At 36.1% G+C, this 72089-nt stretch overlaps 1 protein-coding gene across 1 annotated transcript; it reads left to right on the forward strand.

Annotated features, from left to right (window-relative positions):
• Positions 1-29341: 29341 nt before the first annotated feature.
• On the forward strand, positions 29342-40536 carry LOC111047063 (uncharacterized PE-PGRS family protein PE_PGRS54). Its single transcript, XM_022332729.2, has 3 exons — positions 29342-29443; positions 36034-36294; positions 39045-40536. The coding sequence occupies exons 1-3, from the start codon at positions 29399-29401 to the stop codon at positions 40290-40292; spliced, it is 1554 nt and encodes a 517-aa protein (XP_022188421.2). The 5' UTR covers positions 29342-29398; the 3' UTR covers positions 40293-40536.
• The last annotated feature ends 31553 nt before the right edge of the window (positions 40537-72089 follow it).

Consider the following 72089-nt stretch of genomic DNA (forward strand, 5'->3'; position numbering starts at 1 on the left):
CCTTATAGTGTAAGGACCTTAAGTTCCGAATTTCAAGACATTCCGTTAATTGGGAGATGAGATATCGTGTACACAGACGCACATACACTCATACACACACACACACACACACACACACACACACACACACACACACACACACACACACACACACACACACACACACACACACACACACACACACACATACAGACCAATACCCAAAAACCACTTTTTTGGACTCAGGGGACCTTGAAACGTACAGAAATTCAGAAATTGGGGTACCTTAATTTTTTTCGGAAAGCAATACTTTCCTTACCTATGGTAATAGGGCAAGGAAAGTAAAAAATCAGACCTACAATATAAATTGCAACACACCCCCTTTTTTTATGTCTATATTGACTGGACTAATAGTATCATCCATAAAAACGTAGGGCGATAAACGATGTTTAAAAACATCGATGTTTAAAAACATCGATGTTCAAAAACATCGATGTTTACTGTTCGATGTTTTTCACTTATCGATGTTAGGATGAAAAAAAAAATTGATGTTCAAAACATGTTTTGTCTTTCGATACCCATCCCTACTATGTGTTCTTTTTATGAACTGCTCTACCTACCTCATGCACGAGAATGAGGTTACAAAGTCCATTTCTCATTCTTGAGAACTCCCATTGGGTGGAGCTCCCATTAGTTTCCCAGAAAGGAGACTCATGCCAATTGATAGGGCTCAAAATAGCTATCCATGGTATAAATTTGAAGAAAATCGTTAAAGCCGTTTTCGAGAAAACCTTGAAAACCATGGTTTTTAGTGGTTATCCGCCATTTTTCTCAAGAATATTACGGAGCTCCTGCAATTTTCCTAGAAATGAGACTCATGTCAGTTGATAGGGCTTATAAATCCATGGTATTAATTTGAAGAAAATCTTTAGAGCCGTTTTCGAGAAAACCGTAAAAAACATGGTTTTTTAGTAACTATCCGCCATTTTGAATTCAATTTTATTGGATTTCTTATTGTCAAATCCTCATGGTATAAGGACCTGAAGTTTGAAATTTCAAGTCAATTATTGGTTGATTAGGAATGGAGTTATCGTGTTCGCAGACATACACACACACACACACACACACACACACACACACACACACACACACACCAACACCCAAAAATCATGTTTTTGGACTCAGGGGACCTTGAAAGTATAGAAAACTTGAAATTAGTGTACCTTAATTTTTTTGTACAGCAATACTTTCCTCACCTATGGTAATAGGGCAAGGAAAGTAAAAATTCAAATGTCCCAGATTTGGTTGAGATATGGATATAGGTTGACCTAACAAGTGCCGTGCTATGATATGAGATGCTATGCTATAATACAGAGTGAGTTATTCACTGAAACATGAAATCTTTCATCCACTCACAGATCATAGAAATCACTCATCTTCAAATGCTTATAACTCAAGAATAGGAGTGAATTTCACTACATAATATGTCAGGTAAGTGGCTGTGTTAATCCAAATTAACACGATTCCGGCGTGTATCTTCGACTTTATAATCATGAATCAACGAAAATCCAAATTGAATGCTGTAAACTGAATTTGATGCTGATTAGCACAAGATAACCTAATTTTTTCTGTCCCTATCATTTTGATAATGAACTTATTGTATCAATCGATAAAAAATAATTTCCATCTGGCTGTTTACCCTGTTGTCAATATTTGCAGTAGTAGAAGTCTTCGGGGTGATTTACAGCATTTACTTGGGATTTTCGTTCAATAATAATCATCTTCGACGTTGTTGGAGGTCATTCATTATTAGAATGGAATTGCAGCCAATCAAGGCGTACGAAAGTCGGTAGAAACAGAGTTTAAATAGCGATAAAGTTGATCCCTGGAAATGGCATGGTGGAACGAGAACCAACTTACACTCGTGAAGTGAGAAATATGACGGTAAGCTTATAATACCTGGGTACTATTGTTGCCAAGCCTGGAGATGAAAAATTACACTCGTAAAGGTAGTGCCACCCTTCACTCTCACACTCACACCCTCTCTCTCTCTCTCTATCGGAAAAAATAGAAGAGTTTGTGTGACAATGTTTTTTAATGTATTCATTATACTATTTATTATTTGCATTGGCAAGAAGAAGAAGAAGAAGAAGAAGAAAAGAAGAAGAGAAGAAAAAGACACTCGCTCTCTCTCCCTCTCGGAAAAATAGAAGAGTTTCTCTGTTACAGTTTATCATAGTGCTTATTATACTAATTATTATTTGCATTGACATGAAGAAGACGAGGATGATGAGGAAGGAGGGGGAGGAGGAGGAAGAAGAAGAAGTAGAAGACAGGAGGAGAAGAAGACGAAGAAGAGGGAGACAGGAGATGAAGAGAAACAAAATAGGGGAAGGAGAAGAAGAAGAAGAAGGAGACAGGAGAAGAGGAGGAAGTAAACAGGAGAAGAAGAAGAAGAAGAACGAGAAGAAGAAGAAGAAGATGAGGAAGAAGAAGAACGAGAAGAAGAAGAAGAAGAAGAAGAAGAAGAAGAAGAGAAGAAGAAGAAGAAGAAGAAGAAGAAGAAAAGAAGAAGAAGAAGAAGAAGAATAGGAAGAAGAAGAAGAGAAGAAGAAAAGAAGAAGAAGAAGAAGAAGAAGAAGAAGAAGAAGAAGAAGAAGAAGAAGAAGAAGAAGAAGAAGAAGAGAAGAAGAAGAAGAAGAAGAAGAAGAAGAAGGTGATGGAGGAGATGATGAAGAAGAAGATGTAGAAGAAGAAGGAGATGGAGAAGAAGAAGAAAATCGACAAGATGATGAAGAAGAAGAAGAAAAAGAAGAAGAGTAACAAGATGGAAAATACAGTAGAAGAAGAAGATGGAGAAAAAGAAAAATACAGTAGAAGAAGAAGATGGAGAAAAAGAAGAAGAAGAAGAAGTTGGTAAGCTTCCGCTCATCGTTCTCTTCACAAAGTGTGCTGATTGAAAATTAAGGCTGTTTAAAATTTCAGTTTACACTCTGAAAAACTGTTCAAAGTCTGTGAAGATGAAGTTTGGCGCTCAGCTAATTGGCAAACTAAATCCCTGGAGACTCCTGCAGATCCCCTCCTTCACTCACGGATCTGCGTCAAAGATTAGGGAAGATTTTCGGTGCGTTTCTCCGCCCTTGAAACTCATTCTGAGCCTTCAAACTCTGGCGCCATACGAAGAAATCACTCTTCTTCAAATGCTTATAACTCAAGAATGGAAGTGAATGTCGCCAATATGATGACGTCATATTGTTCCTTTCGTCAAGTACTATCATTCCTGATAGAGCGATTTTGATTTCCAACCATTTTGCAAAATTCCGTGATGTTTAGCTCATGGATTTCATGAAAAACGCAAATGTCCCAAATTTGATTGATATTTGGGCTATGGACAGAGGTTGACCTAACAAGTGCCGTGCTATGATATCAAAACATAATTATCAACTTGTGGACTGCATACCAGAAAAATCTGGTGTGGCGCACTCACACAACTTTCCTTGTCGTTATGAAAATTGATCAACTTACGCTAGTGTTCCCGCGCATATCAAATCTACTATTCTAAGATCTGAGACAGCTGGTGACAGGACAATAGCGCTGCAGACACACGAAGTCTGCTATCTCTTCATAGTGAATGATTTAATAGAATCAACAGTTCGTAATTGAAATAATAACATTTTCTCAAATTTCGAGATTATTTTTCAATTTTAGGTGAAAATGTTACTGAACATTAATTGAAGAGATTTTCATGCTCAATCTTTTCCACTTGGAATTTTTTTGTTTAAATTGTATCTAAAGCCTGATAATTGGGAATCTAAAATCAAACTTTGCATAGATGGGGCGAAGCTCCTGAAATTTTTTCAGGTATAGGACTTGTGGATGTTGATAGAGCTTATCAATGACTATTCTAGGTATAACTTTGATAGAAATTGTTGAGCCGTTTTCTAGAAAATCGCGAAAAACCCTGTTTTTGACAACATTTTCGTCATTTTAGCCGTCATCTTGAATCGCATTTGAACGAAATTGTTCGTGTCGGATCATTATAGTGTAAGGACCTTAAGTTCCAAATTTCAAGTCATTCCGTTAATTGGGAAATGAGATATCGTGTACACAGACGCACATACACTCATATACACACACACACTCACACACACCAATACCCAAAAACCACTTTTTCGGACTCAGGGGACCTTGAAACGTATAGAAATTTGGAAATTGGGGTACCTTAATTTTTTTTGGAAAGCAATACTTTCCTTACCTATGGTAATAGGGCAAGGAAAGTAAAAACGGGAATGATTCAGATCTCCAAATTTTGCACATAGATTCTAAAAAATCTGGTGAGGTACACTCACACAACTTTGCTTGCTCATATTTGAAACTAGGATCAGACTTCTGTATATGTGTATATATAATTGTTTTCAGAGTACTTTTTCCTTTGTGTAAATTTCGAAATTCGATGATTTTTTTAGTCGTAATTATTTCAAAATCGTCAAAACAGCTGTTCTACAGATGAAATAACTCGACTATGTGTTCTTTTTATGAACTGCGCTACCTACCTACCTCATGCATGAAAAGGAGGTTACTAAGTTCATTTCTCAAGGATGGGGTGGACTCCCCATTAGTTTCCCAGAAAGGAGACTCATGCCAGTTGATAGAGCTAATGAATAACTATACAGGGTATGAATTTGAAAGAAAATACAGTCAAGTTATTTTTTAAAAAATCGTGAAAAACATGGTTTTTTTAGTATTCATCCGCCATTTTCTCAAGAATATTACGGAGCTCCTGCAATCTTCCCAGAAATGAGACTCGTGTCAGTTGATAGGGCTTATAAATAGCTATCAATGGTATGAATTTGTAGAAAATTGTTAGAGCCGTTTTCGAGAAAACCGTGAATAACATGTTTTTTTAGTCATTATCCGCCATTTTTCTCAAGAATATCACGGAGCTCCTGGAATTTTCCTAGAAATGAGACTCATTTCAGTTGATAGAGCTTATAAATAGCTATCCGTGGTATAAATTTGGAGAAAATCGTTAGAGCCGTTTTTGAGAAAACCGTGAAAAACATAGTTTTTCAGTAATTATCCGCCATTTTGAATTCAATTTCATTGAATTTCTTATTGTCGGATCCTCATGGTATAAGGACCTCAAGTTAGAAATTTCAAGTCAATCGGTTGATTGGGAATGGAGTTATTGTGTTCACAGACATACACACACACACACACACACACACACACACACACACACACACACACACACACAAAATCATGTTTTTGGACTTAGGGGACCTTGAAACGTATAGAAAACTTGATATTGGGGTACCTTAATTTTTTTTGGAAAGCAATACTTTCCTTACCTATGGTGGTAGGGCAAGGAAAGTAAAATATCAATCTCGTGCACCTCGAAACCCAAGTTTCAATTTCCCTTCTAGATTTTCCAGAATTATGTTGAAATCTCATTCATGAGACATGACATTTTATACTGCATACATGATATGATTTTATGTTTCAATGAATAACTCATCCTGTATTGTAGCGAAACGTGTCATATTATGGGGGACACTTGTTATGTCAACCTCTATCCATAGCCTGAATATCATCCATAATTATCTAGTACATTAATTTGCATTTTTCATGAAATCCATGAATTTTTTCACCACGTCATGGATTTTTGCAAAAACTCCAGCCGCTAACATGGAACTAAGAAAGGTGATCAAAAAACAGCTGATCAAAAAACTTTTCATTATTCAATAATTAGAACATTTATAATAATATCATCTTATTGTCATTTGAAAGAATAAAAAAGTATAAACTCAACCTCCCATATAATTGAACATCATCTTTTAGGTTATTTAGACAAATCAGAATAGAAAATAAAAATACTTGGACAATTTCCTGATATTCAGATTACCTCAGATTTGCTAGAGCTATCACTTTCCACAACTGCTTTCGGAAGTGCTTATTAAACAACTATTCTCATATATGTATTGTTTATTTTTGTGTGTGGCGAAAAATATCGTTCGCACCACGGGCAAAAATGTTTTTCCGGCTCTTTTCTGGTCCTCGGCCTACGGCCTCGGACTTGAAAACTGATTTCGAGCCGGAAAAATCTCATTTTCTGTAAATTAATTATCAATTCTACATTGTCAAAAGACGATCTGGCAACAGAGCAAAGCGAGAAAGAGATAGCGCTATCTGCTATGTCGAGTGACAGACAAGGAAAGCAATACCATTGCTAATCAAACACTGCCATTATAAAGTGGACCTCACTACACAGGACCCGGAATATAATACTGATCCGGTCTGCGTGAAATCGCTTCCAGTCAAAAATATTGAATAAAAATTCTCTCACTACAAATGCTGTGTAAACAGTCAGCAGCCAGAAAATAATCGAGCACATGTGGAAACGTTTTATCATCCTTCTACAACCCCTGCTCACCACACATGGCAAACTTGCTATTTCCTCTCTTATTCCTCTTCTCTCTCTTTCTTTCCTTTCTTCTCTTCTCTCTTTCTCTCTTATTGCCTCTCCTCTATCCCTACCGTCGCTCATTTCCTCTCTTTCCCGCACATCCCTAACAGTCGGTTGGTCAATTACAGTGAGATTCACGTTATAATGGCAGTGCTTGATAAGCAATGGTATTGCTATCCTTGTCCATCATTGAACAGAGCGGATGGCGCTATCTCTTTCTCGCTTTGCTCTGTTGCCAAATCGTCTTTTGACAATGTGGAATTGATAATTAATTAACAAAATATTTCATCTCAATTATGAATATATTGAAAAATATAATTTCTTGCTTGATTAAATATAATTGATTATTTTAAACACAGAATAAACAGTTAATATTACATCAATGAACCTGTATCTGCTACTGTCTATAGATGGCATTGACAAGACACAGGATCGGCAACGTTGTTCTGCTATCTTTCCTCACTGCCATTATAACGTGGACCTCACTATAGACGTTAGATGCACTCCATTTCAGTATTTCCTAGTGGAGAGGCGCGCTTAAGGACACCTCAAGGATTAAAATTTCAAACACTTATAACTTTTGATTCAATGCTCAGATTTCATCATACTACACTAAATTCTACTCGGCTCGTCAAGGCGGTTCAAAATCATGCATCATAAGTCAATTTTGGTCGATGAATGGGAAATTTATTGTTGAGTATAGAAATTGGCCATTTTTTGTGTATTGGAATATGGGCTTAAGTATACTCAACAATAAATTTCCCATTTATCGACTTTTATTTTTTCACTTTTGGAATTTTTATCCCAAGAGCGAAATGTTGTATTGATCAGAAATTTAGCATGAATATTTATGCTATAAAGACTCAACTTTGAAAGATAAAATAAAAAAATTTCGATGTAAATCTTCAAAATGGCGGACATTTCAAATTTTTTATTGCAAATTTCAAGAAAACCGATCACTTTACAAAAACATTTACAAGAGACAAAAAAGTTAGCAAATTTTATCAAGACTTCAAGGATACCTTATTTATGGAGACTGGTAAAAGAATAACAAAGGAATCAATTATTTTCGTATTGCATGCATGACAACTTTCGACCATTTAAACATTAAAATGAAGTTTTCGATTCCAATATTGTATTTAAGATGACGCTTTGAAACACGGTATGGCTCCATATGCCCATCCAGCTGATTTTACAATGTTTTTCAGATAATCTTGTTTGTTCATGGACATGCTGTACGAGAATGATTGATTTCTCTGTTATTCTTTGACCAATCTTAATAAATGTGGTATACTTGAATTCTTGATAGAATTTTATTAACGTTTTTGTCTTTTGTGATTTTTTTGTAAAGTGAACAGTTCTCGTGAAATTTGCAATCAACAATTTAAAATGGCCGCCATTTTGAAAACTTACATAGAATATTCTTTATTTTATTTTTTGAAGTTGAGTCTCTATAGCATAAATATTCATGCCAAATTTCAGAGCATTACAACATTTTGTACTTGAAATAAAAACTCCCAAGTGAAAAAACAAGATGGCAGCCGTAAGGATAACCGCTGAGTCTTGGACACTTAAAATACGACATTATTTGTAGTCTCCTATCATCCAAGAACAATACCCAAGAATATTTGACACAACTTCTGGAACACTCTGTATATGCTATATCTCATTCCTAATATTTATTTCTCCACTTCTCCATCATTCTGTACATCCCCAACAACCTCTACACGCCTACCACCTCACCGCCTCCTCATCCTCATCCTCCTTCTACTCCTCCGCCTCCTCCTTCTTCTTCTCCTTCTTCTCCTCCTACTCCTCCTCATACTCCTCCTTCTCCTTCTCCTCCCCCTCCTCCTCTTCCTCCTTCACCAAATCCTCATCCTCATCCACCAGTTCTCTCTCAATCTCTTTTTCTTCCACTTTCTCCTCCTTCTCTTCCTCCTTCTCTTCCTCCTTCTCCTCCTTCTCCTCCTCCTTCTCATCCTGTATTGCAAGCAGAAAATCCAATTGCAAACCAACGCTCCAATCAAAATACATGTAACTTTGTTCTGTGCACGCTCCAATACTCAGTAAACTGTGGACAGTAGGGAGGGGGTAAACCCTATCATGGGGCAGTAGGGAGGGGGTAAACCCCTTCACAACCCCTTAAAACACATCAAACAAAACTGGTCGACAACCTTCCCCCCCCATCAATACTCTATAACCCTTAAAACAACAGTGCGGCGGCGTTTATCCTTTCAAAAACAATTTGAAAAGCAAAGGAAATTAAAGATTCCTGCACTGAACGTTTTGATTTTCCGGGCAAATAATTCTTTTTGAATAGTAGCGCTCATAAAATCTCCATCTGGCTGTCAATATTTGCAGTAGCAAAAGTCTTTGGGGTGATATAAGGCATTCAATTTGAATTTTCGTGTTATTATAATAATATTATGACCTTAAAGATCTGGCCTTTTAGAATATATATAATCACTAGCCGTCAGGCTCGCTTCGCTTGCCATATCCGTCTCGCAAGGGGGCTCCGCCGCCTGGACCCCCGACTGGATTGTCCAAAAATGAGATCAGCAGGCTCACTTCGCTTACCTGCATGTAGACCTCAGCGGGACCTCTATACCGAATTTGAACGTATTATGTCAATTTGATCTCGAATAACACCTTCTACTATATCGGCGTATCTTTGGCGAACAAAATTCTTCCACCTCAGCTAAACCTGTGTACTGATTTTTCTTTGATAATTTTCTTTTCGCTAATTTTGGCTAACTTGATAAATTGATATTCAGGAGGTCCTGGATAAATGCATTTCAATCTTCAACTTGATGCCAACCTAACAAAGTCAACTCAACTTAATGCCAACCTGACAAAATTTTTAATTTAGTTACCAGAACAACTGTTTCGAAGAGGTTCTCTCTCGAGATTATAGTTCTATATTAACATAATGGTATGGACATTTCAATTATAATTTTAAGATATTGGAATAAGAAGAATATACATGCTAAAAGAACTTTAAACCCTTAAAAAACACCTTTAGAGTTAAATATCACCAAAAGATTTCTTAGTGCGCCTCTAAAGGGCCAACTGAACATACCTACCAAATTTGAACGTTTTTGGTCCGGTCGATTTCTAATTTCCTTTCCCTATTACCATAGGTAAGGAAAGTATTGCTTTCCAAAAAAAATTAAGGTATCCTAATTTCAAGTTTTCTATACGTTTCAAGGTTCCCTGAGTCTAAAAACATGATTTTTGGGTGTTGGTCTGTGTGTATGTGTGTATATGTGTATGTCTGTGAACACGATAACTCCATTCCTAATTAACCGATTGACTTGAAATTTTAAACTCGAGGTCCTCATAAAATGAGGATCCGACAATAAGAAATTCAATTCAAGATGGCGGATAATTACTGAAAAACCATGTTTTTCACGGTTTTCTCGAAAACGGCTCTAATGATTTTCTTCAAATTTATACCATTGATAGCTATTTATTATAAGCCCTGTCAACTGACATGAGTCTCATTTTTGGGAAAATTGCAGGAGCTCCGTAATATTCTTGAGAAAAATGGCAGATAATTACTAAAAAACCAAGTTTTTCACGATTTTCTCAAAAATTGCTTGACCGATTTTTTTTTTAAATTCATACCCTGTATAGCTATTCATCAGCTCTATCAACTGGCATGAGTCTTTTTCCTGGGAAACTAATGGGGGTCCACCCCATCCTTGAGAAATGGACTTTGTAACCTCCTTCTCGTGCATGAGGTAGGTAGGTAGCAGTTTAAAAAAAGAACACAGTCATAGTCGAGATATTTCATGTGTAGAACAGCTGTTTTGACGACTTTTGAAGAAATCATCGAACTTCACAATTTACACAAAGGAAAAAGCACTCTGAAATAGTATATTTCGCATCTAGGGCCGAAAATGAGACTTTTCTGGCTCGAAATCGCTTTTCAAGTCCGAGGCCGTAGGCTTAGGACTAGAATAGATTGAGAGCCGGAAAAACATTTTTGCCAATGGTGAGAACGTTATTTTTCGCCACACAGAAAAATAAACAATATATATATATATATATATGAGAATAATTATTGTCTATTATAAGCACTTCCGAAAGCAAAAGTGGAAGGTCATAGCTCTAGCAAATCTGAGGTAATCTGAATATCAAAAAATTGTCCAAGTATTTTTATTTTTTATTCTGATTTGTCTAAATAACCTAAAAGATTATGTTGAATTATGTAAGAGGTTGAGTTTATACTTTTTATTCTTCCAAATGACAATAAGATGATATTATTATAAATGCTTTAATTATTGAATGATAAACACAAATAAAGAAAAGTTTTTGATCAGCTGTTTTAGCACACTTTTGGCCAATCTGAATGTCAACGGAAGTTTAGGTTAGAAGTTCTATCCTACTCTGAAAATCGAATTATTTGAATAGTTTATAATATATATATCTTATCTGTATTTTATTCATCCCAATAAAATGATAGTATATTATTACATAATACTTTATTGAATTCTAGAAGCATAAAATGATTCCGTTTATCCACCATGTTCCGTGATAAAGGCTGTACTAGGAGGTTTGAGGTTAAATTCTATTATACTGTGAAAATTGAATTTGAATAGTTTACAAAATCTAATTTGTATTTCATTCATCCAAATAAAATGATAGTATCTTATTGCAAAAACTTTATTCAATTCTAGATGCATAAACTGATTCCGTTTCATAAACTATTTTGTAAAAACGTTCACATCAAATCAGAATCAGCTGACTTCAAGGTTATTTTACAGCCCTAGGGCCGTAAAAATTTTACCGGCCTGGCCAGAAAACAATCACTTTCGGCCTCCATATGACGCACGTAAACCAGCTCATTACATCCAAGTGGGGCGAAAACAATTTAACTTCCTAATTTGTAGGAAAGTTTGCTCCAGCAATTCTGATTTAACAGCGAAAGCATCAAGTGGATGCCATCCCACGCCTACAGTGAGGTCCACGTTATAATGGCAGTGTTTGATTAGCAATGGTATTGCTATCCTTGTTTATCATTCAACAAAGCGGATAGCGCTATCTCTTTCTCGCTTTCCTCTGTTGCCAGATCATCTTTTAACAATGTGAAATCTATTATTAATGAACAAAATATTCATCTTGATTATGAATATCCATTATGAAGTTATTGAAAAATATAATTTCTTACTTAATAAAATATAATTGATATTTCAAACTAGAATGAACGGTTCAATATTACATTAATCAGCTACTGTCTATAGAAAGCATTGACAAGACAGAGGTTCGGCAACGTTGTTCTGCTATCTTTCTCCACTGCCATTATGACGTGAACCTCACTATAGAATGCCCCCTCTCTCTGTCAGATGATGTTGGCGAAATTTTATCAACTGTAATTAGAAATGAGTTATGTTCACCTCTTCGTGCCGAAATATCATCTCTCACTGCTCCTTCCACCGTCTCCTTCACGTCTTCCTCCTCCTACTCCTCCTCATCCTTTCTCATCATTACCACCATCAACTCCTCCTTCTCCTCATTTTCCTCCAACACCACCATAACCTCCTACATTACCACCAGCTCCTTCACTCACTCTTTCTCCTCCTGCTCCTTCCCCTCTTCTTCATCAACCTCCTCCCCTCCCCATCCATCATCTTCGCAACCTTCTTCTGTCTTTGTCTTCTTCCTCTTCTTCTTTTTCTTCTTCTTCTTCTTCTTCTTCACCTCTTCCTTCTTCTTCACCACATTCTTCTGTCTTCTCCTTCTTCTTCTTCTTCTTCTTCTTCTTCTTCTTCTTCTACTACTACTTCTCCTTTTTCTTCACCTTCTTCTTCTCCTCCTTCTTCTTCTTCTTCTACTACTTCTTCTCCTTTTTCTTCACCTTCTTCTTCTTCTCTATCATCTTCTTTTTCTTCTTCCCCCTTTTCTCCTTCTCGCCAATGCGAATAATATATAGTATTTTTTTATTTATACAATACAATATCATTCTCACTATGAATGATTGGGAAAGGAACAACAGGCTTAAAGTCCAAAACTGAGTTCCTTTCCCAAATTTGGATAGAAATTGTCTAAAGATATGTTATGTTTATCACTTAATGAGTCTTGTACAATTTCGAGTTCAAAATATATATGAACTTGGTTGACATCCAAATTCGATGAAAATGTATCACTTAATCATTACTGATAACTGGAAAATACTGTATTAATTATTTAAAATTGAAAAAAGTTTAATGAACACTATGAGACACACACACAGAGGAACTCTTTGAAACTCAGAGAAACCCTTTGCCCTTCGTCGATAGGCAAAGCTACTGGACCCTGAGAGAAGTTTCCATGAAATGATTATATCTATATATATATAAAAGCGAAATGGCACTCACTGACTGACTGACTGACTGACTGACTCACTCACTCGCATAACTAAGAATCTACCGGACCAAAAACGTTCAAATTTGATAGGTATGTTCAGTTGGCCCTTTAGAGGCGCACTAAGAAATCTTTTGGCAATATTTTAACTCTAAGGGTTGTTTTAAGGGTTTAAAGTTCGTCTTTTAGCAAGTATATTCTTCTTCTCCCAATCTCTTAATTATAATTGAAATTTCCATATCATATGTTACTTATCATATCTTGATAGAGTACCTCTTCGAAACAGTTATTAACTGGCAACTAAATTAATAATTTTGTCAGGTTGGCATTAAGTTGAGTTGACTTTGTTAGGTTGGCACCAAGTTGAAGATTTAAATGCATTTATCGCGGAAAAATTGATTGGGCACTGCTACTTCAATCCTGGGAATATTATATTACTAGCCGTCAGGCTCGCTTCGCTCGCCATATCCGTGTAGCCAGACGTTTAGTCTGGACCCCCTACTGGATTGTCCTAACATATGATAAAAATGCTCAAATGAAAAATGCAGGCGAGCGAAGCGAGCCTGCTGATCTTATTCCTGGACGATCCAGTCGGTGGTCCAGGGGGCTCCGCCCCCTGGCTAGACGGATATGGCGAGCGAAGCGAGCCTGACGGCTAGTCCTATATATAAGTATCTATAAATGAAATTTCCACATACCAATTTATATTCTAGAATTTCTTAATTCAGTTGAATAGGATTTAGGGAAAGGGGTGAAGCTGGGAAATTCAAAGCCACCCATACCCTAGAAAGGTCAGCTGGGTCGATAATTTTTGAACCTGAACGAAACCACCCCCCTCCACTCTCTCAACCTCATCCAAACACAAAATGGAACCAAGGGCCAATTAGTGTGCGATCTCCCATCTAATCGCTTGGGTTACAACTCCAGCGGTCAGATTAGTTGAGAGATCGGATTTCGGATTTCTCCCGAAAAGCACCCAAAATTTCTTGCAAAATACTCTGCAGCCCTCTAAATGCAGCCCTCTAACTAGTGAGGTTCACGTTTTAATGAATCAAAATTCGGGGGACGAACAGTTTTGGGCTGAGCCTGTTGATCCTCCACCAAATTATTTTAAAAAATGATTGTGTATCATTAAATTAATAGAGAATAAAATATAAAGTACATAATGGATGATCGACATTGTAGTTGCTATTCTAATCTATCATCCTTGTATCATCTTTATATCAACTTTGCAACGTTTTTGTATCACCCTTGTATCATCCTCCTATATATAAAGGATAGCTGATACTGGTATATCTGTAGTAATATAAACTGTTCAACTCTCCAAGACAACACTAAACAAAAGATAACATAGGGCTATACATAACCCCAACTTAAAAGCTTCCCAACTGAAACCCCAACTTAATTTTCTTCAATCGGAAAATGATATCCCAATAAGAGGAATCTGATCAATTCTCAGTTCTCCCCACGACATTCTATGAAGAGAACTGAAAATATCTCATTTAAAATTGGTTTTCAAATCCAAGGTTTGATTCAACTGAAAAGGGGTTGTGAAACAAATGGTTTTGTGCTGACCCCATATGGTTGAAAAAGCTTGGAGTATTAAACGGATAGAAAATCTGTTCAAATATGATTATCTATTACAGTGAGGTCCACGTTATAATGGCAGTGTTTGATCAGCAATGGTATTGCTATCCTTGTCTATCATTCAACAACCGGATAACGCTATCTCTTCCTCGCTTTGCTTTGTTGCCAGATCGTCTTTTAACAATGTAGAATAAATTAACAAAATATTCCATCTCAATTATGAAAACTATTGGAAAATATAATTTCTTGCTTAATAAGAATTATTGATTATTTAAAACTAGAATGAAGATGACTGCAATCTTCGAGGAGAAACCTTCATACGTGGGCAGAAAACTGTAAAATTACCTACCGGAGAAGATAAAGAGGCTGGATTGTGTGACATTGAAATAAAAAGACTTTGAGTTTCTCATAGGAAGGCCCATGTACGAACTATGTCAATTTCTTGAAACATGAGACACTGAACAAAATATAACTGTGAATACAACAATTCAAAGATATATAATATATATATAATATTAATATATATATAATTATATATATATATATATATATATATATTATATATTATATATATATATATATATATATATATATATATATATTGAATTGTTGTATTCAAAGTTATATTTTGTTCACTGTCAGTCAGTGTCTCATGTTTCAAGAAATTCACATAGTTCGTACATGGGCCTTCCTATGAGAAACTCATATATATATATATAAATTTGAAATCTCCCGCATGAAATAACTCATCATGGCACACCAACTAATCCCATAATGCTCCTTCAATCAGTGCGCCTCCGTTCGTCTGTGCTCTATGGCCTACACAACATCTCTACCGCGTGGTCACGACCGTTAGAATGTTCAAATCTGCACTCCACTTCCTGGTTGATTGACAAAGGGGGCCCAGCCCCCGAAAATTCTCGTTTGAATGTAAGTTTTTAAGTGTTTTTAAGTGTTTTTAAGTGTCTATCCGTGTCGTGTGTATATATAAACAGGATACACACGACACGGATTGATTAAAAACACTTAAAAACTTTTAAACGAGAATTTTCGGGGGCTGGGCCCCTTTTGTCAATCAACAAGGAAGTGAAGTGCAGATTTGAACATTCTAATGGTGACCACACAGACGCGGTAGAGATGTTGTGTAGGCCATAGCGCACAGACGAACGGTGGCGCACTGATTGAAGGAGCATTATGGGATCAGTTGGTGTGCCATGATGGGTTATTTCAAGCGGGAGATTTCAAATTTGAGTGGGTTATGGATAAGGAAAGGTGTAGATTATGAATTGATAGAAAAGAGGAGATATAAAATTAGAAATCCAAAATGAAGTAGAATAAAATTTGAAAATGGAATTATAGAATTGGATTGGAATTGAATTTATTTTTATTTTTATTGTTATTGAAAATCCATTATATATTTGATACCTGTGAAATTTCTCATATATGATGGAATTTATTTCAATTCAATTGGACAGTTGGTGTAGAGTTGATAGTTATGGTACTATTGCTGTCTGTTAAGACCAGGACTGGAAGTGCAGTCCTGCACTTATATTTATATATAAAGTCCTAAATATATATATCATATATAAATATATATATATATATTTTTTTTCTTTTATTCTTGAAGAATATGTAATAAAGAATTTTGACTATTGACTATATTACATCAATCAGCCACCGTCTATAGAAGGCATTGACAAAACAGAGGTTCAGCAACGCTGTTCTCCTATCTTTCTCCACTGCCATTACAAGTATATCGTGAACCTTACTCTAAATTCTGAACTAATAACCATCGGATTTTAGAAGGTAATTAATTAATAATAAGAAAAATTCTGGTGGTATGCAGTTTCAGTCGATAGCTAATCTCTAAGCAATTTTTTTCATTGTTCGGGAGAATATCCCTGAAACGATAATATTAATCGTAATGATAATTATAATCGAGTCATATTCCAGGGATGATATTGATTTTTGAGATTGTATAAGAACGAGCCATAGTGAGGTCCACGTTATAATGGCAGTGGAGAAAGATAGGAGAGCAACGTGGCCGAACCTCAGTCTTGCCTTCTATAGACGGTAGCTGATTCAGGTTTATTGATGTAATATAAACGATTCATTTTCGTTCAAATATAAACAACTTTTTTATCAAACAAAAAAATCTGGTGTGGCGCACTCACACAACTATCCTTGCCGTTATGAAAAATGATCACCTGACGCTAGTGTTCCCGCGCATCTCAAGTTTACTATTCAAAGATTTGAGCCAGCTGGTGACAGGGCAATAACGCTGGAGATACACGAGGTCTGCTATCTTTTCATAGAGAATCATTTAATACAATCAACAGTTGCCAACAGTTTGCAATTGGATAATCACATTTTCTCGAATTTCGAGCTTATTTTCAATTTTAGGTGAAAATGTTACTGAACAGTTATTGTAGAGATTCCCATGCTCAATTTTTTCCACTCGAAATTTTTTGTTGAAGTTGTATCTGAAGCCTGATAGTTAAGAATCTGAAATCAAACTTTGCATCGATGGGGCGGAGCTCCTGAAATTTTTACAGATATGGGACTTGTGGCAGTTGATAGAGCTTATCGATGACTATTTTAGGTATATCTTAATTAAAATAGTTGGAGCCGTTTTCGAGAAAATCGTGAAAAATCCTGTTTTTGTCAACATTTTCGCCATTTTAGCCGCCATCTTGAATCGCATTCGATTGAAATTGTTCGTGTCGGATCCTTATATTATAAGGACCTAACGTTCCAAATTTCAAGTTATTCCGTTAATTGGGAGATGAGATATCGTGTACACAGACGCACATACACTCATACACACACACACACACACACACACACACCACACACACACACACACACACACACACACAACACACACACACACACACAACCACACACCACCACACACACACACATACAGACTAATACCCAAAAGCCACTTTTTTGGACTCAGGGAACCTTGAAACGTATAGAAATTTAGAAATTGGGGTACCTTAATTTTTTTTGGAAAGCAATACTTTCCTTACCTATGGTAATAGGGCAAGGAAAGTAAAAATCTTATTTCATAATGAGTTTTCATAATTGAGATGGAATATTTTGTTAGTAATTGGTTATTTCTACATTGTTGAAAGATGATCAGACACAACAGAGCAAAGTGAGAGAAAGATAGCACTATCTACATTGTTGAATGATAGACTAGGATAGCAATACCATTGCTAATCAAACACTGCCATTATAACGTGGACCTAAATAATATTATTCTCATTAAATAGAGACTTTCTATGTGTCAATGTAAATTGTTTTCTCTCATTGTATTTTTGTGTGTTGTGGATAAATTGAATTGAATTGAATCGATCATCGATACTATAAAAATCGATTCCTGATCGAATATCGATACTAGCTCACAATAGCTTTGCTGCAGAGCGAACGATGTATTTCAAACACACAGGAGGTAATATAGATGAGGAATTAATGGCTATTGCTTTTTATAGTGGTCATAAAAATCGTGTTGATGACATTTTTCGGCTTTCGGAGAATGCATTTGTGATCGTGGAGAATCCTGAAAAGCGGCGATGTAATTTTCCGCGCACACGAACCGATGAGAACAACATCATTAGGGTATTTGATGATTACAACACCGACCACTCTCTCACACGCTCTCTCTCTCTCACCCTCTCAACCCTCTCTCTCTCCCTCTCTCTTCTTCTTCACCACTCCCTCACTCATCAAACAGTAATCGATTCTTTTTGAGTTCGTTCCCTCTCATTTCTATTCCACATTCTCTCCCTTGTACTGCAGCGGAACCTCGCTTATCCGGCTACAGCCAGTCCAATATATCGGCTAATCCGTCAATAGATTTCTCCTATCTCGTTTTCCAGTCTTCTTCCACCCTTTTCTTCTTCTTCTTCTTCTTCTTCTTCTTCTTCTTCTTCTTCTTCTTCTTCTTCTTCTTCTTCTTCTTCTTCTTCTTCTTCTCTTCTTCTTCTTCTTCTTCTTCTTCTTCTTCTTCTTCTCTTCTTCTTCTTCTTCTTCTTCTTCTTCTTCTTCTTATTCTTCTTCTTCTTCTTCTTCTTTCTTCTTCTTCTTTTCTTTTCTTCTTCTCTTCTTCTTCTTTTCTTCTTCTTCTCTCTTCTTCTTCTTCTTCTCTCTTCTTCTTCTTCTTCTTTCTTCTTCTCTTCTTCTTCTTCTTTTCTTCTTCTTCTCTTCTTCTTCTTCTTCTTCTTCTTCTTCTTCTTCTTATTCTTCTTCTTCTTCTTTCTTCTTCTTCTCTTCTTCTTCTTCTTCTCTTCTTCTTCTTCTTCTTCTTAATATTTGCATTATTATACCTCCTCCGCCAAGCTTCCAAATCATATATTATTTCACATGACCAACTTATCATTGAAAAAAAAAGAATTTGGATTCATATGAAGGACAAAGATGTTGAAGTGACAGGGAAAATTTTCATTTCGAATTGAATCTCCAATGAAACCATTCATGTATTTACATCACAATATCGAATTTATTCAAATTGCATTCAATTAATTTTCATTCAATTCTGATTGATGATTTTCCATACTTTGTGGAACTGGTTGATTAATATTTTAAGCTATACTATCATTTTTTTTTTGTGAATCAGTGTGTAGCCAGATTACAATACAACAGTTCATGAGCGAGTTCTCCAACTTGGGGGGTCACCAGTATAAGCTAAAAAGAATGATGGAAAGGTACTGATAGATGATGGGGTCGAGAGATACATGCAAAACTGGCAGGAAACCCGTGCTCCGCAAGGGTCTTTTTTAAAAACTTGACAAATTGAAAACTTGAGGTTATGAAATTTTGAAGAATTGAAAACAGGCCGATAACCTTCCTAGGTTGATTAAGAATCTTTATGCAGAATTTCAAGTTAATCAGTCCAGTACTTAAGACGTGATGATGCGTCAAACATAATTAACTTTCTCATCGCGTACGTGTATAAGCCAGTTCATTCCTTTTGCTAGCTTCCCACGCATTCGGTTTCATTCGGTTCGGTTCGTTTTCGGTTCGGTTCGGTTTGTTACCGAAAACGAATGAGGCTTTCATATATGTCAGGTTTTAATTCGTACGGTTCCAATTAGGTATTTTCTTCTCAAACACAGCTGTGTTTGGATTTTCACAGTTCATGCTGGTATATTTGAATATAACAGCTGGTGTTAAATTGTAAGATGTTATTTCTTGAACAACAAAATGTTTAAGCTGATTAAGAATTGTGAATTATTTGAATAGTTTCTTTTAGATTATGTTAATTTTGGATGTTCAGAGAGATTATTTTTTTAAATTGAAAATTTGTTCCTTGTTTTGACACATGGTATATAAACTTCATCTATTCTCTCCATTGATGAAATTGTGTAATATTCGTGGGAAAAAATTCTCCCTGAATTTTAATTTATATCTTTCATATTTTTTTAGCAAATTATTCATTGAGAAAAAATGTTCCTTTGAACTAACAGAAATGAATTGACCATATGATTTTGACTCGAAAAATTTTGAAACAGATAGTCACGATATCAGGTTTAAATAAAAACAAAAAAGGCAAGCGTGTGTAAAAGCCTTTTTTCCTGTTTCCTAGCAACGAATTCGAATATGATGAAACCTATTCGTGTCGAGGGGGCGTTCGGTGCTATGCGGTTGCTATTCGGTACCGAACTCAAATCATCGTTTCACACTTATCGGAATTTGCCGAAAACGAAACGAACCGAACCGAAAGTGTGTGAAAGTAGCCTCTCGCTAGCAACGAATTGAAACCTGATGGAATAATTTATTAGAGTCAAGTGGGCGTTCGGTTCTATGCCGTTTCTATTCGGTACCGAATTACCGTTTCACACTTATCGGAATTTGCCGAAAACGAAACGAACCGAATGAGTGTGAAACTAGCCTTACTGTAGTATAGATGAGAGATGTGATCTTCTCTTTATCTCTCTTTTTCTCCAGAAAAGAGGATTCTTTGTCGTTTTCTTGTGGAAAATACCTTCTTGATTTTGTATTCCATAATTATTCAGTAGGCTAACAGCCTTACAACAGGTCAAAAGGAAGCAGAGTCTTCTCAGCTTTTCATATTATCAGCCAGCTATTTTCTCGCTTTTCCCCAGAGCTTTTCATTGTTCGTGGCTAGCCAACAATGACGGGAAAACGCTTTCCCGGGAAATCTCACGTGAAAAAGTGTGTATCCAGTTACTATATAATCTCAAAGGATAAGATAGGAGTGGAGATCCTTTCATGAAAGTTCCAAGAGGAAAATCTTGGAGCTATCTCCACCCAGCTATTGTTCAATGTATCGAGGTTTCAGAAATCGATAGTTGTAGTTTATCGATAGTTCGAGTTTATCGATAGTTCGAGTTTATCGATAGTTCGAGTTTATCAATAGTTGGAGTAAATCGATAGTTGGAGTAGATCGAGATTTAAAGTTTATCGATAGTTAGATTTTATTGAAGTTGCTTTCCATGACGAAACACTATATAATAACTTTGTTGAAGTTCTGACACTGTGTTACTTGTAAATACAGTCGAACCTCTGTATAACGAAGTCGATTATCCCGAGAAAAAATTCGCTGCAGAGAGGTATTCGTTATTGAGAGGTTCTGTCAAGAAAACTGCCACGATCCTATGGATTTTATAATATTGTATCACGGCGGTAAATAAATGAGTATGGTACATAGAACATATCATCGCGAACGTAGGTAGGTTACCTATTAGGCCAATATTAATATGGAAATTTGAATATTCATGCAGTTTAGAATAAAAAAAACATTTTTTTTGAATATTATTATAAAATGTAATAAGTAAGTAGACTCGACAGTTTATTTTCAGAAAGCTTGATTTGTACTATTAGTAGAGTTTAATCAAAGTACATACTCTGTAGCAATATTTTTCAACTATTTACACTACTATTAGATGGAACGCAAAATACGGTAATTTTGTCAATAACTTCACTATAAATACTATGACTCAACTTTCCTATTTTTTTAATGTTTTATATTTGAAAAAGTGAGTAATCTTTGGCTGAATTTTGCATTTGAATAAAAAAAATCATGCTTGATAAACGACTCACATCTATTCAAACAGTCAGACATGTCTGGTACACTATTTTCCACTTTTAATCCTTGCCTGATAATTTTGAAAGCCTCTAGAACTTTTTGATGTGACGGATTCTTCTCCTCAGGTTCGTCACAGCTATCATCATCATAGTCAGTTTAAAGGATTGAAATGTGTGACAAAAGCAAGAATGGGGAAGTCCAGTCGTTCACCTGTCTGGTCTACAATAATGACAAGTTCTTGGAATTCAATTTCCAGTAACTTGCATTCAATTTCCGACATGTGTTTCACCCTCTATTGACTGTCTACCACCCTATCTTCTTCCTACCTGAATTGTCATTATTTTTAGTCTATTGACCTTTCTGCTAAAACTAAACAATTCCTCGAAAATAACCGTCTGCTTCCTATACACACTACACTTTGTATGTTGAAGTCAAGAGAAAACTTTGTTGTTGAGAGGTCCAAAATACGTTAAATAGAGGTAAATAAGCAGCCAAAACTCAAGAATGTCATGAGACCAGATGAAAATTCGTTGTGTAGAGGATTTCGTTAAGTGGAGGCTCGTTATAGAGAGGTTCGACTGTATTTGAAAAAACACTTACTTTTGTTGGAGTATTGAGGAATGCATTTCACTGCTGAAGAGGAGCTTCATCAGCCTGACACCAGGGGCGCTTGCTCTTATGAGTTGGACTGTGTGGCCAAAATGTGGGAGAATATTACATTCGATTTGAAGTTTATTTGATCATCTATTAAATTGGATTTATCATTTTTGAGGTGTTTGAAAATTTCGTATTGTTATAGTGTGTTGAGTCTCTGGCTTTTTTGAAGAATGTGTAGGATTCCAATGTCTGTCTGTATGTTTTTGTGAGTGTGTCCTGTGGCTATTAGATGTTCTGCATATGTGGATTCTGAATTTGAATTTAATGCTTCAATGTGCTCATTGTATCTTATTTTGAAGCTACGGCCGGTCTGTCCAATTTCGGGCATAAATTACATTTCAGTTTATAAATCCCTGTTTTTTCAAATTGTGAGCTGTCTATCTTCCGTATTTTTAGTTGGGTTTTCAAGTTGTTGTTGGTTCTAAATGCTGTTTCGTAGCCTGATTTTTTGAATATGTTTGCTATGGATTGTGATTTTTGATTGAAATAGGTTAGTGCGACCTTTAACTCCATGATTCATAGACTGATGAGCATTCCACTTACAAAAGAAGATTACCAGACAGAATTGAACACTATAAAATATCTGGCACAAAACAATGGCTACTCATCCAATGTAATAGACAAAATACTTCGTAAAATGAAAAACAAGGAACATAAACCCCCAAATCCCAACAAATATGTCACACTAACCTATTTTAATCAAAAATCACAATCCATAGCAAACATATTCAAAAAATCAGGCTACAAAACAGCATTTAGCTTATCGATAGTTGGAGTACAGGAAAATATTTCTCCTTCAAGAATAATATCGACAGTAGGTTTCATTGGGTTTCTCATTTGAAAAAAAAAATTATTGTCCCTCATATGAGGGACAAAGATGTTGAAGTGAAAAAGTTATTTTTCATTTCGGATAGGATCCCCAATGAAACCTTCTGTCAAATTATTCTTGTAAATGGATTATTCAGCTGTTTCCATAATTTTCATCAACTCTGTGCAATTTGAAGTTGCGGGTTTCAAAGATTACAATAGAACAGTCCTTGAGCGAGCTCTCCAACCCAGGGGGTCACTAGTATCCTTCCCATCAACACACAACCGGAAAAAGTGAGGATAAGAGAGATAACGAAATAATCAAGCTGCAACAGCTCTCAGTCCCAATTAAATTGATGAGCTCTCTGTGACCACATGTACAAATTTGAAACAAGTTCAGTTCAATACAAGGGTTAAGTAATTAGAACTCCACAGTATTGATTTCACTGGAACTGCTGTTTGTTTTTGCACACCAAATTCGTCTCTCTTTTTCCATTTTTCCCTCTCCCGCACGTTTACACGTTCACTTTTGGTTTATTTAGATGATTCAGGGGAAGATTTCCGACAATCCATTTTAATTAAGGTATCAAGTGTACTCGTAACTCTGATTATCCTCTCTCCATACACAGATTGAAGCTTTACAATTTTCCAGTATAAATGTAATCTATAGGTACTGTTATAAAGGAGAGAACTTGCTTATACACGTACGGGATAGGAGAATTATGTTTGAAGCATCATCACGTCTCAACTACTGGACTGATTAACTTGAAATTTTGCATATAGATTCTTATTCAGCCAAGGATGGTTCTGGGCCTATTTTAAACTCTTCAAGATCCCTCTCGTTCAAGTTTTCAGTTTGTCAAGTTTTAAATAATGGAACCTCGCGGAGCACGGATTACCTGCTACTCTATCCTATTATATTGAGCGAGCAATTTCTGTACATGGTTATGTGGTTATGTGGTTATGTGGTTATGTGGTTATCTGGTTATCTGGTTATGTATGTCCAACAGATCTCAAAAACGGCTCTAACGATTTTCACGAAATTTGGAACACAGTAGGTTTATGATATAAAAATTCGATTGTACTCATCCCTGGGAAAACTCACTGAAGGAAATTAAAAGAATAATAATTATTCATCATTGGGAAACAGATGATAATTTCGTCGTCTGTCGATAACAGAAGATGTGGGAGAGAGACAGAACTATGCTCAGCTGTTCTACTATTTGCAATCAATCAGCTTACCTCACAAGAAAAAATATTATATAGAAATTTTAATCGACTTGATCAAAATAATTTGATTTCACTTTTTGTTTAGTTGAGAAGTTGATATTGTGGTAATTATTCATAATCGTTTCCATTCAATAATTTGATTTGTTGACATTACATTGTATATCATTCTAAATTAGAGTATGACTTATCATAATTTTCAAAGTTGATAATTATTTTACAGTTTTAAGTGATTAGTGAGTGTTATATTTTTGTTATTCAATTAGATTTGTCAACAATCTAAATTAGAACTTTTCTGTTTTCAAATGTTTGGACTGAAAATTGGACCTGAATTCAAGTGTATTAAAAACTATGTAGTTTTTTAGGTGTTAAACATAACCTACTTTTTGAACTATTTATAGTGCATAAATCAAAATTCGGGGAAGAAACGGTTTTGGGCTGTGCCTGTTAGTCCTTCCCCAATCATTCTGAAGAATTGTGTACTGTTTACCAATAAATAAATAACGAGCGAAGCTCGGTGCTCCGATATTAATAATATAATGAAGGAAAGAACTGGCTCATACACGTACGGAATAGGAGAATACTGTTTGAAGCATCACGTCTGAACTACTGGACTGCTTAACTTTGAAATTTTGCATATAGATTATTAATCAACCGAGGATGGTTCCTGGCCAATTTTCAATTCTTCAAGATATCATTTTGTCAAGTTTTGAAATAGACCCTTTAGAGCACGAATTACCTGCTAGTGATCAATATATTTCCAATTAACAATATATTTTCTCAATCGCTATTTTCATCCTGTCCTGTAAGCTGTGAAAAAGTTCCTCTCTATAACAGTGCGTCACAAACGTGTGGCGAAAGGAAGAAAAAGTTGCAGTGGGATTTTGCCCAATCCCTGTTGCAAAAAGTCGTAAAGTTTGTTGGCAAGTTGGGTAAACTGGCCGTATAATTCTTTCATAGCATTGTGCTTGTCAGACTCCTGAGTCGTTGGGCCAATTTATAGTTTCCAAACTTCAAAAACACAATACTTTATAACTTTTCGTTCCTTGTTTTAATTGACCGAGCGAAGTGAGCTCTAAGGCTACACACACATCGATTTTTGTTCGTAAGATATTTTGTTGTCCATAAAAATTCTATCAGATTAAACAAATGATTGCAAACAGATGATGTTTGTCAAGCTCCGTTTAATCTAAAAAAAATCTGGTGTGGCGCACTCACACAACTTTCCTTGACGTTATGAAAATTGATCACCTGACGCTAGTGTTCACGCGCACCTCAAGTCTACTATTCAAAGATCTGAGCCAGCTGGTGACAGGACAATAACGCTGGAGACACACGAAGTCTGTTATCTCTTCATACTGAATGATTTAATAGAATCATCAGTTGCCAAAAGTTTGCAATTGAATGATCACATTTTCTGTAATTTCGAGGCTATTTTCAATTTCAGGTGAAAATGTCTCTCAACATTTATTGTAGAGATTTGCATGCTCTATCTTTTCCACTTGAATATTTTTGTTTAAATTGTATCTGAAGCTAGATAATTGGGGATCTAAAATCAAACGTTGCATAGATGGGGCGGAGCTCCTGAAATTTGATATGAGACTTGTGGCAGTTGATAGAGCTTATCAATGACTATCCTAGGTATAAAATTAATCTAAATCGTTGGAGCCGTTTCCGAGAGAATTGCGAAAAGTCTTGTTTTTGACAACATTTTCGTCATTTTAGCCGCCATCTTGAATTGCATTCGATCGGAATTGTTCGTGTCGGATCCTTATAGTGTAAGGAACTCAAGTTCCAAATTTCAAGTCATTCCGTTGATTGGGAGATGAGATATCGTGTACACATACGCACATACACACACACACACACACACACACACACACACACACACATACACACATACATACAGACCAATACCTAAAAACTACGTTTTTGAACTCAGGGAACCTTGAAACGTATAGAAATTTATAAATTGGGGTACCTTAATTTTTTTCGGGAGCAATACTAAGATGATTAACATTTTTGATACACCAACCCCAACTATCATGCTATAGAAATTATTCAAAATAAATCAGCTGTGGAGTGGATTTTCACGACCCTTTTGATGAATCTTCTTCTCTCTGTCTATCTATATAAATATAGAAGCGAAATGGCACTCACTCACTGACTGACTCACTCACTCACTCACTCACTCGCAGAACTAAATATCTACCGGACCAAAAACGTTCAAATTTGGTAGGCATGTTCAGTTGGCCCTTTAGAGGCGCACTAAGAAATCTTTTGGCAATATTTCAACTCTAAGGGTGCTTTTTAAGGGTTTAAAGTTCGGCTTTTAGCATGTATATTCTTCTTATTCTCTCAATTATAATTGAAAAATGTCCATACCATATGTTAATATAGAATTATAATCTAGAGAGAGTACCTCTCCGAGACAGTTGTTAACTGGTAACTAAATTAATAATTTTGTCAGGTTGGCATTAAGTTGAGTTGTCTTTGTTAGGTTGGCACCAAGTTGAAGATTGAAATGCATTTATCGCGGAAAAATCGATTGGGCACTGCTACTTCAATCAGAGCTATCCCTGGGAATATTATATTACTAGCCGTTCGGCTCGCTTCGCTCGCCATATCCGTTTAGCCAGACGTTTAGTCTGGATCCCCGACTGGATTGTCCTAACATATTATGATAAAAATGCGAAGCAAGCCTGCTGATCTCATTCTTGGACGATCCAGTCGGGGGTCCAGGGGGCGAAGCCCCCTTGCTAGACGGATATGGCGAGCGAAGCGAGCCTTACGGCTTGTACTATAATAAAGGAAAGGACTGACTTACACACGTACGGGATCGGAAAATTATGTTTGACGTAACATCACGTCTGAACTACTCAACTGATTAACTTAATATTCTGCATATAGATTCTTAATTAACCGAGGATGGTTATAGGCCTATTTCAGACTCTCCAAGATTAAATAAACTCATATTTTCAGTTTGTCAAGTTTTTTAATAGACCCTTGCGGTGCACGGTTTACCTGCTATAGTGTGGTCCACGTTATAATGGCAGTGGATAAAGATAGAAGAATAGCGATGCCGATTCTCTGCATTAATCAATTATATTTATAAACCGTCAAAAACATAATTGACATCGTTGTGGACCTAGAAAAGGATAGTACAACCGGCTTTGTCGAATGATAGACAAGAATAGCAAAACCAAAGTTGATCAAATACTGACATTATAACGTGGACCTCACTATAGTACATAAAAAATAATTCTAATATAATCTAATCTCACACTCTCTCTGAAAATTCATTTTTTCTGTTCATCTCTTGCAGTCTCCTTTATTTATCATTTTCCCCTTGCAATTTATGAGAGTACATTCCTGCAGATTCACACAAAATTCTCTGACCACAGGCATTCTATGATAATTTATCGTTGACACAATATTGCAATTCCGTTAAGTGAAAGTACACACTTCTTCATTCTCCTCCTCTTCTCTTTCACCTTCATCACCTCTTCCTTCTACTTCTCCAACTTCTTATTTTTTCATCATCATCATCATCATCATCATCATCTCATCATCATCATCATCATCATCATCATCATCATCATCATCATCATCATCATCATCATCATCATCATCATCATCATCTTCTTCTTCTTCTTCTTCTTCTTCTTCTTCTTCATCATCTTCTTCTTCATCATCATCTTCTTCTTCATCATCATCTTCTTCTCCTTCTTCTTCTTTTTTTCTTCTTCTTCTTCTTAATCTCTCTTCTTCTCTTCTCCTGTTATCTTCTGGCTGTACCAATTTGCAAAAGCTGTTACCAGAATTGATAGCTTCTGTGGCTTTTCTAAAGCACTTTGGAAAAAATGCAGAGAATTAATGTTTTAATACATTTCGAATCTAGATCAGAAGAGTGTAGGCTACCGGCTAGTGACACAGTATTACTCGAAAAACATTTTGCCAGCTGGTGGTTGAGATAAATGAGGTAAGACCTCAGGAGTTTTATCCCATTTTCTTACTCCATTATTTATTCTACTTCTCCTCATCTTCTTCTTCTTTTCTATTATTCATCCTCCTCCATATTTTTCTCCTTCTCCTCCTTCTCCAACTACTTCTATGCGGTAAATTATCGTTACCGGACTTGTTACGTAAAGTACTATTTTTTCAATATCTTTTCAATGGATTTACATGATTGAGCCAAAATATTTTGTCTATTAATACGATTAATTCTACATTGCCAATAGATTTCGCCAAAAAAGCACATTACATCATTAAAATAAAATGAAACAAAATGAAAATTTAACTATACAAAAACAGAAACAAAATTATAAATTATACTAAATACTTAGATACAATAGATTAAGTAAATAACTTGATTAATAAACTTGACATAGTACAGTAGTAGAAGTAAAATAAAATGTTCAGTTAACTTCATTGTAAAAGCAATTTTTCCTTTTCGGCACTGCCAACATACGTAACACTTGTGTGTTGGCAGTGAGTTGTAGTTCATTCACACTATTTGCTATGCAGTGACAATGATTTCGAAATACAAAAGTACATAAAAGGAGATGTAAAAATAAAGATGATCTGACAACAGAGCTAAGCGAAAAGAGATAGCGCTATCCGCTTTGTTGAATGATAGACAAGGATAGTAATACCATTGTTGATCAAACACTGTCATTATAACGTGGACCACACTGTAGGAAGTGAATTAACTCCGATCCAAATCGCATAATTGGGTGTGAATAATAATTAATTAATCACACTGAATCCGTCAATCATCATTACAACTTGAAATAGTCACACAATGAATGATTAACCTTCAGAAATGTGTGACTATCGTTCATGCCCTAGCATAATGTAGTCTATACTGTGACTTCCGCTATGAATATGTCTGTTGTTACATATATATGATTCTTCCTTCTTCTTTTTTCTCCTTTTCCTTCTTCTTCTTGTTTTTATTCTTGTTCTTGTTCTTCTTCTTTTTCTCCCTCTCAACTATTTGCTATGTCTTCATCCTTTTCTCTCTCACACTCTTCTTCATTGCAGCTTTTCTCTGTTGTGACATATGATTCTTCTTCTTTCTCCTCCTCCTCTTCATCTTCTTCTTCTTCTTCTTCTTTTTCTTCTTCTTCATCTCTACTATCTTCTCCTTCATCAAACTGATGTCTGTGACGACATTTAAATAGGCCTGATGTTGTGTGACTCTTCACATAGTATGTCTCTGTTCCAGATTTGAACATCAGTTGTGCTGTAATTGGGTGACAGCAAACATGTCACGTGTTATATCGATTGTCTCCAGTCTGCTATTGAGTCAGGTCAGTCTCTACACCCATAATCTATAAATAAAAATGAATGTCTGTGTGTTTGCTTGTATGTTTGTTTGTTTGTTCCCTAAAGACTCGAAAACTTCTTCACAGAACGGCAAGAAACTTTAAGAATATGTTGTGTGAATATTGGGGATGGTTTCTGACCAGAAATTTCAATAGGGGTCTAATAATACTTATTAGAAACCTATCAATTTTACAGACCTATGTTTTCGAAATTTTCGGCCGAGCGGCTACCTATGATTTAGCATCTAAAGTTACCAGCTGTATAATAAACACGTCACCCTGTGATAAATTGTGTACTGGTATTGGATGGGTAGTTTGGAGTTGAAGTTAGTGTAGTTGATAGGTACCAGCTGTAGATAATCGTTCCTTGGAAGACGTATACAAATAATTATCACTCCCCTATCATTTAGAAACTGGAAAATGTTGAGAAAAAAATTATTCACTTGCGAAAGTGAGTAGTTCATAATTCACCTCATGAAAGAGAGTTGTTCATATTGCATTTATTAATTGAGGCGTTAGCTACAAGAAGGGCATATAGCCGAGATCTAAGTTTTTCAGGAACAGAGTTTAAAGTTTTAATAACTAATTTAAATATAGGAGGCATTGAGATAAGGTAATTAACTCCTAAAACCAATAAGATTAATCACTTCTGTACAGAATTTGAGTATGAAATATGTAATTAAGTTATAAGGGATTGAGTAATATAATATAAAAAAAGAGATGTTATGTGCCCTTCTTACACCTAATGGCTATTCAGTCAAAGAAAGTGTGAATTGAATGAATTATTGAATCATTATTTAAGTTAGAATATAAACTTTATTGAATTAGATCTGTTGTCTAAAAGCTAATTTTAAATTTCAAAAATAAAAACATTTCTTATAAATTTTTCATCCCATCTTTGGTGTCAATAGTCTTCATTCATTCATTCGCTGTCACAGTCTTGATAGTTGTCTTCATCACTCATTTCTTCCACATTTTCTTGAGGTATTTCTTCAGTAGTTGCAGTTCTCTCTTCAAAACGTATTCACTAAATAATAGTCTTATAAGGTAGTTAGCAAACTGGCAGTTGAAAGCCAAAAATTTTACAGAAATCAGCTGACATTCATTTACAAAAACACAAATACAAACATGACGACACAAGATATCATTATGAAACTTTCGGGATATATGGAGAAAGCAATGGCGGATCGTTTAAAACGTTCTCCGCAATAAGGGCATATAGCTGTATGTGCCCTTCTTGTAGCTACCGCCTCAATTACTGAAGAATGACAGAATAATTTACATTTTTTTAATTTAGCTTAGCTTATAGCCTATTCATCCTCAAATGGAAGATGGAAAGAATATGGAATTCTGTGTAATTCATCGTTCATCGCATATTTCCTGGACCATCTATTGAATATCAACAATAATGAAAACATAATATTTATCTTTGAAACACTTATTTAACCTATCTATTTTTTTTCAATTCAACACTCTACTGATAGATATTGCACCAATAATTAAATTGATAATTTACCAATAATTACTAACCACTTACTAACTATTACCAATAATAACTACCAATAATTTATTGAGAAGAATATGTTTACGGAATAATAAATGCTGCATGACTAAGCACATAGAAAGTCCGTATTGAGATGTAAATGAAAATATTGATTGTCAGATAAATTTCATGATTCACCAAATGAAGTCTCGTGTGTCATGGGATACATTGACTTTTTGGCGGTACGAAGTTCGCCGGGTAAGCTAGTCTATACTATAATAGAGTAAACAACTGGCTTATACACGTACAAGATAGAAGAATTATGTTTGACGCATCATCACGTCTCAACTACTCAACTGATCAACTTGGAATTTTGCCGAGGATGTTCATAAGTCTATTTCAAATCTTTCAGGATTTCAATAGATCAAGTTTCCAGTTTGTCAGGTTTTAAATTGACCCTTCCGGAGCATTGGTTCCCTGCTGGTATTATAATTTTATTACATAGATCGGAAGTGTTTGAGCAAATAATTATCGTCTCTCTTGGAAAATATATGAAATAATTTTCTCCCCATCAACACACGACCGGAGAGAGCAACAAGCTCAGTGAAAATTTGCTCACCTCTCAGATTTCATAAACAGAACATTTCCAAAAAATCTGGTGTGGTACACTCACACAACTTTCCTTGCTCATATTCGAAACTACGATCAGACTTTTGTATATGTGTATATATAATTGTTTTCAGAGTACTTTTTCCTTTGTGTAAATTGTGAAATTCAATGATTTTTTTAGTCGTCATTTTTTTAAAGTCGTCAAAACAGCTGTTCTACAGATGAAATATCTCGACTATGTGTTCTTTTTATGAACTGCTCTACCTACCTACCTCATGCACGAGAAGGAGGTTACAAAGTCCATTTCTCAAGGATGGGGTGGACCCCCCATTAGTTTCCCAGAAAGGAGACTCATGCCAGTTGATAGAGCTGATAAATAACTATACAGAGTATGAATTTGAAAAAAATCGGTCAAGTTATTTTGAAAAAATCGTGAAAAACATGGTTTTTTAGTAATTATCCGCCATTTTTCTCAAGAATATTACGGAGCTCCTGCAATTTTCCAAGGAAAAAACTCATGTCATTTGATAGGACTTATGAATAGCTACCCATGGCTTGAATTTGAAGAAAATCGTTAGAGCCGTTTTCGAGAAAACCGTGAAAAACCTGTTTTTTGGTCATTATCCGCCATTTTTCTCAAGAATATTACGGAGCTCATGGAATTTTCCCAGAAATGAGACTCATGCCAGTTGATAGTGCTTATGAATATCTATCCATGGTATGAATTTGAAGTAAATCGTTAGAGCAGTTTTCGAGAAAACGGTGAAAAACATGGATTTTTAGTCATTATCCGCCATTTTTCTCAAGAATATTACGAAGCTCCTGAAATTTTACCAGAAATGAAACTTATGCCAGTGATAGGCTTAAAATAGCTATCCATGGTATAAATTTGAAGAAATCGTTGGAGCCGTTTTCGAGAATCCGTGAAAAACATGGTTTTTTAGTCATTTTCCGCCATTTTTCTCAAGAATATTACGGAGCTCCTGAAATTTTCCCAGAAATGAGACTTATGCTAGTTGATAGGGCTTATAAATAGCTATTCATGATATAAATTCGAAGAAAAAGTCGTTAGAGCCATTTTCGAGAAAAACGTGAAAAACATGGTTTTTTAGTAATTATCCGCCATTTTTTCCGCCATCTTGAATTGAATTTTATTGAATTTCTTATTGTCGGGTCCTCATGGTATAGGGACCTTAAGTTTAAAATTTCAAGTCGATCGGTTAATTAGGAATGGAGTTATTGTGTTCACAGACATACACACACACACACACATACACACACACACACATACACACACACACACATACACACATACACACACACATACCAATACCCAAAAATCATGTTTTTGGACTCAGGGGACCTTGAAACGTATAGAAAACTTGAAATTGGGGTACCTTAATTTTTTTTGGAAAGCAATACTTTCCTTACCTATGGTAGTAGGGCAAGGAAAGTAAAAATCTGGTGTGACGCACTCACACAACTTTCCTTACCGTTATGAGAATTGATCACCTGACGCTAAGGTTCACGCGCATCTCAAGTCTACTTATAAACAAAGATCTGAGTCAGCTGGTAACAGTACAATAACGCTGGAGACATAAGAGCTCTGCTATTTCTTCATAGTGGATCATTTAATAGAATCAACAGAAGCCAACAGTTTGCAATTGGATAATCACATTTTCTCGAATTTCGAGCTTATTTTCAATTTTAAGTGAAAATGTTACTTAACATTAACTGTAGAGATTTTCATGCTCAATCTTTTTCACTTGAATTTCTTTGTTGAAGTTATTAATGAAGCCTGATAATTGGGAATCTGAAATCGAACTTTGCATAGATGGGGTGGAGCTCCTGAAATTTTTACAGATATGTGACTTGTGGCAGTTGATAGAGCTTATCAATGACTATTTTAGGTGTGAGGGGCCGAAGCCCAAAAATTCCCGGATACAGGAGCCGACCCCTGTATCCACCTTCCACCCCTGCAGTATATAGGCCCAAAGGCCTCTCCTGCAGAACTTGCAACTCTCCCGCGCGTGCGAGCTGCTTCTGAAACTCAGGCCGCAGTGATAGTATGATCAGCACTGAGTTACTCATGATACTCAGTATGACAGCACCACTCACTGTCCTCCGCCTGTCACCAACACCGTTGCCAGTGCCAGGGGCAGACCCAATTTTCCGCCTAGTGTTAGTCCTCCTACTTCGGTCTACTGGTGCTACGAGGGCACCACTTCTAAGGGTTACTGTGGCTATTTATGAATAAACATTTTTTTACGATATCTAGTCTCATTCTTTCCTAGAATCTTTAGTCTCTTTAGCTCCAGATGCCTATGCATCAAAAAAATAAGACAGTCAATTAGAGTTTTTAATTTTGTAGTTTTTATATGTTTTTCTCATTTTTATTGGTTTTTTATTGGATTTTCTAATTTTTTAATAGTTTTTATTGGTTTTTCAGAGTTTTTATTAGATATTATTGTTTTTCATTTATTCATCATATGATGTTATTTTCTGCCACAGTACCTTATAAATCTAAAACAAACCCACGTCAAAGTCTTGTCAGAACCTCCGTCAATACCTAGTTTGGAGGAACCAACCCCAGTCAGTCTTAGTCACGATTACTCCAAGCATTCTCCACAAAACAGCATTCATTACTCCTGATTAGCAGTCAAGTTTCAAGTTTTATTTCGACAAAGTTGACTTATCAGTCCAGTATAAGCCCAGCACAAGCGAGGGCACGGAGTAACGCCCAGGAAGCCACGGACGGAAAGAGGCATATGCAAAGCATATCCTGTGGGCGCAGCTCGACCCAACCTGCTCGCTGCCTCTTGACCCCTTCCAGATTCTATCTAGTCGGGATCGTGGGAGAGCTAGATCAGGGAACCACCCACTGCCCAGTGGTCGGTCGATGAATAGGGCTCGAAATGTCTCGACATTGACGAACATAATATTATTAATTAAAAAATATCTATGGGTAGGATAAAATTGATTCAGACACCAATAGAAAGGAGACAGTCTCCCCGTTCATTTGATATAAAATTATTACTCTTTACGACGCTACATGATTCTGAGAGAAGTGATATTCAAAAGAAAAACAAATCTTCGCGATGTTTCCATTTTTATCAAAAAAGTTAAATTTCCTTTTAATCCTTCAACCCTGAAACTTTCTTAGCACTACTAGGATATCGGGGATGATATTCTACATCCAATTCTGACGTTGAATTGGAAATTTGAGAAAGTTGCAATTTTACACGATTTGGCAACCCTGTAGTTTCTTCGGATGGAAGGCCAAGTCTCAACTTGTTTCACACAAACTATAATTACAAAAGTCAATAACATAATGCTAATTTGCTGTTACACCGGAGTTGATAACATGAGTTATTAATAACAAGTTGTCAACTTGACTGAATTAACAAAAATTTATCTTGCCAAAGTAAATATCTCGTGTTTTTAACAGAAAATTCCTTGTTATTAACAAGACTTATGTTATCCATCGAGAGTCAGTAAAGATCAAAGGAAATGTGCTATGTTAATAACAAAAGCCTCTCTTATCGCTTTAACTTTTGTTAATAACAGGTTCCTATCTTCGCCGCAACCCCCTCACCGCGCATCCCTACCCTATATCTACAGCTGTTCCCTAATAACTACAGCTGCAGACAAAACACGTGACAAAGTTATTAACTTTTGTTGATAACAAAACCAGCAGCCAAAAGAAAATGTTATCAACATATTATGTTGAAAACTTTTGTCATCAACTCTGGTGTGAACGCATTATAATTTGTTTACATTAGATCAGATGTAGATCATTATGTTAATGATCACACTGTTTCAATTTGAAGTATTTTGAAGACTATTTTTTGCTTATTATTCCGGCTGTTATATTATGATTATGGATACTCTCGTTAAATGGAATCATATGGAAGTCAATTATATTGATTACAAGATCTTGTTAATAACAAGGAATTTTCTGTTAAAACACGAGATATTTACTTTTGTAGACTTTAAGTAGCCTGAGTCGGAAAAATTGACTTGGGGTGTAGTCGCAGTCCATTTATGTTTAAATTAAATTTCGAAAAACAAAAAATGAAGTAAAGAGAAAATAGTGTAAAGTTTCAGCTATTTCAAGGAATGCTTCATTTTCACAAGGAAAAACTTTTCCAATTACTGAAATGCGAGAATAAAGATTATCATAGAAACGGCGACTACGCCCCGTTTCGGAAAGCCAATTTTCTGACTCCAGCTGTTTAGAGTCTAGAACTTAGCTGAGTCCCGAGCACAGAATCAGGCCCAATATATTCTTGGAAAATGTATGAATACATAAATGATTTAAGATTCATTTTTTATCGAAACCTGAAGATGGTGTGGAGCACTGAAACTAGTTATTATAGTTTGTATTTTCAATCTATTATTCTATTTATTTCAAGAAAAGGTACTATAATATTCTATTTTATAAATGAATTTGATTGATTTTCTTATTTTTCTGCTTCAAAAGTTGGTACACAGTCTACCAGCCCTCACTCTACCTGCTACGATCATGATGAACGCTGCTGGTGGGGGAGGAGGAGGAGGAGGAGGAGGAGATGGAGCAGTAGTGAGCCAAACGAATTTGGATGCAATATCTTCAAGTCTTGGCTCCAATTTGCAATCAGCTGCTCAACAGCTGATGAACGGTGAAATCTCCACTCAAACCGGTCAGCAACTTAACACGGCAAGCACTGGTGGAGCATTCAATGTTGAAGGATTGCAGGGTCTGGTGAGTTGAGAACAAGAGGTTTGGTGAGGTTCACGTTATAATGGCAGTGGAGCAAGATAGGCGAACAACGTTACCGAACCTCTGTCTTGTTAATGCCTTCTATAGACGGTAGCTGATACAAGTTTATTGATGTAATATTAACTGTTCATTCTTGTTTAGAATGATCAATTATATTAAATATAATTTTATTATCAAAATAGCCCTCAGGCTCGCTTCGCTCGCCGTATCCGTCTAGCCAGGGGGCTCCGCCCCCTGGACCCTCGACTAGATCGTCCAAGATTGAGATCAGCAGGCTCGCTTCGCTCGCCTGAATTTTTCATTTGAGCATTTTTATCATATGTTAGGACGATACAGTCGGGGATCCAGACTAAACGTCTGGCTAAACGGATATGGCGAGCGAAGCGAGCCGGACGGCTAGTAATATAATATTCCCAGGAATAGCTCTGGAGTAGCAGTGCCCAATCAATTTTCCCGCGATGAATGCATTTCAATCTCCAACTTGGTGCCAACCTAACAAAGTCAACTCAACTTAATGCCAACCTGACAAAATTATTAATTAGTTACCAGAACAACTGTTTCGAAGAGGTACTCTATCTAGATTATAGTTCTATATTAACATATGGTATGGACTTTTCCATTATAATTAAGATATTGGAATAAGAAGAATATAGCCTACATGCTAAAAGACGAATTTTAAACCCTTAAAAACCACCCTTAGAGTTAAAATATCGCCAAAAGATTTCTCAGTGCGCCTCTAAAGGGCCAACTGAACATACCTACCAAATTTGAACGTTTTTGGTCTGGTAGATTTTTAGTTCTGCGAGTGAGTAAGTGAGTGAGTGAGTCAGTCAGTCAGTGAGTGAGTGCCATTTCGCTTTTATATATATAGATTGCACGTCGACGTATATACGAGGTTTTATGAAATTTTAAATTCCAAGGATAATATAGAAGGAAAAGGAGCCTCCTTCATACGCCAATATAAAAGTAAAAATCAGACTATAGAATTATTCATCATAAATCAGCTGTCGAGTTGATTATAAATTGCTTGCCATGACGCATGCGACTGAATATCTCAATGCAACTTGGTGAAAAATCAGCTGCTGTGTGGACTATTAATTACATGCCTCATTGAATGCGATTTTATGCATTATTAAATGAACCATTGATTGCATGCAATTGATAACTAAAATAAGATAGTATTGTCTCTCGACCTTTCTCTGCTTTGAACTCGGGCTGTCTTGTTGCCAGTATGTCTAGAAGGAGATTAGCTTCTGATGTTAGCATTTTTGATACAGCAGCCCCAACAGCTATTAGCCGTTTCCACACTGATATCTCGCAGACATTATTTACTTTGATGGACAGTATAAGAGGAGGCTGTGGTTTATAACTGCGCGAGGTCTACTGTTCACAGAACTACTAGTGTAATAATAATTATATGAGTAAAAATAAAATGATATTCATTGAGAATGAGAGATTTCTCTTCTTGGGCCACAGGCTACATGTTTTACAACGACTGATCTACTGTTAATGAGATATTTGAATCTGCTAATTTGATGTAGTTTAAGCTGGGTTTTTGTTTGTGCGTAAAATGCCCGTCAGGGTGAGGATCTCAGGTTGGGTAGATTTTAATTTGTCTAGAAAACTTGAAATATTATTTTCAATTATTTTTCAATGGGGGAGGTTGAGTTCATACTTTTCCATAATTTTTAATTGCAATATGTTGATATTATTAGAAATGTTTTGATTCTTGAATGATAAAAAGAATAATAAAAGTTATTTGATCAGCTGGTTTAGCACACTCGAAATTCGGACAACATGAATGTCAACAATGCTTCTCATCGTCGAATGCGGAAGATTACGCATAAACGAGAATGCACCTTCAGTGTTAGTTAGGGCCGGTTTCAGAGCTCGGGGGAATCAGCTGAGTTCTAGATTTTAAACAGCTGGAGTCAGAAAATTGGCTTTCCGAAACAGTTTTTTCGATAATCTTTATTTTCCCATTTCTATAATTGGAATTCAAAATAGCTGAAACTTTACACTATCTTCTCTTTATTTAATTTTGAGTTCAATTTCCTAGTTCTTCGAAATTTAATTTAAACGTGGACTACGACTACGCCCCGTTTTGGAAAGCCAATTCTCCGACTTCGACTGTTTAAAGTCCAGAACTTAGCTGAGTCCCGAGCTCCATAACCGGTCCTTAGTTTCATTCAATGTAGGACTTCGTCAAAGTGGGGTCCAGTCATACTGAAAGTATTCGATCAACATTGCCGTTGCTATCCATCTCTACCTTGGAAGATAGTATCAACATAATCTTCTTCTTCTATTAGTGCGTCTCCTATCGGAGGTTCGCTATCAGCACAGCAATCCGGATCTTATTCACTGCCGCTCGAAACAAGTCTTTGCTGCTGTCAAACCAATCCCTAATGCAAATCCCATTGAAGATCCTATCAAACACTGTCATTATAACGTGGACCCCACTATAGAGCATAGTGGAACTCAATCAAGTCTGATTTTATATTATTTTGTATTATATCTGTGAGGGTCTATGTTAGAACTTGAAAAACTGAGAACTTGACGTGGATAATGAAATCTTGAAGAATTGAAATAGGCCTTTAACCATCCTCGGTTAATCATGAATCAGTATGCAAAATTTCTAGATAGTATAGATTATTGGATTTTTCCAAGTTCATCCTGATAACGTTTCTCATTGGAAAGATTTATTCTCATTGATTTTTCCTCCAACATTGCAGAGTGGACTGACCTCAGGCAGGGCTACCAACGGTCTAGGTCTCACTGTCAGTGGGCTGCGCGCTTTTCAAGGTTCTGACAATCTAGCTGGACTGAGTTCAACTCTCAGTGCATCTGGAGCAGATTTGAGTTCAACTTCAGCGACAGATGCAGAAAATCCATCCCTGGGTTTCCAACTGATGACACAAGGTGGACAATTGAGCCAGCTGACACCAGGTGGACAATTGGGCCAGCTGACATCAAGTGGACAATTGAGTCAGCTGACATCAGGTGGACAACTGACCCAGCTGACACCAGGTGGACAATTAGGCCAGCTGGCATCAAGTGGACAGTTGAGCCAGCTGACAGCAGGTGGACAATTGAGCCAGCAGACACCAGGTGGACAATTGAGTCAGCTGACATCAGGTGGACAATTTGGCCAGCTGACAACAGGTGAACAATCGAGCCAGCAGACATCAGGTGGACAACTGACCCAGCTGACACCAGGTGGACAATTGAACCAGCTGACATCAGGTGGACGATTAGGCCACCTGACACCAGGTGGACAATTGAGTCAGCTGACATCAGGTGGACGATTAGGCCAGCTGACATCAGGTGGACAATTGAGTCAGCTGACACCAGGTGGACAATTGAGCTTTGTAAGCAGAGATCAAGGTCAGAACTATGGCATAAGAAATGGCCAGCAGTTCATCGTCTTTGGCGGTAGAGCCGAAGGTTATCCAGTACAGACGATACCTGAAGGTTCGTGGGTTGTTGATGTTGGTTCCTTGGGTGACGTCACAACTGCTCCTAATAGCATCCCAGTTAATCGCTTTACAGAGCAACTACCCTCGTTGGGTGATGTCACAACTGCTTCTAACAGCATCCCTTTCAATCGCCTTCCAGAGCAATTATCCTCGTTGGGTGACGTGACAACTGCTCCTAATAGCATCCTTGCCAATCGCTTCCCAGAGCAGCTACCCTTGTCAGCCAACTTCCAATCTCCAAACATCCCCAACTATCTCCAGCGATACGTTGTCCAGCAGAGACCCACTTCATCAGTGTATTACACTGTCGCAAATGGCCAGAACTCCCCAGCACCAAGATCATTGGGATATCTTGACCAGCCTATCCAGGGTCTTCAGGCCTATTCTCCAGTACCTATCCAGGATGGCCTCCAGCTCCAGTTTGCCAGGAATGCGGTTGCACCGCAAGGATATATCATAGGTAACCAAGTGGTTCCCGCCCAGAGAATTCAGTTGGCTTTCTAGATTAGATTGAATTTAGATAAACATAACCTATTTTTAAACAATTTCTGTACAAATTTTAGTAAGGAACAGTTTTGGGCTTTGAACGTGTTGTTCCTTCCCCAATCATTCATAGTTGAAAATGATATTGTATGTATTAATGTATAAATAAATAGATTAGTGAGCAATGTTCTGGATGGATATTGTGGAGTGTTTATAATGCTTTCCTTCTAGTCAATAAAAATGATTTGGTTTGATGTTTCTACAATATTTGAGTTTTGAGCCCGATTCAATCCAATTCAAAACACCTGGCTTCAAGTGCTCCAATGCAAGATTACAATGTTTCCAATAGTTATAAATCAAGGAAAAAACAAACTAGTCACATACAGTTGTGCTAAAAGGACTAGAAGCTGCATGTGTATCTTTTCGGATGCAGAACGTTGGTTTTGAGGAGATACAAAAACGAATTTGTTGCTAATGGAAAGATACATTTTTACATTTTCGGTTTCTAATAACGTGGAATCTAATTGAATGGCAAAATATCAGATCTCAATTATTGAGAGAATTGATTATTGAATCATTGTGGAATATATTTCATAATTGAAGTTTAACATATCATTTGAAACAAACATGAACAGCTGATATCACAACAGATATACCAGTATCAGCTAAATATAAAGAAAATAAAAATCTCAGTACCCTTTTTTGTGATAAAATATTTCAAAAAAAGGGTACAGAGATTTTTATTTCCTTTATATTTATATTACAAGTAGCCCTATACAGAAAAGAGATAAAAATATGGCAGTATCAGCTATTCTATATAAAAGGCAGTGGCAAGGCAGAGAACTCGCAATGCTGTTTTCCTATCTCTCTCCACTGCCATTATAACGTGGACCTCACATTAGGAAATATATTCTCAATACAGCTCGTACACAATAAATGAAATAATTAACGTCTATATTGAATTCAAGTGCACTAGTTGAAATTTATTTATCCATTTATTTACAGGGTGTTTCAGAGAAACGGGAAATTTTGAAAGTTGAATAATTTTAGGTAAAAAGATCTTTAAATAAAGTTTTTCATATCATTCAATAGTAAAAATGATGCCATTTCAGAATAAATAATACCGTAACATTAATTTTTTGAAGAAGACATCTTGCAGGTATGTTGCTTTTCTACGCAAACATTCCTGTAGTCTCTTCATCACATTTTCCATGGTTTGACGTTTCAACATTACAACTGGAATTTAAAATCGCTTCTCGAATCTTGGCTTTCAATTCTGCAACAACGGAAGAATTACAATTATTCCAGTTGTAATGTTACGTCAAACCATGGACAATGTGATGAAGAGACTATAGGATTATTTGCGTAGAAAAGGAATTCACCTGCAAGATGTATGGGGGAATACACCCCACACAGGCTAGTCCGCGGGGCGTTTTTTGTTTTATTCATTCTTAAAAAAGAATTTTATCATTTTGTTACATCATTATTACTGTACATGACTATGTTTGAATGATAAGAAACAGATTTTCCCTGTTATTGTACTAGTTTTTGGATGAATAAAATCTTTTTCATTCATTTCATTAGATGTCTTTTTCAAAAAATAAATGCTACGGTATTATTTATTCTAAAATGGCATTATTAAATTTTTTAAGATTTGTTTCTCTTGAAATTATGTAATTTTCCGTTTCTCGGGAACACTCTGTATTTACGATACGAATGACACTAATGTAATAACATTGATAGATAAAATAATAAAGTAGTCCTTGTGCTATTTTTCTTCCAGATTTATAGGTGATGACTTAGTCCAAGATGGGTTTGGAATTCCACATGTACAATTTCTATTCAATTTTAGCCCAAATTAATCATGGAAACCATAAATTGATTCACAGTCCAATTCTATTGAGAGAAATAACGTTTTCGCCCCACTTGGATGTAATGAGCTGGTTTTCGTGCGTCATATGGAGGCCGAAAATGATTGTTTTCTGACCAGGCCGGTAAAAGTTTTACGGCCCTAGGGCTGTAAAATAACCTTGAAGTCAGCTGATTCTGATTTGATGTGAACGTGTTTACAAAATGGTTTATGAAACGGAATCAGTTTATGCTTCTAGAATTGAATAAGTATTCTGCAATAAGATACTATTATTCTATTTGGATGGATAAAATACAGATAAGATATATATTATAAACTATTCAAATTCGATTTTTAGAGTAGGATAGAACTTCTAACCTAAACTTCCGAAGTCAACGACAACAAGCATTGTTGACGTTGACATTCAGATTGGCCAAATTTCAAGTGCCGATTTCGAGCCGGAAAAGTCTCATTTTCGGCCCTAGGTGCGAAATATACTATTACAGGATACGTGATAATGAGTTGATGGAAAAAGGTAGAAGGAAGAGGAGAAAGTTTTGAATTGTAGATGGTTAATCATTAATCAGGGGGAACGGAAAGAAGAAAGAGACGGAGGAAAATGATTCTATCAGGTAGAATCTTATTTTTTGCTCGATATTTCTTGTACACTCAGTCTTTCCACCCAATATAAAATTCTCCCCTTGCCACTTTAACACCTCTCTCTCTCTCTCTCTTTATCACACTCTTCCTCTGCTTTCCAAATGTTCCTCTCCCCGAAACGTTTTTGGCAAAATACTTGAACGGTTTGAAAACATTTTCCGCCATGCCAATGGCAAATGCTCAGCCAAAACAAATTATTCAATTTTGTGGGCACTTTGCTTCTCACTGAACTACACTGAAAATGATTTCTTCCTCTTATTTATGATTCAATTTGAATAATTTGAATGATCGATTTTCAAGCCATCCATATCTTATTTATTTCTACTTTTTTTCTTTCTCAATCTTCTTCTTCTTCTTCCTCCACTTCTTCTCATCATTCTTTCAGCCACCACCTTCCACCTTCTCCATTTCCTTCTTCTCATCCTTCCTCTTCATCATCTTCTTCTTCCTCTTCTTCTTCTTCTTCTTCCTCTCCTTCTGCTCACACTCCTTCTCACTCTTTTCTTTTTCCTCGTCGTCTTCTTCTTCTTACTCCTCTCCTGTCTTCTTCTCCTTCTTCTACTACTCTGAGAAGATTAGATCCTTGGAAACTCAAGTGGTCGGTCAATTTTGAACTGTGTAGGCTGAGTCAAGTTGACCGCCTCAAGTTGACCGCCTTATGACCTCTCAAGTGGAGAGAGACGCGTTTTCACTCAATTAGGTTCGGACAACGCTGCTATAAAGCAGTACTTGTATATTCAGACAGTCCATTCTCCAATTTGCTTAGCGAAACGTCGAGAGAGCCTATCATCGGTCAGAAGGGTAGCTTATCCCCAGCATGGGGATGTGTTCGGAGAATGCGAATTGGAGATTTTTGGGGAGGGGGTGCATTGCGTATAGTGACGTCCACGTTATAATGACAGTGGATAAAGATAGAATAATAGCGATGCCGATTCTCTGCATTAATTAATCATATTTCTACACTGTCAAAAACATAATTGGCACCGTTGTGAACCTAGAAAAGGATAGTACCACCGGCTTTGTCAAATGATAGACAAGGATAGCAAAACCAAAGTTGATCAAATACTGTCATTATAACGTGTACCTCACTATAGGATGCGATGAAGTGGGTGAAAAGGAGGAGGAGGAGGAGGAGTAGAGAAAAAAGAAGATGAAGGAGAAAAATAAGAAGAGGAGGAAGAAGAGTGAGCAGAAGGAGAAGAAGAGGGAGAAGAAGAAGAAGAAGAAGAGAAGAAGAAGAAGAAGAAGAAGGAGAAAAAGAGTAAGACAGGAGATGGAGAAGGAGTAGGAGAACGGATGAAGATGAAGGAGAAGGAGAAAAAGAAGAGGACGAGGACAAGAGATGAAGAAGGAGAAGAAGAAGTAGAAGAAGAAGACAGGAGAGGAAGAAGAAGAAAAAGAAGAAGAAGAGGAAGAGAAAGAAGACGAAGAGGAGGAAGAAGAGAAGAAGAAGAGGAGGAAGAAGATAAGGAAAAAGAGGGGGGAGGAGAAGCAACGAAGGTGGTGGATACGAAGAAAGGAGAAAGGATGAGGAGAAAGAGAGGGAGAAGACAGTTGGAGAAGAATAGAAGGGGGAAGGAGACAGGTGGTCAAGAAGATGGAGAAGAGGAAGGATAGAATAAGAAGACAGGAAAGAAAGAAAGAAAATCAAGGAGGTAAAGCAATAAAGAGAATGATAAGGCAGAAGGAGAAGGAGTAGAAGAAGAAGAAGAAGAAGAAGAAGAGAAGAAGAATAGAGAAGAAGAAGAATTTGAAGAAGTATAATAAGAGTGAGAAGAAGAAGAATTGCAAGCAGTAAAACCTCGATACTAAAGAATAAGAAGAAGAAGAATAGTTATAAGAAGATAAGAATGAAGAAGTAGAAGTAGAAGAAGAAGAAGAGATGAATAAGAAGAAGAAGAAGAATAAGAAGAAGAAGAAGAATACGAATAAGACGAAGAAAAATGAAAAGAAGAATAAGACTAAGACAAAAGAAGAAGAAATAATACGAAGAAGCGAGAAGAAGAAGAAGAAGAAAAAGAAGAAGAGAAGAATAGAATAACGAAGAAGAATATGCAGAAGAAAAAGAGGAAGAAGAAGAAGAAGAAGAAAAAGAAGAAGAAGAAGAGGAAGCCAGGGGATGAAGAAGAATGATACGTTACCGCGCTCGGGAATTCGCCAAGTTCTTGACTACAAACAGCTGGAGTCAGAAAATTAGCTTCCCGAAACGGGGCGTAGTCGCAGTCAACGTTTAAATTCAATTGAGAAGAACTAGGAAATTGAACACAAAATGAAATAAAGTGAAAATAATGTAAAGTTTCAGCTATCTTGAATTACCGAGGCAAGGAACGTTTCCTCTAATGTAGTCAAGGCAACGCTTCCAATTATAGAAATGAGAAATATAAGATTATCATAAAAACTGGGGACTATTCCAAGTTTCCATCACCAATTTTTCTGACTCCAGTAACTGTTTAAGGCTGTGCAAAGGCTGAAAATAAACTTTCCACTCGGGATATTTTTGAGTTTTTCGATTCGTATATCATCAAGCTATCAAAATGAAAAAGTTTTCTCAGGAAAACATTTTTTCGCCACACTGCACAGAAAGCAGCTGTTTTCCAGTCCCTACGTAGATCTGAAAGACCTTGTTTGCAGACGACGTCAGAAAAGGGTTTCTTTTCCGGTCTAGGCCAGAAAGTTGTCTCTTTCCAGCCGCTTATGGCTGGAAACAACGCGCTAATTATTATTAATAAGTCATCCGCTAGATCGGGCGAGTGTCCACTTTCATAATAAGCTGAAGTCGCCATGATTTTAGTTCCAGTTTCGAATCAAACTAATTCGCTTCGCAACCAGTTTTATTCAATTATTTATTGTTGATTAGTGCATTCCGAATTTTCAAAAATGCTTGAAGATGACTGTGGTATTCCAAGTGAAATTTTAAAAGAATCTGAAATCCTGACTGCAAATCTTCTACCACTAAAATCAAGAGATAGGTACGATAGCTTAACGAGTATTCTTTATTTTGTATTCTTTATTTATTTTGTCAGCAATACCTGTAGTGTGGCGAAAAATATCGTTCGCACCACGGGCAAAAAATGTTTTTCCAGCTCTCAATCTTTTCTAGTCCTCGGCCTACGGCCTCGGACTTGAAAACCGATTTCGAGCTGGAAAAATCTCATTTTCTGCTCTAGGTGCGAAATATACTATTTCCTGATCATTACTTTTTGAGATATGAGCGCCTAAAGTTTAAATTATTGGGACAGAACATTCAAAATTTGATGATATATAAATCTATGAGATTTATGGGGAGGGATTCTTTATGGTATTGTTGATCTAGTAAATCAAAAATTTTCTGAGAATGTCAATTTTTAAGATAGTTATTCAATCTACTAAAAATAACTTTTAGTTGAGTTATTTCTGGTTATTTTTGGTAAATTGAATAACTTTTTCAAGATTTGATATTTTCAGAAAATTTTTGTTTTACCAGATCAACAATACCATGAAGAATCCATCCTATGAATCTCATGGATTTATATCTTATAGAATTTGAAATGTTCTGTTCAAACTTCAGGTGCTCATATCTCAAAAAGAAATTACCGAAAAAAAATGTTTTCCTAAGGAAACTTTTTCATTCTGATAGCTTGATGATATGCGAATCGAAAAACTTAGAAAAATATCATGAGTACAAAGTTTATTTTTAGCCTTTGCACAGCCTTAAAGTCTAGAACTTAGTCAAATCCCGAGCTTGGCAACCATCCCTTAGTGGTCCTATTAAGCGGCTTCTGAACTCAACGAGACTGGACCTGTTAGCAAGTTACAATGCAATGTTACATTTACCCCAATAACTCACCCCATCCTATCATCCCACCTTGTAATAAACTACCCCACTTAACTGATGTTAGTTGCACCATCTGGCAATTGTTTGTAGTGCCTGGTGATCTATAGTGAGGTCCACGTTATGAAGGCAGTGGAGGAAGATAGGAGAACGATGTTGCCGATGCTCCATTTTGTCAATGCCTTCTATAGACGGTAGCTGATACAGGTTTATCGATGTAGTATTTACTGTCCATTCTAGTTTGAAATAATCAATTATATTCCATTAGCAAGGAAATTATATCTTTCAATAATTTTTATTTATTAATTTACCAATAATCATCACATTACATCAATTTTGGGAATATCCCATTTGACAGGTAACTTGTCAGTACTAATACTAATCTATTATATATAAAAGCGAAATAGCACTCACTCACTGATTGACTGACTGACTGACTCACTCACTTGCAGAACTAAAAATCTACCGGACCAAAAACGTTCAAATTTGGTAGGTATGTCCAGTTGGCCCTTTAGAGGCGCACTAAGAACGGATTTCAAAAAAGATTCAAAGGTACGCCCAAAATTAGCGCTTTTTTTTGCTTTTTCTCAGTTTCATCGAGAACAAATAAACAGAAATTGTTCAAATTTAGTACAGAAGCTCAGCTAGGGTGTAATAATGTTGTATTAGAAGGAATTTGCAATAACGTAAAAGATACACCCAGAATTAGCATTTTTTTTGCTTTTTCTCAGATTTATTGAGAACAAATGGACAGAAATTGTTTGAATACAGTACAAGAGCTAAGCTAGGGTGTAGTAATGTTGTGTTAGAAGGAATTTGAAATAACGCCAAAGATAAACCCAAAATCTGCGTTTTTCCAGCGTTTTTTCTTGCGTTTCCTCAGCTTTATCGAGAACAAATGAGCAGGAAATGTTTAAATTTACTACAGAAGCTCAGCTGGGGTGTGATAATGTTGTGTTATAAGGAATTTGAAACAACGCCAAAGAAACACCTAAAATTAGGATTTTTTGCGTTTTCCCAGTTATTTCATCAAGTAATGGACAGAAAATTTTCAAATTTTGTACAGAGGTTTAGCTAGGGTCTAAAAATTTTCTGAGGAGGTGACTTTAATACTTCATCAAAGATACGCCCAAAATCAGCGTTTTTCCAACGGTTTCCTCAGCTTTTCTCAGTACTTTGACTTTCTGATGGAATGAAGCAAGCTCAAATGAAAAATGCAGGCGAGCGAAGCGAGCTTGCTGATCTCATTCTTGGACGATCCAGTCGGGGGTCCTGATATGGCAAGCCAAGCAAGCCTGACGGCTAGTACTATAATATATACAATGGAAAAATAAAATATTTATTCAGGATGGTAATGATATATATTATATATATATATGAAAAAAATCAATTTTCTTGATAATAAAATTCTATGATTGCGTATAGGCTTTTCTCTAATAACATTTTTTCTGACTGCCTGTTTGAATAGAATGACTGGTTCAATGTTTCAAATGTCTGTTGATAGTTGGCAGCCTATTATAGAGTCTCATTCCTGAATAAAATGGAGTTTTTTCGAAAGCTACATTTCTATGAATTGGAAACGCAATAATATTTCTATTTCGACTATTTCTTAATTGAGATGGAATATTTTGTTGATGTCATATTAATTCTATATTGTTAAAAGACGATCAGGCAACAGAGCAGAGCGAGAAAGAGAAAGCACTGCTATCTGCTTCAGTGAATAGTAGACAAGGAAAGCAATACCATTGCTAATCAAACACTGTTATTATAACGTGGACCTCACTATGTTTGTACAACGTGATATAGGCAACACGCATTACACACAAGTCTTGAATAAATTAAGTTTTCCTCCACCTCCTGTCTGAAATGCTCACTTCACTCCCTGGAACATAATACTAAAGTGTCACTTTTTACCTCTCGGGAGGTAAAAAACAGGAAAACTCCCTAGAGCGTAAAAAGTAAAAGTGACTCCATTTAAATAACATGGGAAGCATCTCTATTTTAAAAACGTACATTTGAAATAGGTTAGAAGGTCTAAGCACAGATGAGGAAGCATATAGAGTAGTCATTAAACCAACTAAATTCAATACCTCAACCAGACATTTGATCAATATATGAAATTTATGTTTGGATGCTAAAGTTATTACAAACTACATATCACTATACTAGAAAAATGTATAAAATTTTTCTTCATTCCATGTTATTCAAAATACCAGCCAACGAATATACCTCATTAGCTAATCAAATTTGAAACGGGAACTTCATCATAACTGTAGTTATGGCGGCCATTGTTGTTACAACTTTTGCCGACAGATAGCGCCTAGCGCTGTCAGCGGAGAACTGTGATTACAAGCCAGCTGTTTCTGTTTACTTTTTAGATTATGTTAAAACACATTGTTTGGTCACGTAGGATTTTTAAAATTATCTTATTTGCAGTAATTATAGAAATGCAGGTGGAGGAAAAATGTTGTGTATATCACGAGTACCTCGGCTTCGCCAGACGGCTTCAAACTTTTCCCTCAGGGAGGAAAAACAGTACTTTTCACTCTAGATATACAAATAACTATTAATTCTCCTTTATACTTTCCATGCCCTACCACCATAGATAAGGAAAGTATTGCTTTCCAAAAAAAATTAAGCTACCCCAATTTCAAGTGTTCTGTGTGTGTGTGTGTTGTGTGGTGGTGTGTGTGTGTGTGTGTGTGTGTGGTGTTGTTGTGTGTGTGTGTGTGTGTGTGTGTGTGTTGTGTGTGCGCGTGTGCGTGCGTTGTGTGTTGTGTGTGTGTGTGTTGTGTGTGTTGTGTGTGTGTGTTGTGTGTGTGTGTGTGTGTGTGTGGTGTGTTGTGTGTGTGTGTGGTGTGTGTGTGTGTGTGTGTGTGTGTGCGCGCGTGTGCGTGTGTGTGTGGTGTGTGTGTTGTGTGTGTGTGTGTGTGTGTGTGTGTGTGTGTGTGTGTTGTGTGGTGTGTGTGTGTGTGTGTGGTGTGTGTGCGTGTGTGTGTGTGTGGTGTGTGTGCGTGTGCGTGTGCGTGTGCGTGTGCGTTTGCGTGTGCGTGTGTGTGCGTGTGCGTGCGTGCGTGTGTGTGTGTGGTGTGTGTGTGTGTGTGTGTGTTGTGTGTGTGTGTGTGTGTGTGTGTGTGTGGTGTGTGTGTGTGTGTGTTGTGTGTGTTGGTGTGTGTGTGTGTTGTGTGTGTGTGTGTGTGTGTGTGGTGTGTGTGGTGTGTGTGTGTGTGTGTATGTGTGTATGTATGTGAACACGATAACCCCATTTCTAATTAACCGATTGACTTGACATTTTAAACTTAAGGTCCTTATACCATGAGGATCCGACAATAAGAAATTCAATAAAATTCAATTCAAGATGGCGGAAAGAATGGAGGAAAATTACTAAAAAACCATGTTTTTCACGATTTTCTCAAAATAACAAGACCGATTTTTTTCAAATTCATACTCTGTATAGTTATTTATCAGCTCTATCAACTGACATGAGTCTATTTCCTGGGAAACTAATGGGGTCCACCCCATCCTTGAGTAATGGACTTTGTAGACTGACATGGGCCTTTTGTCCTTCTCGTGCATGAGGTAGGAAGGTAGAGCAGTTTATAAAAAGAACACATATTCGAGATATTTCATCTGTAGAACAGCTGTTTTGACGACTTTTTAAAAAAAATCTGGTGTGGTACACTCACACAACTTTCCTTGCTCATATTTGAAACTACGATCAGACTTTTGTATATGTGTATATATAATTGTTTTCAGAGTACTTTTTCCTTTTTTGTGTAATTTGTGAAATTCGATGATTTTTTTTAGTCGTCATTTTTTTAAAGTCGTCAAAACAGCTGTTCTACAGATGAAATATCTCGACTATGTGTTCTTTTTATGAACTGCTCTACCTACCTACCTCATGCACGAGAAGGAGGTTACAAAATCCATTTCTCAAGGATGGGGTGGACCCCCCATTAGTTCCCCAGAAAGGAGACTCATGCCAGTTAATAGAGCTGTTAAATAACTATACAGAGTATGAATTTGAAAAAAATCGGTCAAGTTATTTTGAGAAAATCGTGAAAAACATGTTTTTTTTAGTAATTATTCGCCATTTTTCTCAAGTATATTATGGAGCTCCTGCAACTTTCTCAGAAATGGGACTCATGTCAGTTGATAGGGCTTATAAATAGCTATCCATGTTATAAATTTGAAGAAAATCGTTAGAGTCGTTTTTGAGAAAACCGTGAATAACATGGTCTTTTAGTGATTATCCGCCATTTTTCAAAAGACTATCACGGAGCTCCTGCAATTTTCCCATAAATGAGACTCATGTCAGTTGATAGGACTTTATCCATGGTATAAATTTAAAGAAAATAGTTAGAGCCGTTTTCGTGAAAACCGTGAAAAACATGGTTTTTTAGTAATTATCCATCATTTTTTCCGCCATTTTGAATTCAATTTCATTGAATTTCTTATTGTCAGATCCTCATGGTATAAGGACCTTAAGTTTAAAATTTCAAGTCAATCGGTTGATTAGGAATGGAGTTATCGTGTTCACAGACATACACACATACACACATACACACACACACACACACACACACACACACACACACACACACACACACACACACAACACAGACCAACACCTAAAAATCATGTTTTTGGACTCAGGGGACCTTGAAACGTATAGAAAACTTGAAATTGGGGTACCTTAATTTTTTTGGAAAGCAATACTTTCCTTACCTATGGTAGTAGGGCAAAGAAAGTAAAAATATTTGTCATCAAGAAAAAAACAAGATGGCGGCAAAAATTATATCGATTTTCAAGAAATCGTATGTAATTCTAATAATGTCGAGGATATCGGATCAATTCAGCCATCTGGAAGCTCCAAAATAATCATAATACAATATCCGAAAGTTTTCTGAAAATTTTATATCTGAAAATTTGGCGACCATCTTGTTTCCGAGGTGTTTGCCTGTGATTTCGACTTATCATCAACACAATCCGTATTATGCTAGACCTAACGGAGAAATTGAGACATCTTCCACGGCTGTTACTCAAAAATGACCACGGAATGACATTTGCGCCCGGAATAATATAGGCAACACGCATTACACACAAGTCTTGAATAAATTCTATTTAATTCTCCTTTTTATTTTTACTTTCCTTGCCCCATTATCATATCATAGGTAAGGAAAGTATTGCTTTCCAGAAAAATTGAGGTATGTGTGTGTGTGTGTGTGTGTGTGTGTGTGTGTGTGTGTGTGTGTGTGTGTGTGGTGTTTGTGTGTGTGTGTGTGTGTGTGTGTGTGTGGTGTGTGTGTGTGGTGTGTGTGTTGTGTGTATAAATACCGATTTATTTCAAATTCATACCTTGTATAGTTATTTATCAGCTCTATCAACTGACATGAGTCTTTTTCCTGGGAAACTACTGGGGTCCACCCCATCCTTGAGTAATGGACTTTGTAAACTCACATGAGTCTTTTGTCCTTCTCGTGCATGAGGTAGGTAGGTAGAGCAGTTTATAAAAAGAACACATAGTCGAGATATTCCATCTCATCTGTAGAACAGCTGTTTTGACGACTTTTAAAAAATATCGAATTTCACAATTTACACAAAGGAAAAAGTACTCTGGAAACAATTATATATACACATATAATCAATGTGATCGTAGTTTCAAATATGTTGCCGCCAATCGTCATTATGTTATTGGCCCGGTGATTATGTTAGTATTGGCCCGGCGGCTGCAGAGGCTCTGTTGCGGTCTCCTTATGTCTAGCTGTAATAGCCCGTCCTAATAGTTCGTCCTTACCTATAATTGGGGTTGTTCAGTTTTTTCTTCTCCTTCAACCACAGATACTGTACTTTTTATTCATATTTTGATTGTATGATACCTTAAATGCCGCAAATTAATTTAATAATTTTTTTTCGTTTGTCACTTAGTTGAACCTTATTTTTTGCTTATAATTTGCAATTTCTTATTCTATTATTAAGTTCTTAGTTACTAGATTTTTTGTTGTATCTAGTGTCATTAAAGTATGGTTATAACTTTTCTTATTGATTGTCAGAAGACTCCCCCATGCACACGGACTTGTCGTCCAAGCATGAAGTTATTCATTAACTTTTCCTACAGATACCTTGAAAAGTTACTTTTTGTGAACTGATTGCAGGCCGCAAAGAATCACTTTTGCGGAAAGTGAGTACTTTGCATACTCCAGATTTGCAGCATGACGACGCAAAATAGTTAGTAGGTTATATGGAGCACCATATGGACTTGTCGTCCAAGCATGGAGTTATTAATTTACTTTTTCTACAGATACCTTGAAAAGTGACTATTTGTGCACTGATTGCAGGCCGCAAAGAATCACTAGTGCGCAAAGTGAGTACTTTGCGTACTCCAGATTTGCAGCATGACAACGCAAAATAGTTAGTAGGTTATATGGAGCACCAGTGCAGGAAAATCAAAATCAAGTTGGTAACACTGACTGTGATATAGTGAGGCCCACGTTATAATGGCAGTGGAGAACAGTGTTGCCTATTTATTATGTGCCTTGAATATAGTCATTTCAATTCTTACATAAAGATTAACCCCCTTCAAGCAGTCACATAAATTTTCAATTGAATTACTAATCTTTATAATTCAATTATTATTATTAAATTTTGATAAATTAAGGTTTTTATTACTAATAAAATTACACAGAAAAACATTTGATGGATTTCAGGGAATTTTACCCATAATTACCCACTTTTCATATTCAATGGTAACTGTAGGAAAAATTTAATGTGAAATACATGTGCAAAGTTCGTTTGCTGCACTCAAGAAACCATCATTCCACACTCGCCTACGGCTCGTGCGTAAACGTTTCTTTCGGTGCAGCAAACTGTCACTTTGCGCACTAGTTGCACAAATAACTATTTTACTTGTTTTCCATATTAATGTTACAAACTAATGTATCGTCTTCACTTTGTTTTTACATACTATGTAATGTATAGAGTTTTTGAATAACATGAATTGAATTGAATATTCTCCTAAATTATTCTCGTTCAAGAATGAGGCTTACAGTTCAATGAGCAAGGGAAGTTGTGTGAGTGTACCACACCAAGATTTTTCCTTTTGTTGTTGTTGTTCTCCTTCTTATTTTTCTTCTTGAAGAGAAGATGATGAGAGGATGATAGAATTATGATACTCCAGTATGAGTGGCGGCAGGAGAAGGGGAATAACCATTAGTCGGGAGAAGGATGATGAGGAGGTGAGAAGGGAGTGTAGGAGGAGGATGAGGAGGAGAAAAAATGGGTGTGATGATAGGAGGAAGATGAAGGGGTGTGGTGGATAATAGAGGAGATAGAGGGGGAGGATGTGAGCACACACCACAAGGAAAAAGGATTAGCACATGTGAGGGTGTATCATTATGAAGGCCATTTGGATGAGCCTTAACGAGTTTAAAGTCACCTTGTGTGACATTAGCAGCTGGATACTGTTAAGCACTATATAAGTCTGCCAAAGTCATGGCATTCATTATTATGCGCATTAACACTAATCACATTGTACAGTTTGGGTACTATAGCTTTGCCACGGTAACTTTGAAACAGCATATTGGCAAGGTATGGTCATAGAGAAACGATAGTCTCTCAAATTGTGCCGTTCATACACTATCACCCCAACAAAACAGTAAAAATTGACAATAATCGACAGTAATCGGATTGAGATAACAGTAAAAGTTGCGACATGAATTCCCTATACCATGGGATATCTACTTACGCTATTGTTTCTCTATGGTATGGTTCGCGGGGTGATATTCACGGCTTTGCAAGAACATCAGCCTTCAGAGAACCTATCAATTGGATAACAAAATTTTTCATGGAACATTCTACGTTTTGAAGTCATTGAAAACATTCTTTGCTTCTTCTTCGTCTTCTTCTTCCTCTTCTTCTTCGTATTTTTCTTCCTCTTCTTCTTCTTCTCCTCATTTTTCCCCTCTTCTTCTCCACCACCGCCATCGACTTGTTATTCTTCTTCACTTCTCATCATCACCCCTTCTTTTTCTTTTTTTTCTTTTTATTCTTCTTCTTCCTCTTCTTCAACACCTTCCTCCCTTATTCTTCTCCTTCTGCTTTATCTTTTTACCCTGCTTCGCCTACGGCTTGTTCTTCTTCTTCTCCTCCTCCTTCTTCCACCCCTCCTCTTCATTTTCTTCTTCTTCCTCTTCGTCTTCTTTTCCCTCTTCTTCTTCTACCTCCTCCTCCTCCTCCTTGTCCCGCTCGTCCACCTCCTCCTCGTCCTTCCCCTCCTCATTTTCCTCCCTCTTCTTCTTCTACCTCCTCCTCCACCACCCCATTTTCTCCTTCTTCTTTTTCTTTTTCTTCTTCTCCTTCTTCTCCTTCTTCTTCTCCTTCTTCTTCTCCTTCTGCTCTTCTTCTCCTTCTTCCCTTCTTCCTCCTTCTTCTCCTTCTTCGTCTTCTTCTCTTCTCTCCTTCTTCTTCTTCTTCTTCTTCTTCTTCGTCTTCTTCTTCTTCTTCTTCTTCTTCTTCTTCTTCTTCTTCTTCTTCTTTCTTCTTCTTCTTCTTCTCTTCTTCTTCTTCTCTTCTTCTTCTTCTTTTCTTCTGCTTCTTCTTCTTCTTCTTCTTCTCTTCTTCTTCTTCTTCTTCTTCTTCTTCTTCCTCTTCTTCTTCTTCTTCTTCTCTTCTCTTCTTCTTTCTTCTTCTTCTTTCTTCTTCTCTTCTTCTTCTTCTCCTTCTTCTCCTTCTTCTTTTCTTCTCCTTCTTTTTCTTCTTTTCTTCTTCTTCTTCTTCTCCTTCTTCTCCTTCTTCTTTTCTTCTCCTTCTTTTTCTTCTTCTTCTTCTTATTCTTCTTCTTTTTCCTTTTTTTCCACTTCTTCTTCTTCTTCTCATCCCGTTTGTGAGAAGCAGTGTAGAAAGTAGTTTGGATTGTTGAAGAAGCAGAGAATGTAATGACTCGGAAGCGGCCTGATAAACTGAGAAGTTTTCCAACTGAAAGCATGAGTGTTGCAGTAGCCTGCCTTGTCCAGTCACAGACATTTATTATTTATTCCCCCTCTTTCTATTGATTTGTGAGATCTTTGCAAAGTGATAGACCTCATGCGCTCTACCAGGGGCTTCCCTCAACAACCCAAGATTTCAGAAAAAAATCAACTTGAAAAATATAGTGGGTACAATAATCATTTTGGACTTTGCGATGCTCCGTCCTTGTGACGTGAATATTGTTGATCCATTATGGTTGGAAAACGATCTGACAACGTTGCGGAGCTGGAAGAGGATAACACTATCTGATTTATCGGATGATGGACAAGGATAGCAGCACTGATGTTAATCAAATACTGCCATCTATACGTGAAAGTGACTATAGCGATAATGCGAATAGTCTCAGAACAGTGTGAAAACCTTTCATGCTCGACTAGCAGGTAACCCGTACTTCACAAGGGTCTATTTGAGAACTTGACGAACTGAAAACTGGACGTGATCGAATATTCAAGAATTGAAAAGAGGCCTATAACCATCCTCGGTTAATCTTAATGCAAAATTTCACGTTAAGGCTGTAAAAAGGCTAGAAATAAACTTTCTACTGATGATATTTTTCAAACTTTTTCGATTCGTATATCATCAAGCTATCAAAGTGAGAAAGTTTTATCAGGAAAAGATTTGTTTTTTGATCATTACTTTTTGAGATACAAGCACCTAAAGTTTAAATTTTTGGAACAGAACATTTCAAATTCGGTAAGATATAAATCGATGAGACTTAGAGGATAAATTCTTCATGGTATTGTTGATCTAGTGAAACAAAAATTTTCTGAAAATATCAATTTTTGAGAAAGTTATTCAATTTACCAAAAATTACTCAACTAAAAGTTATTCACTTGACTAATTTAAAACTAAGGATAATTTTCAAGATAGTTATTCAATTTTCTAAAAGTAACCAGAAATAACTCAAATAAATTTTGGTTGTTTTTAGTTAATTGAAACTTGGACGCTGAGAAAAGAGAATAAGAGGAGGCTTGAGGCATTGGAAATGTGGATATGGAGAAGGATGGAGGGGATCAGTTGGAGGGATAAAGTTACAAACGAGGAGGTGTTGAGGAGGGTTGGGGAATGAAGGAGTCTGCTGGATGTGATAAAGGGAAGAAAGAGGAGATGGCTGGGACATTGGATGAGACGGCAATGCTTGTTGGTTGATGCCATGGAGGGGACCATTCAGTGAAGAAGAGGAAGAGGGAGAAGAAGATACAAAATGTTGGACGAAATCAAGGAGGGGATGAGCTACTATACAACGAAGCGACTGGCAGAGAATAGAAGAGAGTGGAGGGCTGCTGCCATATAGAAGGACCTGCTTACGAGCAGAAAACTACAGATAGATAGATAGTTAATTGAATAACTATCTGAAAAATTGATATTTTCAGAAAATGTTTCTTTAACTAGATCAACAATACCATGAAGAATCTATCTTCTAAATCTCATGGATTTATCTCTTACTGAATTTGAAATGTTCTGTCCCCAAAATGTAATCTTTAGGCGCTCATATCTCAAAAAGTAATGATCAGAAAAAAAAATTTCCCTGATAAAACTTTTCCATTTTGATAGCTTGATGATGTACACATCGAAAAACTTTGAAAATATCACGAGTAGGAAGTTTATTTTTAGCCTTTGCACAGCCTTAAGAATCTTTATACAAAATTTCACGTTTATCAGTCCAGTAGCTTGAGACGTGAAGGTGCGTCAAACATAATTCCCCTCTCTCGTACGTGTATTAGCCACTTCTTTCCTCTATACTATGGTGAGGTCCACGTTATAATGGCTGTGAAGAAAGATAGGAGAAAAACGTTGCCAAGTCTCTCCATTTTGTCACTGAGTGTACACAGCGCTGTTACTCAATTCATCTCAATGAATTTGATCTAATAATGATTAAAATTTCATTGATAAAATAATCAATTGAATGTCGAATATTATCAAGAAAATTGATTTTTTCATAATTTGTTTTCATAACTAAGATTATATTTTTATTTTTATACAAACCTGAAATGGCAGCTAATTAAAAAAGCTGTGATACAACAATCTGAATTTCAAAACAACAGGAATTGAGCTATTTGGTAGTTATTCTATTCCAATTTCTTTTAAAAATAATAGAAATCCTTCTAAAATAAGTATTTTCAATGGAAATGATTCTACAATAACCTTTCGATATTATTCATACCGGTACGAGTAGGTCTAACTTTTATGTATCTAGGATAACTGAAGCATGGATGAAGTCTAGGATGGTTACTTATCAACTTTTAAAATGTCATTTCATGTATTTTGATTTGTGTTTCTCATATGGTAATGTCTAAAAATTAATTGATTGTTCGAAAAATACATTTTCAATCAATCATACGACTTGTGTACTCAAGTATTTTGATAGAATCATTAGAATGAAGAAAAAAATGGCGGCTGAGAATTGTTTGTTTACTTCTGTACAGTCACTGTCAAAAGTTAAAATAAAATATTCTGTCAAACTGACAACATTGCAAACCGAGAGAGAGATAGCGCTGTCTGTTTTGTTGTATGATAGAGAAGGACAGCAGCAGTATTGTCAATCGTACACTGCCATTATAATGTGGACCTCACTATAGTATAGTATAGAGAATCTTAATTCGCTTTCAACAGTGATCAGAAACTAATCGATCAGAACGGAACCGTATAAGTGTGAAACAAATCCCTTGAGGGAGTTAGCAACGGAAAATGACTAGAGATAGATAACTGATATAAACGAATGAGGCAACATACGAATTTCAAGAAAGAAGAAGAAGAAGAAGAAGAAGAAGAAGAAGAAGAAGAAGAAGAAGAAGAAGAAGAAGAAGAAGAAGAAGAAGAAGAAGAAGAGGAAGAAGAAGGAGAAGAAGAAGAAGAAGAAGAAGAAGAAGAAGAAGAAGGAGGACAAGAAGAAGGAGAAGAAGCAGCAGCAAGCCTCACCAAACTGATGAAGCTATTCTCAATGAAATATAACTGCACATATACTGTATTTATATATAAATATATATCAAAGTGAGAGTTGATCAGTTCCGAATCGGATGTAGAGTAATCGTTGGGATAAATTATTGAGAGCATCCGGTCAGCCGTTTTTCTGCCTTTTTCCGGCATCAATTGATTCACGCATCCACAGAGCGAGCGATGTATATGCTCCCACTGGACGGCGAAAAATTGCCGAACGAGAGAACCCAGAAGAAGGTGAAGTCGAAGATGAAACAGAAGGAGTAGAAGAAGGAAAGGGAGAGGAAGAAGAAGGTGGAGAAGAAGAAGGAGAAAGAGGAAAAGGAGAAGGAATGAAGTTGACAAATGACAAATTCAAACAATAGCCTATAGTGAGGTCCACTTTATAATAGCAGTGGAGAAAGATAGGAGAAAAACGTTGCCAAGTCTCTCCATTTTGCCACTGAGTGTACACAGCTGTTACTCAATTCATCCCATTGAATTTGATCTAATAATAATTATCATTTCCGTGATAAATTAATCAATTTAATGTCTAATTAATGTGAAGAATATATATTTTTTGATAATTTGATTCAAAAATTTGCTTCCATAACTGAGATCAGATTTTTATTTTTATACAAACCTGAAATGGCGGCGAATTAAAAAAGCTGTGGTACACCAATCTGAATTTCAAAACAACAGAAATAAAGTTATTTTCTAGGTATTCTATTCTAATTTTTTTCTAAAATATGAATCCTATTTAAAAATGAGTAATATCAATAAATTAAAATAATTATGAAATAACATTTCAATATTATTTATACCGGTACGAGTAGGTCTAACCTATACACGTAAGCTGACTAAAGCATGGATGAAGTCTAGGATGGTTATTTATCAACTTTTAAAATATCATTTCCGGTATTTTAATTTGTGTTTCTCATACGGTAATGTCTAAAAATTTAATTCATTGTTTCAAAAATACTTTCTAAATCAATAATACGACTTGTGTACTAAAGTATTTTGATAGAATGAAGAAAAAAATGGTGACTGAGAATTGTTTGTTTACTTTTGTACAGTCACTGTCAAAAGTTAAAATAAAATATTCTGGCAAACAGACAACATTGCAAAGCTAGAGAGAGATAGCGCTATCTGTTTTGTTGTATGATAGAAAAGGACAGCAAAAGTATTGTCAATTCTACACTGCCATTATAACATGGACCACACTATAGGCAGTATAGCATTGCATTCGTGGATCAATAGATTAGACTTTCTGCAGGGGTGCGACAAAGAGGGTGATATCATTGCAAGGATAATAATGTGGTGACAGAGAAATACAAGCGGTTGAGAAGCGGAGGAAGAGGAGTAAGTGGAGGAGGTGAAGATGGAGGAAAAGGAAAAGGAGGAGAAGGAGGAGGAGGAGGAGGAGGAGGATGGGATGAGGAGGACGATGAGAAGAAGGAGGAGGAGGAAAAGTGGCAGTCTAAACGGTGAGGTGGAAAAGTTTGTTTGACTCAATCAAGGGGAACATGGCAAACGCTTTGAAGGGGTGCTATCATCCCCAAAGTTGAGACGAGATTCAGATTCACCTTAATGAATCATTACATCACATTAACCAAATCTTGAAGATTTGTATTTCCCATGAAATCCATTAATAAAACATTATGGATTTTTGCAAAAATGGTCAACAATTAAAATCGCTGAAACTGTCAGGAATGATAGTAGTTGACGAGAGGAACAATAATATGTCATCACATTTGTGAAATTCACTCCTATTCTTCAGTTATTAGCATTTGAAGATGAGTGATTTCTCTGATCTGTGAGTAGCGGAAATATTTTCATAATGAAAACACAAATTTGAAATTGTCAACCACTTTTTATTACTATAAATTATTATAATATATACAGAACCAGGTTTCGTGGCTTTACCAGCCACATCTTCAGCTGTTTGTTTTATAATAATAAAAAGTGGTTGACAATTTCAAATTTGTGTTTCCATTATGGAAAAGTACCACAACATCACTCACAACACAACTGTAAGGAAATATTTCCTGTTTCAGTGAATAACTCGCCCTGTATTGTAGCGAAACATCCCATATCATAGCACAACACTTGTCAGGTCAAACTCCATCCACGCATAAGGATAACATAGCCCGAATATCAATCAAATCTGGGAGATTCGCATTCTTCATGTAATCCATCAATATAACATAATGGATTTTTACAAAAATGGTCAACAATTAAAATCGCTGAAACTCTCAGGAATGATAGTATTTGACGAGAGGAACAATATGACGTCATCATATTGGCGACATTCACTCCTATTCTTGAGTTATTAGCATTTGAAGATGAGTGATTTCTCTGATCTGTGAGTGAAGGAAAGATTCAATGTTTCAGTGAATGATGAGGGTTTGGTTATTATTATATTAATCTGGCAGATTAATATGGAGGAGAAGCTTAGGTAACCCGCATTATATCATTGCAAATACTATGTAGGCGCTATATAGGCAACACGAATTACGTACAATCTTCTGCTATTTATAATTAAAGCTGCACATGACAAAAAATTCACAGCTGAACCGGCTTGTTGCCTCGGAAAACCCACCTCATTATCAGTTAGGGAGGACATTGGTTGCTATAGGAAAATCTTGTATGAAGTCTATTAGATTCTACTTTTACTTCTTCTTCTTCTTCTTCTTCTTCTTCTTCTTCTTCTTCTTCTTCTTCTTCTTCTTCTTCATCTATAGCAGAAGCTTTATGCATTTGTCCCCTTCAACTATATTTATTCTCGATTATTAAGGTTATTTCGTTTAATTGAATATTATTATTAAGATCTATACTCGCTCAAATACTGTAGGTCATTTTTTCCAAATAAAATTTCAATTTCCTCCGTATTCAGAATTTTTCCAGTTTTTAATATATATTATATTATTCATTTCCTCAAAACCATCACCGGTTCTCAAACTTTTTCAATGCATTTATGTTTTTTCAACTCCTCCCATTCCATCTATTGTTGATTATGAAAATGAAATCCTAATGGAACACTTTTTTATAAACCCCAACTTCTTCTTAAACAAAAAACTTATTTTAAATTAATGTAGTCTATATTATCTATACTATAATAAAGGAAAGAACTTCTTCTTCTTCTTCTTCTCCTTTTTTTCCTTTTTCTTCTTCTCCTTTCTCTTCTTCTTCTTCATCTCATTCTTCTTCTTTTCTTCTTTTTGTTCTTGTTCTTGTTCTTGTTCTTCTTCTTTTTCTCCTTCTCCTTCTTCTTCTGCTTCTACTTCTTGTTCCCATGTATTCGTTTTTGACGCCTGGCAACTAATTGAGTCATTATATGCATGAGAGCCTTGTATTGCGCGGTCCCTATGCTAATGTTGGTTGCTTTGATCCGTTACCAAACGCCTTTCAACCGCCTTTCGACGGCTAATACGTTGTTTGCGTGACTATTCATCCCTCAAAACACTGTTGGTGTGTGCCAACTAGAATAAATATTATATCGACTCAGGGGTCACAAACAAATATCAAATTACTCAAGTATCAAATGCCAGGCTATATGGCCATAGTGAGGTCCACGTTATAATGGCACTGAATTTTAGTAGCATTGGTCTTGCTATTCTTGCTATCATCCTTGTATTATCTTCGTATCATCTTCGTATCATCATCCTTTATACTCCTTGTTTCATCTGTGAAGAAGAAAAAGAAGAGAATTATCTATATATAAAAGCGAATTGACACTCACTCACTGACTGACTGACTCACTCACTCACTCGCAGAACTAAAAAACTGTTGGCCCTTTAGAGGCGCACTGAGAACGGATTTGGAAAAATTTCCAATAATACGCCTATAATCTGCGTTTTTCCAGCGTTTTTTTTTTGCTTTTTCTCAGATTTATCAAGAATAAATGAACACAAATTGTTCAAATTTAGTACAGAAGCTGAGCTAGGGTGTAATAATGTTGTGTTAGAAGGAATTTGAAATAACGCCAAAGATAAGCCCAAAATCTGCGTTTTTTAGCGCTTTCTCAGCTTTGACTTTCTGATTGAATGAGGCATGCTCAAATGAAAAATGCAGGCGAGCGAAGCGAGCCCGCTGATCTCAGTTTTGGACGATCCAGTCGGTGGTCCAGGGGGCGGAGCCCCCTTGCTAGACGGATATGGCGGGCGACTAGTATCCTATACTATTAAACGAACAATTTCTGTTTATGTGTTTAGATGTTTATATATCTGTATGTGACCGGATCTCGAAAACAGCTCTAACGATTGTCACGAAATTTGGAACGAAGTAGGTTTATGATATGAAAATTCGATTGCACTAGGTCTTAACCCTGTGATAACACGCTGGAGGAAATTAAAAGGATAAATACGTCCTTCGAAAAACAGCTGGAGATTTTTTCGTCTGTCGATACCGTAATGGAAGTGAGTGAACGAGTGCATGTGTGGGATCATTCAGCTGATCTTGAGAGAAGAGAGATTTAGCAAGAATAACTTATTTCCGTTTACTTCTATTTTTTTAGAAAAAATGTTTACATCAGAAAGTCCAAAATAGTAACTAGATGCTGTTAGTGTAGAATAGTACATAGTATATTAACAAATATCGTAGCAATCATAGTCTATCTATTTGTAATTGATGATGTGTTTGTTTTATGAAATGTGAATAAATTGTTATTTTGATGAGTGATAAGCTTAATCTAGATTTTGATTTGGACTGTAGTATAAATTTGAAAAGGGACGGTTTTGGGCATAAGCCTGTTGTGCCTCCTCATATAGCTGTAAAAGTGATTGTACGACTGAGGAAATGAATAAATAAATATAAACTATAAATTCAATTTTCGTTACAAATTTTCTATGCTTTTACACTCCAGAGCGAAGCTCGGTCTCCCGATATTAGGGTGCGTACAGACTTTCGCTCTGCTCCGCAACCGAACGTCACTCCAGCAGAGCGATTGATGATCGACCGGGGAGCAAGAGTGGAACGCGAGAACAGCTAACATCTCCCGTAACGTTCATGATCGGTGTGAATGCAGAGCGGGGGCGGAGCGATTGCGGTGCGAAGGCGAAATGAGGGCGGAGCTTGCGCGGAGCGGGTTGGAGGCACGTATATCTGTACGCAGCTTTAGACTTTATTGAAGACTTGTGTGTAATTCATGTTGCCTATATTGCCCCTTCATAGTGTTAGCTTTATTGTGATGCGGGTTGCCTATATAACTCCTTCATGATAACACGCTTATATAGTGGGGTCCATATTTCAATGGCTATGTTTGATTAGCAATGGTATTGCCTTCCTTGTCTATCATTCAACAGAGCCGATAGCTCTATCTCTGTCTCTCTCGCTTTGCTCTGTTGCCAGATCGTCTTTTAACAATGTAGAATTAATAATTAATAAACAAAATATATTTCATCTTAATCATGAACATTTATTATGAAATTATTGAAACATATAATCTCTTGCCTAATGAAATAATATCGGGACACCGAGCTTCGTTCGTTATTTTTATTTATTGATAAACAGAACACAATTCTCCAAAATGATCGTGTTTATATTTCACAGCAGGCTATACGTCATCTTATGAATTAAGGGGATGCGATATTTTGATTTTCCACATACTCACTTTTTTACTATTCACACCTGGCTTGGCCAATGATGAATTATCCTTTTAATGTCGTTCAGCGAGTTCTCAAGGATGAGACCTAGTGCAAACGAATCTTTATGTCATAAACCTACAATGTTCCAAATTTCGTGGAAATCGTTAGAGCTGTTTTCGAGATCCGTTAAACATAAATAATCAGATATAAAAATAGCCAAATATAAAAATATCCACATATGAAAATAACAAGGTTTAAAAATAACCAGATATATAAATAGAGAGATTGCTCGCTTAATATAATAGGATAATTGATCATTTTAAACGAGAATGAACCGTTAATATTACATCAATAAGCCTGTATCAGCAACCGTTTATAGAAGGCATTGACAAGGCAGAGGCAACGGCAACATTGATCTCTTATCTTTCCCCACTACCATTGAAACGTGGACCTGACTATAGTCAGGAATAAACGAAGAAGAACCTAACGTTCTGGCAACAATATCCTTTATTTTATTTCCCTGCAGCTCCTTGTTCTAAACGCTGCATATGTTGAGCATATACTACTGCCATAGAGCTATTATTATGGAAAATATGATGTGATACTTTACAATAATATTGACCGTTTTGAGAGTGATCGCAAGGGTAGTATATAGCTATATACATATAATATATAACATAACTATATACTATTCTTGGAGCGATCCCCCATCAGATAAGACGATGATTTCTTCATAAATTGCCTGTAATGTGTTTGTTCTATATACAGAGTGCTCCGATATGTGCTACTGATACGTTCCAAATTGCTCGCGCCTCAAACCATTCTATGTAGATTCTCTTCAACGCGCTGGTGAAAAATTCGTCATTTCTCCATACAATACAATCATTCAGGCACGGTTTCCGAGCTCGGGATCTAGCTAAGTTCTAGACTTTTTATGGCTGGAGTCAGAAAACTGGCTTTCGAAACGGGGCGTGGTCTTAGTACATGTTTAAATTGAATTTCGGGAAACTAGAACATTGAACACAAAATGAAATGAAGAGGAAATAGTGTAAAGCTCCAGGATGGAATTATTTGAGAATGTTTAATCTCGTGAAGGAAAAATGTTTTCAATAAATTATAGGAATGAGAAAATAAAGATTATCATACATGTGGAAGCAGACTCTTTCCATTATCATGATAAATATATAATATCAGGGGACCGAGCTTTGCTTTGGAGTGTAAAAGCATAGAAAATTTGTAACGAAAGATTGCATTATAGTTCATATTTATTTATTCATTTTCTCAGTCGTACAATTATTTTTTCGCCCCACTTGGATGTAATGAGCTGGTTTTCGTGCGTCATATGGAGGCCGAAAATGATTGTCTTCCGACCAGGCCGGTAAAAGTTTTACGGCCCTAGGGCTGTAAAATAACCTTGAAGTCAGCTGATTCTGATTTGATGTGAACGTGTTTACAAAATGGTTTATGAAACGGAATCAGATTATGCTTCTAAAATTGAATAAGTATTCTGCAATAAGATACTATCATTTTATTTGGATGAATGAAATACAGATAAAATATATATTATAAACTATTCAAATTCGATTTCCAGAGTAGGATAGAACTTCTAACCTAAACTTCCGAAGTCAACGACAAGCATTGTTGACGTTGACATTCAGATTGGCCAAATTTCAAGTGTGCTAAAACAGCTGATCAAAAAACTTTTCATTATTTGTGTTTATTATTCAAGAATCAAAACATTTATAATAATATCATCTTATAGTCATTTGGAAGAATAAAAAGTATAAACTGAACCTCTTACATAATTGAACATAATCTTTTAGGTTATTTAGACAAATCAGAATAAAAAATAAAAATACTTGGACAATTTCCTGATATTCAGATTACCTCAGATTTGCTAGAGCTATGACCTTCCTGTTTTGCTTTCGGAAATGCCTAATAAACAATTATTCTCATATTTATATTGTTTATTTTTCTGTGTGGCGAAAAAGAACGTTCTCACCATGGGCAAAAATGTATTTCTGGCTCTCAATCTTTTCTAGTCCTCGGCCTACGGCCTCGGACTTGAAAACCGATTTCGAGCCAGAAAAGTCTCATTTTCGGCCCGAGGTGCGTAATATACTATTTCGCCCCACTTGGATGTAATGAGCTGGTTTTCGTGCGTCATATGGAGGCCGAAAATGATTGTTTTCTGACCAGGCCGGTAAAAGTTTTACGGCCCTAGGGCTGAAAAATAACCTTGAAGTCAACTGATTCTGATTTGATGTGAACGTGTTTACAAAATGGTTTATGAAACGGAATCAGTTGATGCTTCTAGAAATTGAATAAAGTATTTTGCAATAAGATACTATCATTTTATTTGGATGAATGAAATACAAATAAGATATAAACAATTCAAATTCAATTTTCAGAGTACAATAGAATCCGACATCTAACCTCATGGTACTGCGTTTGCCAGTACCATGAGTATAGGATATGTTCACAGTATTATTTTGTGGCAAGTCAGTTATTTTTAGGAGTGAGTTATTTGGGGAAATAAGAGTTGAGGCTGTAAATAACCTCTATTTGAGAGGCCAGCCGACTGTCAAATTTGAACCGAATTGAGGAGACCGTTGGGATTCGGCGCGGCAAAATAAAAGCAGCGCTACCAACATAAAACATTCTCGCGGGGAAAAATAGCGATGGGGCGGGGGATTATCGTTTGTGAGCTATCAAGTGGGAATAACTGGTGGACTGTATTATTTCGCCGGTAAGGGAATTGATGAAGCCTGGCTTATAATTCTAGTATTTGATTAACATTGTTGTTGCTATCCTTGTCTATCATCCTTGTATCATCTTCATATAGTGAGGTTCACGTTATAATGGTAGTATATTTCATCAACATTGGTGTTGCTATCCTTGTCCATTATTTGACAAATCATACAGCACTATCCTATTCCAGCTTCTCAACATTGCTAGATCGTTTTTTTACAATGCAGAAAAAATCACGGATTATCAAAATATCTTATCACAATCTTAAAAATTAATTGACCAAACGAAGTGAGGTCTAAGATTCAGGTCAAAGGTTTTGCATTTCTTTTTATGTTTAAATGTTTATATGTTGCGCATTTACAGCGAAACGCAGCAATAGATTTTCAAGAAATTTGACAGGTATGTTCCTTTTTTGAATTTCGCGTCGACGTATACATAAGGAAAAGGAAAAGGAGTTCCCTCCAAACACCAATATTACCGTAAAGATCAGACTATAGAACTATTCATCATAAATAAGCTGTCTAGTGGACTATGATACTACCCGTTGAAAAACATTGAACATCTGGGAAAAGTATCTTTCCATCAACGTAAGTAGACAGTTGTCTACTAACTTCGTCTTTCCATAAGCTGAGGCCATGATTCTAGTTTGGAGTTTGGAGTTATTGATAGAAAACATTTTTCTTAATCTTATGTTTAAAATTGCAACAAATAATTATTAAAAAAAAATTGATTTTTAAAATTTTGAAAAGTGAGAAATGGAGTTTGTAGGAAATCAGCGTTATGGTAGTTTATTTTGTTAATTTTAACACACCGATTTTTCGCCAACACAACACAGAATGTTCTCTGATGGGTTGATTGGATTGGCGTATCGACGGCAGCCAGACCTGATAACAGCGCTCACACTCACATTCCGGGACGACACGTCACGGTACGATAGGACAGAAAGCTCTATGTTTATTTTGGATTTTTTCTATAAATTTTGAATATATTATCTATTAATTTTTGAGAAAACACAACAACAACAGGTCAATGTAACTTACTGAGCGCGAGGTCTACTGTTCACAGAACACTAGTCAATAGATCAGCAAAATAGAGTAAATTTTAGCTTGTTACCTCATGCGTATGGAAAAACGCACCAGAAATCAAGCAGGGTTTTCTTTGGAGGGCGCTGGAGAGCTCATTTATTGACGAACAGCGCACAAAGATGTATCGTTCCAAAGTTGAAAAAACGTTCTAAATTCCACAGATTCAAAAATTTTCTGTATCTCTTGCACAAGAAAAGTTATAATGGAATGAAATTTGAACAAATTTGGAAAAAAATTTGGCCATCTTGTTTCCGAGGTGTTTGCATATGATTCCGACTTATCATCACGATCCTTATCCTAATGATCCTGCTAGACCTAACAAAGAAATTGAGACATCTTCCACTGCTGTTACTCAAAAATGACCACTTATTCATGACATTTGCGCCCGGACTAGAACAGTATTGATATTACATCAGATATACCGCAATCAGGCATACCAGAAATGAATAATCTAGGTAAACAGTATTTTTACTCTATAGGAGGCAGTGGCAACACAGAGGATCGGCAACGTTCTACTCCTATCTTTCTTCACTGCCATTATAACTAGGACCTCACTATACTGTATATCTTTCATCATAAATTTTTTCAACTGTCAATGGATTTGTTTCAAAAAGCTGTGAACCGCAAAAAATACCAATATAGCAGTGAAAGCGAGGAATATCAAATTCTCTCTCCAGCGATGGACCATGGATCAATTCCACATACTTCTCTCAATTATTGATCAAAGCCTCTTCAATTCTGATTATTTCAATCCACTTCGAAGCCAGACCGGGAATTGTGGGTTATTTCATGAAACTCTCTCTCTCTATTAATCGTTTATACTCTCTCACTCTCTCTCTCAAATATATTCGTTTCTCGTCCTCTTCCACCTTATCCTTTCATATCGTCCTCTCGTACTCTTCCACTCTCTTTCACTCAATCTGTCACTCTCTCTCAAATATATTCGTTTCTCGTCCTCTCCCACCTTATCCTCTCCTATCGTCCTCTCACACTCTCTCACACAATCTGTCACTCACTCACTCTCTCTCTCTCTCTCTCTCTCTCAAATATTGGTCTCTGGTGCTCTCTTCCCCTTATCCTTCATATCTCTTCCCCCGTCTATAGTGAGGTTCACGTTATAATGGCAGTGGAGAAAAATAGGAGAACAACGTTGCCGATTTTCTGTCTTGTCAATGCCTTCTATAGACTGTAGCTGATACAGGTTTATTGATCTAATATTAACTTCTCATTATCGTTTAGAATAATCAATTATACTTTATAAAGCAGAAAGTTATATTCATCAATAATTTTCATGATTAAAATGAAATATCTTGTTAATTGATTATCAATTCTACATTGTTAAAAGACGATCTGGCAACAGAGCAAAGCGAGAAAGAGATAGCGCTATCCGCTTTGTTGAATGATAGACAAGGATAGCAATACAATTGGCAATCAAACACTGCCATTATATCGTGGACCTCACTATAGTACATCATCCTCCAATATTCCTTTTTTACGTTCCTGTGATCTGTGAAATTTCCAGCGGACCAATTCATAACATGCGAAACTTATTAATGAAATATCGGCTTGTGGAGCGAAGTGCTGGTTTGTTGAATATGCTTTGTTCTCTGGAATTCCAGACAATTGCCCTTAGAATGGAAAAATGCTGGAGGTATATTCAATTTTACACATTTGACTGGGTTGATTCGAATTATTTATCTACTTTTATTCGATATCAGTAGTTCTTGGCGTTGAAACATTGAGCTCTGCATTGATTTCTCGAAATTAAACTGTACTATCTGACTTTTGTTTTCCCTCAAGTTATCAATATTCATCGTTCGTAAGTCAGTATTTTAGCCTCGAGATTTTATAATTGAGATCCTTGTTTGGTTCAGGCACTCTCATCGGAGTATAATACAAGGATCTCAATTATTGGTTAACCCAAATAATGACACTATTATATTTCCTACTTTATTAAACGAGTAATTTCTGTTTATATGTTTGGATGTTTATATATGTTCAGATGTTTGGATGTTCTTATGTTTATATTTTATATATTGTAACGTTCAAAAATCCGAATGGATAAATAAAAATCCCTAGTTGAAAGATTTATAGGTCTAAGTGAAATAATAGGCTAATATCGCCAAAGATGATAACGTTAAAGATTAGATAATATCAGACATCCTGGCTAAATTGTACAACAGCCGAAGAGGAATGGAAATAATTTTTGCTACTATATAATATTATATAAAATATTGAAAATTTGAGGTTAGGCATAAAACATTTACTGATCGGCGACCTAACGATCGACCGAGCCACACAACGTAGAATCTGACCAAACACCTTGGCAGAAATTTATTGTGGCAAAACAGTATGCAACTTGAGGAACTAAACGTCTCACGTGGCTAATTATTGTAATATACGAAACAACTAATAATCTGTAAAAAATTACTTTGCGTGTAAAAAGCATATTTAAAAACCCCAACAAAAATAATTAAATGTATTAAGGAAGTAGGAGGTTACTAGGCGCATGAATACTGTGATAATTTGCATGCACCAATCAAATAGTGGCAATTGATAGGCGGCAATAGTGAGCCAGTTCAAATATATCTGTATATATTTCTACAAATGATAAGAATTTGTAAATTATTGTTGTATAGTTTATATTTTGTATACGGCCCGAAGGCAAAGAAATTATTAAAGATGTAACACAAGTAATAATTTAATATTTTGGTACGGTCTATTTGAGCCTTGAATGGCGGAGGAACAGAATATTCAAATTTTATGTAAATTTAGAAATCGGAAATGAAAATTGTAAGAATGAGAAACGAGAACCCCACTCGCCTGCCAACTACCACCATGAGAGGTCACCAAAAATTATAGAGCGCAATACCTTACTGTACCTTGTAATAATTTAAAGTTAAATTGAATGACTTTGTGATGCTAATGTAAAGCAAAAGTCATTTTTGAATAACTTTATAACCCCTTGGAAGAGACGACTCCGGATACAATAATCCAGGACCACCAGGAGTTGGATCGACATCAGCAGCTCATAGAAAATTCCGGCACGTGAGTGAAAAATATTGAAGTAGTGATAGGGCGCCCTCAGTGCTTCGAAATTAAATAAGAATCAAAGCTAGCTCGTCGAAAGGGTTTTATATAAATTAAGAATTTGGTAAAAATACGTGCACAAGTAAATATAGTATAAAAGGTATTTTATTGGATAATAACGAATCAATCCATATATCAAATGATCCAGCAACCAAAGAAGACTAAGATCTAGGCTAATAATACATTATTTATATGATCATTAATTTCAACAATATAATTTGCGATAATTTAATGTAGCTCTGATTCACTAGATGAATTGCTCTATTTATTCCTTCAGGTGCCGAATCTAGCACCCTGAGATAAAAAATATATTTATTACAAAGAAATCTATTAGAAACTATAGAATTTAATATATATATTTGGATTACTAGTTTGTCAATTTATCATGCTGATTTAAGAATTTATTCGAAATAGAATTGTCCAAGTCGACAAGTATTAGCAAGCTGATATCGCAGCTACATGCAAATAACTGCATATGATCATAAAAATGAAAGCACATGGTAGCGATTCGTGCTATAAAACTTAAAGAATAGTATTAGCCTGTGATATTTTATTGATTTCGATTATTGTTTTGTCTTATATTATATATTTCTGTCGCTCTATATATTTTTGCTCTGATTTTTTTTTTGAGATATTTGTTAATATATGTATCAATTTTTTTATGGTGTATGATTTATTTTTATTCCTCAATACTATAGGATAAGTTTCATATATATATTTTTTCTTATAAATTGTCAGTATTATTGTGGAAGCTCATATCTGGGCCTATAAAGATTTTTTATGAGACTATATCCTAGTAAAAACCACGACCTGATTTTTATAATTATTGAAATATTTTCATGCTCTACCGATTGATGCCAAGCAGGAGGCTAATCGTTATTTAATTATAAAAAATAACGTGACAATATCTGTATGTGACCGGATCTCGAAAAAACGGCTCTAACGATTCTCACGAAATTTGGAACAGAGTAGGTTTATAATATGAAAATTCTCAACCCTAAGATAACTCGCTGAAGGACAGGGACACATGCTGAGAGGATAAATATC

Source organism: Nilaparvata lugens, chromosome 9 (genome assembly GCF_014356525.2).
Source record: "Nilaparvata lugens isolate BPH chromosome 9, ASM1435652v1, whole genome shotgun sequence".
NCBI classification, from domain to species: domain Eukaryota; kingdom Metazoa; phylum Arthropoda; class Insecta; order Hemiptera; family Delphacidae; genus Nilaparvata; species Nilaparvata lugens.

What these genes read in the sequence shown, in the direction of transcription:
- LOC111047063 (XM_022332729.2), top strand. Translation starts at nt 29,399, where the DNA reads ATGTCACGTGTTATATCGATTGTCTCCAGTCTGCTATTGAGTCAG. An exon ending in CCAGTCTGCTATTGAGTCAG is followed by an intron (nt 29,444 to 36,033) that starts GTCAGTCTCTAC and finishes CTGCTTCAAAAG; the next exon opens with TTGGTACACAGTCTACCAGC. An exon ending in TTGAAGGATTGCAGGGTCTG is followed by an intron (nt 36,295 to 39,044) that starts GTGAGTTGAGAA and finishes CCAACATTGCAG; the next exon opens with AGTGGACTGACCTCAGGCAG.